Genomic DNA, 62,040 nt, shown 5'->3' with positions numbered 1-62,040 from the left:
AGCTATCCTTTCCTTTGTTCTCTTTCCTGTGTCCCTTTGAGCAACACTTTGTGTGATGCTATTTGATTAGCCTAATGTTTATCTGGAGTCTATGGCTATGGCTATGGCCACCACCTGCCTGAGTTCGAATCTGGCCTCAGACACTTAACTAGCTGGGGGACCCTGGGAAAGTCACTTGACCCACTTGCCTCAGCTTCCTCATCTGTAAAAATGATCGTAATAGCACCCGGGATCATTGTAAAGGGCTAAGCACAGTGTTAGGCACATAAATACTATATTAGTGTGGCTGTTCGGTCTCGTCCAGCCCCTCCCGAGCCCACAGACCGCGCTGCCCGTGCGGTTTCCTTGGCAAAGATGCTGGAGGGGTTTGCCATCTTCTTCTCGTGAAGGGACTGCCTGGCGTCACACAGCTAGTAACTGTCTGAGGCCTCTGATTGAGTTGTCTCGATTCCCGGCCTCCGTCCCTACCCACGGAGCCACTTAGCTGCCTCCTAGGCAAACAGAGAAATGACTTGCCCAACGTCACACGGCAAATAAGCAGCTGACGTCACCTTTGAACTCGGGTCTTTCTGCCTGACTCCAGGTCCAGGGCCCTCTCCACTGGGCCGTTCGGCTGCCCCCATAGGAAAGTCAGTTCGTTTTCCACAGAATGTTTTAGACTTTTTGGTCTGATTGTTTTATAATTTAACATGATTGAAATAAAATATATCATAGCAAAAAAAGAGAGAGACACGGAGGGAGAGAGAGACAGAGACAGAGAGACAGAGAGAGACAGAGAGACAGAGACAGAGACAAAGAGACAGAGACAAAGACAGAGAGAGACAGAGAGAGACAGAGAGAGAGAGAGAGACAGAGACAGAGAGAGAGACAGAGACAGAACAGAGACAGAGACAAAGAGACAGAGACAGAGAGAGATGGAGAGACAGAGAAACAGAGAAACAGAGACAGAACAGAGACAGACAGAGAGAGACAGAGAGAGAGAGGCAGAGACAGAGACAGACAGAGACAGGAGAGAGACAGAGACAGAGAGAGAGAGACACAGAGAGACAGAGACAGAGAGACAGAGACAGAGAGACAGAGAGAAAGACAGAGACAGAGAGAGACAGAGACAGAGAGACAGAGACAGAGAGACAGAGAGAAAGACAGAGACAGAGAGACAGAGAGAAAGACAGAGACAGAGAGAGGCAGAGACAGAGAGAAACAGAGAGACAGAGAGAGAGGCAGGTGGGGGGGGAGGGAGCAAGCTGGCCATTATTACTATTTCCTCCACTTACGGGGTCTCCCTGGAGCTCAGTGGAAACTGCCGGATGACCCCGTGTGCCTCAGCAGCTTCACTTCCATCCAGCGAGTGCTTTGGATTCTTTGCTATCACTTATTCCACGGGGAAGAAATCGAACAGTCACGGGGAAATGCTCGAAATCACCTCAAGCAGAGAACTGCAAACAATCATTCGACTGCTAGGTGGAGGGAAAAGAAGGCTGACAAACGCTGGGGGGGACGCAGAAAAGTGGGGCCACTAATACAGTCTCGGCGGAGCCGGGAGCTATTCCGGCCATTCTGGAGAACGACACCGAACTGCGCCTGTCCCGTGAGCGGGCCGTGCTCTCGCTGGTAGCTTTCCGTCCCAAAGAGACCGAAGGGAAAGGAAAAGCGCCGGACGTACAAAAGCTTTTATGGCAGGTCTTGGTGGCCTCTGGGACGTGGAAATGGGTGGATGCCACGAGGGGGGCCTGGCTGACCAGGTCGTGTACAGGAGCGAGACGGACTCCTAGCGTGGCGGGGAGCAGGGCCGTCAGCAAATCCTGGGAGGCCTTCCGCGAACAGATGCAGAGGCAAGTGAGCAGAAGCAGGAGAACGTTGTCACGGTGACGGCAACATCCTACCATGATCAACTGCGAAAGACTTCGTGAATCGGATCCAATTCCAAAGGACCAGGACAAAAAGCGGGATTAACCTCTGGACAGACTGACGGACTCGAGCATATTTTCTTCCCTTCATTCTTCCTGGTGGTCCCCCACAAGGGCTGTGGGGAAATGCTTTGCATGGCTTTGCTTCGGGTGTAGAACGCGTGTTCTGTTTCTTGTATTTTCACTGTGTAAAGGAGGAGCTGGAAGTAAAGACTTTTTTAAATTAAAAAATACCCCTTGTGTGTGTGGGTAACATGCAGAAACGCCCGTGCTTTGGGGCATTATCTTGCCTTCTACTTTTCTAATCTTATTAAATAAACAATTCCTGAGGTCATTTGTCACTGCTTTTCTAGGTAAACCATCAACTCGCCTCCTTGCTGATTCTTCAGGTATTTTTCTTGCCTCATCACTAGAAGGAGTAGAAGGGGCTACAGAGCATCGGCAGCCTCTGCTCTGGTCTGGAAGACTCGACTCCATAATCCACAGCGTGGCAGGCGTGGGGGCCCAAACCGGAGCTACCACCCATTCTGTGGCTCTCTCCTGGACCCCTGCTTCTCCCTACATCGCTTTAGCAGGACTTTCCCAGGAGTCCCATTGCCAATATTTTCCCTGCCAGCTCTCCCTTGGCACATCGACATTTCTTTGGCTTTAGGCCACATTCAACCACGGGTCAGCATTTTTTTTTTTCACAATTTGCTCTCTTTTACTGATGTTAAGCCCATTAATGTTAAGGCAATGCCTGATTTCCTCTAGTAGTTCCTGTTAGACGTGTTCTTCTTCTTTTTTTTTTAACAGTCTAACTTTCTATCCTAACCAACATGCCAGCCTCCAGGCCTGCCACGAATAACAGAATTTCTGAAAGGGGACTCAGCGTCCACCTAATCCAATCTCTTACCTGCAAAAGCGTCGCCACCATTACATACCTGATGGGTCGTCCCTCGGTCTTGGCTTGAAGTCTTCCAAGGAGGCTGTCCACCCCCTCATTTATGAAGTGACTCTTTCCCTTCCGTCTAAATTTGTCTCACCACAACTTCCCACTGCTGTTCCCGACAAGCCTCAAAGGCTCCGGCAGAACAAAATTAACGGGAGCCTCCATTTAGAGGACAATAGAAAGATCTCGGTTTATGGCTGTGGAGGCCGAGGTCCCGGGTCCCGTGGCTGGTTGTTCCGACTCCTCGTCCACTTCTCTCTCTACCCTAGATTTCTCACAGCACGACCCTCCAATTCTGGTCCCTTTGAGCCTGCTGATGCCCCGGAACTGAACCTCGACCTGAACGACGCTGGCCTGCTTCAGAGGCCTCTTGTGGTTCTGGTCTCCTGCGCTGTCCAAGGTTCATTCTTTGGCTTAACTGTCTTCTGTGCAGGAAATGCCCCTATTTCAGGCCTGCTTAAGATTTGAATTTTGTGAGGCCCCTCCCCCCGCTGTGGGCTCAGCTTCAAGTCTTCTCCCCGCAGAACCCACTTGTTGATGGCCCGTGAAGCTCTCCACTCTCCCCACCCAGGGCACTGGCACATTTGACAGGAGATTCTCAGAGGTGCTTCAGCTGTGGGTGGCTCCTCCGAGTCTAAACTGCAACGGCACCATGGGCTCTGCCTCAGAGAGGGCCGAGGAGGAGGAAAACCTTCTGCCCGTGTGTTTAGGGGTGAAGGAGTGTCCCAGGGCAAAGGGGAAAGCCTCGAGGCCCAGTTAACAGCACCTGGGAGAGATGCTGGCAGGTTCAGCCTGGCATGCCATGGGGAGACGGCCTGGGGAAAGGGCAGGAATGGCCTAGCTTTCTCCACAAGGAGCGGGTAGGGACGAACAGAAAAGGGGAGTGGCACGTGGGCCCAGGAAAGGAGCCACCAAGCGGGCAGCCCCGGGAGCAGGGAAAGCCTGTGGTGGGCCGGCAGAGAGCCAAGAACAGCCCATCATGAAACAGGAAGGGAGAGGGGCTGCCAGGCGCTCAAGACGCCCAAGAGGAGAGAGCCCTCCTTGTTGGTTCTCTCAAAGGGAGCCAACATTTAAGTGGACCCAATCCTGAGAGGAAAACGGAGGAGGTGCTGCGGTTACCCGGCCGTCTCTGCTCCCTCCCTTCCGTGTCTACGGTGGGCACGTGAAGTGGACTGAAGCGGTGATAAGGGCCGGAGGCCCCTCGCACACACTGGGAGATGGACATCTGCTTGCTAAATTAGACTGAACAGACGAGAGCCGAAGTCAGCGTTTTCAGCCAGGGCAGTCACTGCCACCTCAGGGGCCAGGCGGCCCACCCAGCGGAGGGGCCTCATTCTGGAGACAGGCGGGTCTGGGTTCAAATAACTGTAATGATAGTGAAGCGGCATTTCCAGTCTGCAGGTTTGCTGAGCACTTTCCGGGTCCTCTCAACAGACCCTCAAAACTGGCTTGTGCAGGCGCCTCTCTGACCCCATCTTCCAAGGAAGCCCAGAAAGGTCTGAGGGGAGACTTTGGGCACGATGTTCCTCCCCTCCGGGCTCTGGGCCATCTCTAATCTAGGGTCTGCTGTGGGCTGGGGGCAAAGCCCTTCCTCTTCCCCATAAAACAATTGCTTAGAAAGGTCTAGAATGGGCGTCCCACCATGGGGGATCTTTGTTTTCACTAACCTCTGGCTGAGATTGAGCCTTTCATCCAATTACGAATATAAGCAACACATCATGATTCCGAGGGGGGTGACAGGCTCCCCCAGTGTCTGAGGTCTTCCCGGCATGCAAAAAAAGCCCCAAGGAACCTCGCCCCCATAAAATCCAGCCCCTCAGCTTGGGAAGGGCACCCGTCTGGCCTGCAGATGCCCCCCGGGTACCCCCCCACCCGAGGACCTGGCCTCGCTGCCCCCAAAGCTTCTTCACATCCCTCAGTGGACGGCTGCCATCCATGAGACCCGTCTCCTGAGAGGAATGTATTGGGGAAGGAGGACGGTACTAGCTGGTTTCTGCAGGCAAAGCTGAGCCTTCCTCCTTCCTAAGCCACAGGGCAGCCAATGGCTATTTCAAAAATGCCTACCCTGGTTTGATGCATGCCTGGACCCTTGGGTGACTTACTGACCTCTTGGGTCCCTTCTAGGTCCACATCTCGGGATCTCTTGGCCCTGGGCTGCCACTGCTCTCACTCCCTGGCCCTCCCCCAGCCCACTGGAGGCCCTTCTCCATCCCCGAGTCGTCCCCACAGCTCCTCACAAGCATTACCTTGTGCAGCCGTCTCGAGTCCCCATCCCGGGCCCAGCAGCCATTAGACAATGGACTGAACTGAGATAAAGCCGAGGGCATTCCCTCCTTTGGCTTCACACTGGAGTAGGGACGAGGTTAGCCAGAGGAAAGAGCCCAGAGCCCCCAAAAGCCAGGCCCTGGCAGGCTCCCTGGAGGAGGTGCCCCACGTCCAGGAGGGGTTCTAACTGCTGACACTAACTTTAGGGCTCGAGCCTCGATGCACTAAATTCGCCCCGTTGCAGCCTCCGATCAAGGCAGCAGGGAGCCTCCCTTTCCTCTCTCTGCTCTGGGGAGGCAGCACATGCTGCTGGCCCAAACGGACTCCGGCCTGGGTGGATGGAGATGGTCCCTGAAACCACGACAGCTCAGGAGGTCGCCTCCAAGTCATCCTTTATTGAGTGACAGAGCGCCCCCTCCACACGGTACAGTAAACATCACGAGAACCACAGCAAGAGATACAATCGGTGACGCACACAACTAAAAACGTGGGAATGAACAAGTCAGTCCAATGTCATCGCCCCGAGAGAGGGCCCCGCACCCAGGGGTGCCTCGTCGGGAAGGCTCCCAGCCAGAGTCCAACTCCAGGGGTGAGCGCGGCGGCCTTCCCACGCGAGGGTCCGAAGCACAAGGGATAAGGCCGTTGGGCTCCCGCAGCCCCGAAGGTTCGGGTCCGACGTGGAGGAGCCCCCGAGAACGTGGCAGGCGGTGCAGAGGGGACCCAGAGTCCCGACAGTCATTCTCACGTTCACGCCGTCGGCACCAAGCTGGAGAACCGGGAGGTCCAGGGTGAGCAGGCTGCCCCGACGCTTCCCCCTCGTTTGCCACCACAGAACGGAGAGGCACCTCGGGCGGTGGTCAGGGCAGAGAAGAAGGCACAGATGACGGCCCTGCCTGCCACCAAGGGACGGACACTTCTCCCCGGGAGGGCACCCCGCCGGGGGGCACAGCCGGGTCTAGCCTCCACCCTCGCTCGGTCCAAGGGGCAGGGAAACGGCTGCTCTCGCCTACTCCCCGAGCAGCCACGAGGAGGCACTAGTCCACTTGGTGAGTCTGGTCTGCAGACAGAGCCACAGGAGATCCCGAACACTCCGTGGGCGATTCCCTTCGGGCCGAGGCTCGGTCAGGAGGCCAACGAAAGCCAAGAAGCCTTCCGTCAACGCTGGACATGAAAGTCTTTGCGCACGAAGGCCCCAGGGGGAGGACACTTGTGGCGCCCCGAGCGAGGGGCCTGCTCGCCCCCACCTGCTGGGGTGGCCTGGCAACGGGGATGACGGAGAGGAGAGGGCCCTCTCCTCTGGCGGGAGGGCTTCCTCCCGGGGCCCATTCGGGGCTGGATCTCTGATGTTGCCTCATCTCCCCCAAGGGTGGGCGCAGAGGCCGCCGGCCCGAGAGGGGGCACCGCGTGGCCAGCGACGCCTCGGCCTCGGGGTTCAGGTGAGCTCCAAAGGGCCGGGCTGCTTTCTCAGGCTCTGTCCTTCGTCTCTGCGCTCGCCCCTCCCCGGCGAAGGAGCCGCTAAGCGCAGGCCCCCAGGGGCGTCTTCTCCCGACCATGCCAGCTCCGTACGCCCACTTTTACTGGGGAGGCCTCGAGACGCTGCCACGGCCGTGGGGGGCGTTTCAAGTATTCAGTTTGCATAAGGAATCGCCCTGAGATTTCCCTAAACTGCACTTCTCTGGGGTTCAGCATGTTCATTTTTATTCAGTACAGAAAAAGTCAACAACTGGACAATTATTGGAAAAAATTATATTTTGGAAGAACTCGCACTACACAGGGTGACAGAACTCCCAAACTCAAACGACATGAAAATATACACGGCAATCTCTGTACATCGGGTGTCGGAAGTGGGGAGGGAGGGGGCGCAGCTCCTTCGATCACGAACCCCGAAGTCCCCGGCGGCGGAGGCTTGCAGCCGGCCACGCCTCGTCCGACAGTCCAGCGCCAACGTCGGGCAGAACGCAGACAAAAGGACCCCGGACCACCTCGGGTTAATTCCGACCGGCCGACTTTGGACCAGGAGAGCGGCCTGGGCAGCCGGAGGGCCACAGATTATTGCTACACCCAATCGGAGACGTGCGTGACTGGGCGACGGAGGAGGAGAGCACCGCGGGCTGGCCGTCCCTGGCAGGTCCTCGTTGGAGTCGGCCGCTGCTGAGCCAGAGCTTCCGGGCGGGCTCCGGCAGAAGGGCGAGAGCCCGGGGAGTGTTTCCAAACAAAGCAAATACCAAAGTCTAGTAAATGAAAGCGTTTAATGAAGCCTCAATGGTTTAAAGGAAAATTAAATGGACAAGTTTAATCCTAATTGGTTTAATCTGACATGCTTTAAGAAGTCTCTTTAAACTGATAAAGAAACAATGAGGAGGGAAAGAAAACCTGCTAAAATCTTTCGAATGTACACGATTCTTATTCTACCTACAGGAGGGAGGGAGAGAACAAGAGCGGGAGAGGAGAGAGCGAGAGAGCGAGAGAGAGCATCATTTGGTACACCGTGGATGGGGTGGACATGGACAGCATAGATATTCTCCGGGCCGGTCACGTTGTGCTATGTACACGTCTTTACAATTCTTCCTGAAGGTTAAAGCAGTTCATTAGAATTCAAAATGCGTCATCATCTCTAAGTTGGCACTTGGTAGGCTTCTGGTCAGCAGCGAGAACCGGCGGGTGTTATTGCAGCCCAGTTCCAGCCAGTGTTTGCCAACTCGTTACGACAGAAGTCCAGCTTAGGTGGGGAGAGTGCCATGTTTCCCAAGTGGAGACCTGAAACAAACACAAACAGGCCATCAGGCTCGCCGCCGACCCCCCCCGACACCCCCCCAAGATCACGGCCGACGAGAGCCAAAGAGAGCCTGAAGAAAGGGAGGGAGCAAGAGCGGGAGAGGGGCTGCGACGGCTCCCGTCTTAAAGCAACCTGCAGGGAGCGGCCGCAGCCCGCGGTGGACAAGCTGGGAAATGGTGGCCGCCGGCCTGCCTCGAGGGCCGTCCCCAGCCACCCCCAGTAAAAAACCCCACAGCTCCTGGGTGCAGGGGAGACGAGGGCAGTTCGTCGTGAGCTTCTGCTTCCTCTGCCAAAGAGAAGCCTCTTGGCCTGGAGAAGAGCACCAAGACGGCGGGCAGAAGCTCCTCCTAGAAGATGTGAGGGAGGAAGGCGAAGGCCAGCAAGGCAGAAGGGAGCTTCGAGCAAGGAGGTCAAGAACTAGACTGGACTCCCGGGAGTGCCCGAGCGCCCGTTTCCTCTTTGGATAAAGCCACTGGGCTGGCACGATGATGGGGTTCTCGCAAGGGCTCCTGTGTTGTTCTTGGGCAGAAGAAAAGAACTCACGAGGACGGTGGCTTGGGTTGGGGTTGGAGCCCCACATGCCAGGCAGGGGGCGAACGTGCCCAGGACCCCCAAAAGGTCTCTGATGGAATCTGGAAGGGGACACGACAGGGTCACACTCAGGTGAGTCACAAAAGCATTTCCCAAAGCCCTGAAGAAGATGTGCGGCTCCTACAGTAAGCTGGGGGCCAGGGGAGAAAGAGGGAGGGGAGCGGCTGGCCAAGAAGGTGCCCCTGGAGAACCCCGGAAGAGTCCCAATGAGCTGAGGTAGCCGCGGAGGATTCCATCGAGGAAAGGGGAGGCCTCCATGCCGGCAGAAGAGCGGGTCTGAGGATCAGACGACACCACGTCAAACCTGAGCAGAGGTCGGGGTGGGGAGGGGGCCCCGCCTGGCTGCCGACCCCGGAGCTACGAGGGGAGCCACGGACTCGGCCTTACTCTGTGAGAAGCTTCTGGCGAAGGATGCGGAGGGCGGACTCCCTCTGAAAAGGGAAGTGGGGGGCAAAGCTGGACGAGGCAGCAGCAGCGGAGCTCCCTGTTCCCAGGTCAAAAGCCACAAAGGGAGACGCCGGCTCAACCTGCCATGTTTTTAGACGGTGTGCACGTACGGATGTGTGAAGCACCCCGAAAACCTAACGCCAACGAAGGCTGTCTTCGTCCTTGTTACAACACGGGCCCAAAGCAGGGCTGACAGCAAGAAGCAGCAGCGATTTCGCAACGTGAGGCAAAAAGGCCCAACCAACACGGCGGGTGAAGAATGGGCACGTCCACCGTCTCCAGAAGCTCAGGAGCGGCAGCTGGAAGGCTTGCCAAGGGCTTTGCCATTACCCGCTAATGCTAGGAGGGCCGGGCAGTAGGACCCCTGTTTTACAGATGAGGAAGCCGAGGCAGGCTTCCACTGGCGTCTTCCTGACTCCGGGCCGGGGAGAACAGGTGAGGGGTGGAAACGTGCACATTCCTGCCAGGATCGATGCCCCTCTTTTGGGGTAGGCCCAGGAGCAGGGAACGTTGACTTTTGTTCTTTGAAGAAAAGGAGAAGGGAAACCCGGGTTAAGGGGAGAGTCCGGCTGTCTGAACAGTTCTACGCCCACCTCATCCCGTCACTGTCTGAAGACCCCAACACGAGTGCTGGAGAAGCAAAGGAGGTCCAGGCAGAGTCCCATCTGGCCGCCGCAGGAGAGGAGGCCCAAGGCGAGACCTACAGCCAGGTCTGACCTCATAAATGGCCTTTCCTCAGGCAGCCCCACTGACCAACTGACTTTTAGAACCGGCACGATGCTGGCTTTGATGATCGCGTCGTGGTATGGTGTGAAACTCGGCCCAGCCGGGCGTCCATCCTGCCCACGTTCTCATGGTTTCCTTCAAGATCCCTTTCTTCCTCCAGATAAATGCTTTTTGCTTGATGCTCTCCGTGTGGTGACTGACTGGGGCAGCACTAATAAACCCAGGGAATACTTGATTTGGGTCATATGGCTTTGCCGGACCCACAACCAGTGAATATTTCTCTAATGATTTTGGCCTGGCTTTAGCTCAGGAAAGTCTCTCAAAATGGGATTCAAACACTTCCTAAGACTGTTTTTTGGGTGAGTCGGTTACCAAGTATCTTCTCATTCTCAGAGTTATCATAAATGGAATTTTTCTTTTTCTAGAGAGAAAGAAAAGGTGAGTGACGTCAAAGAGTTCAATAAAATTTTTGGCTGACATACACCGAATCTGTAAAAAAGGGATGCTTGGAGGCAGCCGGGTAGCTCAGTGGATGGAGAGTCAGGCCTAGAGCCGGGAGGTCCTGGGTTCAAATCTGGCCTCAGACACTTCCCAGCTGTGTGACCCTGGGCAAGTCACTTGACCCCCATGGCCCACCCTGACCACTCTTCTGTCTTGGGGCCAATACACGACTCCAAGACAGAAGGTGAGGGTTTAAAAAAAAAAAAGAAAAAGGATGCTTGTTTCTTCTTTCCCTATTCTAATTAAGCCTCAAGTTTCTTTCTCTTGTTTTTCGGCACAAGGAGAGACAATGGCTGTCCTCGTTTCACCCCGATTGTTCCAGAAAGGAATCTCATTTAGCCCTTCGGCCCGTGGTGGCTGCTGGCTCCAGGTTGTTCCTAAGCGCCAGGTTAAAGAAAGCTCCATTTATTCCTGTTTTCTAGTGTCACCCAGAATTCCTAGCACAAATGCATGGCTTCAGACATAAAAGGTTTGCATCGTTGTTCCCTGGGGATGTCGGGCCATCTTTGTCTCTCTTCGTTTCCTGGGACGACGCGGTCTTTGAATTTCTGGCCAACTTGTCTGTCGTGAAACGGCACACCAACAGCCACGCTCGCTGCCCCAGAGACCCCACCGCGGGGTCCAGGCCAAGGTCCCGACGGACACCAGGGGCTTTCTTTATAGTGGCCCTTCTTGGGAAGAGAGTTGGGAAGGAGCAGCAAGCTGGAGCCCGGGCGAAGATGGAGAGGCCTGGTGCCGAGGGAAGCCAGCAGAGCAGAGAAAGCAGGAAAATGGAAATGGAATGAACCACCACACGGAGAACGTCCTGCGGGAACGCAACGAAATAATAACGGTCCGAGAGAGCCGACTTGGGAACTGTCCTTCAGTGACAAAAAGCACCCACTTGTTCCACGGATTCTCATTTTCCTCTCCGATTATCCCTGAGGGAAGCAGACGAGACGGCACGCGGACGGCTGTTCATGCTGACCCTGCTCCAGAGGGCTCGTGCCTAGCAGCAGAGGGAGGCCCGGCGAGGCTCAGCTACTTTCCAGAATGGCCAAGCGCGTTCAGTGAGGCCCCGGGGACTTGGGCAGGACCTTTCCCCTGGGGCCGCCGCTCGCTCCTCCTGCGCTCAATGGCGCCTGGTCAGCTTGGGAGGTAAGTAAGAGGGGAGGACGCTGACGCCCACACCCAGGATCCCGTCACTCGGGCGTCTCGGCTCCAAGCGCGGCTTTTATCACTCGACTTTGTAATGCCTCCAAGTCCAGCAGCCGGCGATGCTGACAGAAGCTTCACACTAGCGTGTGTGCTAGAGCACTAGCGGGGAACAAGAGACCCCGACCACAACCACCCACGGGCTTCCCCACGGAGCGATCTGGGACTGGCCCTCGGGGCTCTGACGTCCAGGACTGCCTGGGAGGGTCATCGAGATCCCTTCCTTTTACAGACCAAGAAACCGAGCCGCAGGAGGGAAGAGCTTGTCCAGGTCACCCGGGCCGTAAGCACCCCTACAGACGGGCCCAGGGCTTTCCTCACGCTGTCCCCAGAGGGAGAGGCCACTTGGCGGGGCGGAGAAGGCGGCACCAGAATCCCAGGAGAACCGAAGCTCGGTCTGGGCTCGGCACCAGCTCCTACCGTGGGACCCTGAAACGGGGAGGGATTCTCAGAGCTGCAAGATCCGTACCTACCCTGAAAAAGTGAAGCTACGAGCTGCTACCTCGATGTCACTCAAAAGCAGTCTCTTGGCTTTTCCTTACACAGCGGGCAACTTTCCTTTTGAATTCTCCGTTCCGGTCTTCCCTCCATTCTTTCTGCAGGTGGACAAACGAAAGAGGACGATTAGAGGCAGCTTCTGGGCATCGCCCGCAGGCTCCGAAAGGCGTCTGCCAGGCGGGCCCAGCTCAGTGTGAAGCACGTGCGAGAGAAGCCCACACAGAGCAAGCGGAAGCAGCGCCGGGAAACCGGACACCTTCTTGGGGACGCTCGGTGCCTGCGACAGGAACGGGCCGCCGAATCTTTCGGGAAGGAAGGAGAAACCATGATCGAGGGGACAGAGTCAGGCCTGGAGACAGGAGGACCCAGGCTCAAACCCAGCCGTGGGGCCTGGTCTTTCTCCTTGACCCACCACTCTTGTGTCTTGGAACGGATACCTAGCATCCACTCTAAGGCAGAAGGCAAGGGTTAAAAAAAAGGCAGACCCCAGCCATGACTTCGCCTTTGTCTCCCCCTTTGTATCTCCCCTACAGAGACATCTCAGACAAAACAGAGGGGAAAGCACTTCAGCAAAACTATCTGGCACAGTCCTGAGTCTGAGGGCAGGTGCACAGACACCCCCCCAAAGGGCTGCTGATGCCCTTCTATGTTATGTGCCCCCCTCCACACACCCCCAACTTCCAGGACAGGCACATGGTGCAGAGGACCAGCACCTCCAGAGAAACCCTGGCAAGGGAGTGAGCTCACAGTCCAGAGAGGCACCAGGGCTGGGAGGACAGACAAGAGACCAGGCTGAGGCACCACCTTACACAAAAGTGATAAATACTGGTGGGCATGTGGCAAAATTGGGACACTGGTGCATTGTTGGTGGAGCTGTGAATGGACCTAACCACTCTAGAGGGCAATCTGGAATGATGCCCAAAAGGCCATAAAATGGTGCTTTTGATCTATTAATCCCACTACCTGGTCTGTAACCCAAAGAGATCAAAAAATAAGGGGAAAGGACCTGCTTGAACAAAAATATCTACAGCAGCTCTATTTGTAGTGGCAAAGAACAAGAACTGGAAACTAAGGAGACGTCCCTCGATTGGGGAATGGCCGAACAAACTTTGGTACACTTTGGTGATGGAAAACTACTGTGCTGTAAGGAATGAGGAATAGGACGATCTCAGAAAGAGCCAGAAAGATGTTCATGAAGCAGAACCAGGGGAACACTGGACACCGTGACAGCAATATTGTGCAGCGACCAATGGTGACAGACATGGCTGGTCTCAGGACGGGGCTGAGGCACTTCGGACAGGGAACGGACCAAAGCAGACTGCTATTCCCCTCCGTGTCGTTTTGGCTTTATTGGGGAGTTTGGGCTTCGTAGGGGTGAGCTCTTCCAACAACGACCAACACGGAAGTGGGTTTGGCATGATAACAAAAATTAAATTTTTAAAAAAGAGGAGAGGCCGAGGCTTGGATTCTCCTTGGACCAGTGGGTTCAGGGGAAATCCCACAACACTGACAGAGACGCCAAGTCCAATAGCCTCAATTTACAGATAAGGAAACTCAGGGCTCTGTGGCCTACGGCACGCAGGGCCGTCAGGTTGGAGTCAGGTTCTAAAAGCCTGAAAAGCCCAACTGAAAAAGTCTGCACTAACTTGGGAGGCAAGAGGGAACCACGGTTTGCTCCTGAGCAGCAGAGTGGCAAGGAAGACAAGGAGCACTGACGAAGGTGGGAACTTGGGGGGAAGCTGGGGGGCAGATGAGGGAGACACTGCACAGAGAAGCAGCATCTAGAACCGCCCACCCAAAAGGGCAGAAACAGATGCAGGTGGCGACAATGCCTAAAGGCAGAGAGAGGACAAGTGAGGAGAGACCCAGGAGGCCGCATGGAGGCAAGGGGTGGCCCGGGGTGCTAGAGAGGACGGAGAGCCGGGAAGGCGGGCAGCCCAAGGTCGGGGCACAGCCGAGCTACGGCAGACACCGGCAGAAGACCATGAGCGAGACCACAGGACGAGAGCGAGAAGAGCATTTGGCATCTGGGCAAGAGCAGCCTGCGGAGAAAGTCACCCCGGAGTGGCGGCAAAGCTGGGGGCTGGACAGGGAGGTGAGGAAATGAAGCAGAGCAGTGGCCCGAGGGACCCCGGTGGGCCAGACTGTCCAATCCCAACAGAGAAGGCAGCAGCTAGAGGGGACGGTGCATTCGAATAAAGGGTTTCCTAAAAGGCGGCAGCTGATCAAGACCAACAGGCAAGGGCAGGAAAAGCTCAGGAGCTGGCAAGGGGGCAGGCAGAGGGCATCGACTGTCCAAGTGGAGGGGCTGGCACTACCCAGAGGGGCCGCCGCCCCAGTCCCTTCTTGGGGAGGGGAGATGCCAAGGACAAGGCTGGGCAAAGGTCTCCTTCACCCAAGTGAGTTTCCTGAGTGGACAGTGAGGTCTGCTGAACATTCATGGGAATTTGGAAGCTAAGTTTATGCAACTTATATTGGCGTGCCTTCCCTCCCCCACACCCCCCCGCGGCCCACGTGTCTGAAGGGACGGACCATCGTGGGGATCCTGCACCAAAGGGGTCTCTCCCTTCTCGGCGGCAGCCCAAGAGCTCCCGAAATGCCCCTCTACTCCCTCGTCGTGGTATTCCGTGGGGCTCTTTCTGGCTGCATGTAAACTGCAGACCATTTGGGGGGGGGGGGAGACAGAGGGAGAACCCCCGCCCCCAAAGCCAGGTGCGACTTACGGCTGCATCCACATTAGCGGGTGAGTCTCCATTGGGATCTGCCAGCATGGAAATGACGCTGATCATGATGGTCTCCACCGTGTGGATGGGGAGCCAGCGCTCTTCTGGCTTTTCGTAGCCGTATTTGTCCTCCCCGGGTTCGTGCAGGATGGAGATGCACACGTCACCATTTTTGTCAACTGAAAAAAGCCCGCCAACAGTTACAACCGAGACGGGGGTTGGGGTTATCTCCCCACTGCTCTCTGCAGCAAGCCTGGAGGGCGCTCCCCAAGAGCCGCCCGTTCATCCAGAGGGCAGCCCCGACCGTTCTCAACAGCCCTCACCCCGGAAAAGCCAAACCTCCCACTGCGGACGGTGGTGAGAGCCGGAGCCCCCCACCTTCTGGGAATCCCTCCCAGGATCCCTGGCAGGACCGTGGCTCTCAGCACCCGCGAGTGCCCGACTCTAGTCTAGTGCTGTTCTCCCCAAAGAGCTACGCCTTGGGGATAGGGCTGGGATCTGGGAAAGCCGGGGGACCCTTTCTCAGAAAAAGGCTTTTAAAGCACAAAATACAGAGGAACATGGAGGAAACCAAGGCTGCTCCAACCCAATTCCCAAGCTATTAAGAGGCAGGTTCAGAGGCCCCCTGCTTCACGGGGAGCAGAGGCTTGCCCGAGGGGGTCCTAGCCTCAAAATGTCCTTCGACACCAGCCTCACCTTAGACAGGAGAGCAGGGGCCCAGGGCAGGGAGGTGGGAGGCTGCACACCTTCACAGACTGCCCCTCCAACCACTCAGCAGCACCCTGGGGTGCCAGGGGGAGGTCAAGTCCTCCCGAGATAGGATCTGTTTAAGGCTCTGATCCCTCCCCCGGAACCACCCTGTCAGAGGGGCAGGGGCCACACGAGAACATGCTCCAGCCCTAGTGCCGCCAGCATCCGACAGAATCCTCGACACGGGACGCCCTTACTTCAGAAATATTTTTTAAATACAAAAAAAATAGAGAGAGAGNTTGAATCAGAATTTCGCATTGTTACCTTTTGTAAGGCAACTAGGCAGGATAGTAGTTGAATGCAGAACTGAGAATAAGGAAGACCTGGGTTCAAATCCTGCCTTATACACTACTAGTTGTATGATCTTGGGCAAGATATTTAAACCAGCCTCAATTCCCTCCTTGAAAAATTATTTAATAGGAAACTAAGTTTATAGTACCTTCTGCCTAATTATTGCACTTGACTTGTACCCCTATCACACTCGCTTTGCATAAAAGTCATATAATATGTGCATGTCTCATCTCAACTACTAGAATGTATGTGAGCTCTGACTACATTTATGTGTTATAAGGGATGACTTCAGTTCAGTCATGGAAGAGAAGGAAAGAGAATTGGTAGGAAGAAATGGTGAGGCAAAAAAAAGAAAAGAAAGAAAGAAAGAAAGAAAGAAAGAAAGAAAGAAAGAAAGAAAGAAAGAAAGAAAGAAAGAAAGAAAGAAAGAAAGAAAGAAAGAAAGAGAACAGAGAAAAGCCAGGATTGTCGGATTATTGAATGTAGCAGCCAGAGGTCACTGAAGACCAGGAAAGCCAGGGGGGCCAGAAGAAGAAGATGGGGTCTGGAGACAGAGGAGCAAGGTTCAAATCCTACCTTTCAGCTACTTCTGTAGGCGTGGGACTAGTTTCCTTCTCTGGAAAGCAAGAAGCTTGGCTAAGGCCCCCTCTTAGGGCCTCCAAGGGACAAACTTGGTCCCCTTACCTAGGAAGCATTTCTGTAACCCCAAGCTTCTGTAGGGCATGTTTCCTTCAGGCAGCAGAAGGTGATTTGTTCTGGTTTGATGTGGCCGGGAGTTAACCAAGACTAAGAATCAGAGGGCTTCTGCGCCAGCCTTCCTGCCGGGGGTCCCACACAGACCCATCTATGGACGGGAGGAAGGCCTTTCCTTGGAAGGAAGACTCAGAGGCTCCCCCAAACATTAGGCTCCCCTTTCAAAGCAGGAGGCCTGGGCCCCGAGTCCCGGGCTCACCAGAGGCAGCAGCGCCCAGAACCTTCTCTCAGCCACTTACAGATGACGTGGGGAAGGGGGTCTGTAACCTGTTTCAGGTGCATTTGATCTGCTGCGCTATCCAACAGGACTTGGAACATCTGGAGTTTCCCCAGGCCATCCGGGATGAAAAGAGGCCCAGAATGTGGCCATGAGCCACCCCGGGATGGCCTTCACACGGGTTTTAAGGATTCTCTACTTAGTCTCTAATAAATGTGCCATTAAATTTATAACAGGGTCGATGTTCTGAATGGGCGCATCCAGGTACAACTGAGCAGTTGGGTCTGGAAAGCAGGAAAGAGAACGGACGCCCATTCCAAGCTCTCCTTCTCCCAGGACGACTCTGGGCAGGATGGCCTAGCAGCCCCAGGAGGGCCTACCTTGCTGCAAGCTGGGACATTCCTAAAAGGACAAACGTCATCCCAGAATGTCAGCTTCTTATTTCGTCCTCTGGACTTGGAGCCCTACAGGAAAACAAGCTCCCAGCACCCAGTGGGTGCTTGCTTAAAAAATGCTTTGTTTGTTACTGACCAGACTGACGACACGGGAGGGAGCGATGTCTGATGAGGATGGACAAGCAGGTGGAAGAAAGGCTATGAAGGGACTGAAAAGCCAACTGGAGGTGCAGCCGGGCACCTTGGTGGCTAGGGAGCCAGGCCAGGAGAGGGGAGGTCCTGGCTTCAAATGTGGCCTCACACATTTCCTAACTGTGTGCCCTGGGCAAGTCACCTCACCCTGCTTGCCTAGCCTTTACCACTCTTCTGCCTCGGGCCTAAGAGGGAAGGCAAGGGTTAAAAAAGCAAACAAAAGCCAACCAGAGGCGGTGGCCTAAAGAGTGGCATGATATGGTCACATCTGCACACGGGCAGTTGAGGGCAGGCTGGACTGGAGAGGGAGAGAGCTAGGAGCTTGGGGGGCAGGTAGGGGTGGCTATTAATCAATGACTAATAGTAGGAACAGCACCCGCTGAGTGAGGGGCTTCCTTGGGAGGTTGGAACAGAAGATTTTTTTATAAGCCCACCCAAGGTCGTGACTGAAGGGAAGAAGCCTGCCAAGTGTGTAAAAACAAAATTCTGGAAACTTACCGTTTGGGTGCCATATTTCTGTGATGAATTTCATTTTTGGTGGTCTGAGGGGATAGTCTTTTGGGAAGGTGAGATGAGCTTTGAAAACACCCCCTTCACTGCAAAGACAAAGAGAGAATGTCTTAGAAGAAACACAGAAAAGGCAAAGAGCTCTCGTTCCCATCAATTGTTACCTCGGCTAGCTACAAGGGGCCACGAGACTCCCCCACTCCAAGAGCGGCAGGCACATACAACCCTTTTCCTTTTTAATTTTTTAGAATGTTTCCATGGTTACATGATTCATGTTCTTTCCCTCCCCTCAAGCTCGCCCCCCCTTCCCCACAGTTGACACGCAATTCCACTGGGTTTGACATGTGTCATTGATCAAGACCTATTTTCATATTATTGATATTTGCACTGGGGTGATCGCTTAGAGTCTGCATCCCCAATCATGTCCCATCTACCCATGTGATCAAGCAGTTGTTTTTCTTCTGGGTTTCTGCTCCCACAGTTCTTTCTCTGGGTGTGGATAGTATCCTTCTCACTGAGTCCCTCGGGATTGTCCTGGATCATTGCTTTGCTGCTAATAGAAGTCAGTTACATTCGCTCTTGCTACAATGTATCAGTCTCTGTGTACAATGTTCTCCAGGTTCTGCTCCTTTCACTCTGCATCACTTCCTGGAGGTCATTCCAGTTCACATGGAATTCCTCCAGTTCTTTATTCCTTTGAGGACAATAGTATTCAATCACCGACAGATACCACAATTTGTTCAGCCATTCCCCAATTGAAGGGCATCCCCTCGTTTTCCAGTTTTTTTGCCACCACAAAAAGGGCGGCTATAAATATTTTTGTACAAGTCTTTTTCCTTATGATCTCTCTGGGGTACAAACCCAGCAGTGGTATGGCTGGATCAAAGGGCAGGCAGTCTTTTTAAGTCCTTTGGTATAGTTCCAAATTGCCATCCAAATGGTTGGTTCATACAACCCTTTTTCAAAGTCCCCAAGGCTGGGCTACTGACTTTGGAAAGTCTGGACAAACTGCCTGAAAACCAGGGGAAGCTGAGACCTGGAATCCAGTGCATTCAGCATCCCTTCCTGGTCCTTGCTCGTCAGCCCTCCCCCTTTCTCCTCTGGGGGACTCTGTGCCTCCATCCCCTCTGGGGCTCAATTTGATGCCTGCATTTTTCATTTTGCCTTTTCTTCCATGGATGCCCATGTCTGAGCTTGTCCCCTGGGCTTTTGGTTGCTTCTATTGTGGGGCGGGACAGAGGAAGATGCCCACACAGCATCTCACAGTCTAGCTTCTCCAGCTGGAGGAAACCACGCACGGAAGCTTCAGGAGGTTCTGGAGTTTCACTTATAGACCTTGGGAGACTAAGGACTCTTCACAGCTTGACACCGGGGAGGGTCCCAGGTGGCTGCTCCATTTTGGAGTCACTGACAGGTTCAGATTAGGTGGCTGGCAGAGATGGAGAAGTCAAACCTGATACCAGAGGAGAAACCAAGTTGCTCGCCTAGAGCTGGTCACCTCATGGTTTTGTAATCTCAGGTCTGGGAAGGCCCTTGGAAGCCCTGAGTCCACCTGACCCCCAGAGAAAACTCTCTAAAAATTTCCTGACAAAGGCTGCCCTGCTTTTGCCAGAAGGGGCCCGTGCCACCGAGGTCCCACCTAAACCTACTTCCTTTGACCTTCTGCTTTTCCTTCAGCAACCTGGGAGTGAGCCTAATCTCAATTCTTCAGCAGAGCCCATTTGGTACTGCAAACACTTGTTAGGCCTCCCTTCTCCGGGCTAAACACCCTCAGTTTCTTTGGCCGATCTTCAGATGGCATAAACTCCAGATTGACCCTGGGAGGGAGGGGCTGTTATCCTCTCCATTTGACAAATGAGGAAATCAAGAGATTAAGAGCTGTCCTGCCCCTAGTTCCACAGCTAGGAAATGTTGGAGACTGAATGGAACTCGGGTCTTTCTTCCTGACTCCAGGCCTGGTGCTGTGGGAACATGTTGGCCTCTCTGCCCAGATGCTGGAGCCACCTTCTGCTTTGTTATCTTACTTTGTTCCTAACCATTGCTAGGAAAGTCTTGAAAAAAGCACCAATTAACATCATTAAAGAGTCAAAATTTTCTTCCAAAACAAGGGTCTGCCTTAAAACGAATGCCCCCCCAAACAACTTTTTTAGGGTAAAACTTTAACCTCCAACTTCCCAGGCCAAAGAATTCAGGTGGCAGCCTAAGGACGGGCTCTGGCCAATCCCTGGAGCTCTCTGGGCCCTGCCATCTCCTATGTCTTCTTCAGCTCTGATGCTATGAATCCTGTGCAAAACGGAGGAAGTAAAAAGGGGCAGGTGGAACCTGCTAACAGACTTCTCCCAGCTTTCAGGTTAACACTGTCAACCTCCTCTGTCAGTATGGCAGCCTTCTGGAGGAGGAAGAGAGCCGTCAATACTGACTCTGGAGGGGGCAGCTCAGGGGATGGAAAGCCAGGCCTAGAGGCAGGAGGTCCTGGGCTCAAATCTGACCTGAGACACTTCCCAGCCGTTTGACCCTGGGCAAGTCACTCTACCCCCATTGCCCACCCTTACCGCTCTTCCGCCTTGGAGCCAATACACAGCATCATTGATTCTAAGATGGGAGGTGAGGGTTTTAAAAAAAAAAAAATACTGACTCTGGAGCAGAGGCCCTGAGCCTCTTTCTCCCATCAGGACCCTGGTGACACTGCACATCCTCCGAGCCGTCAAAGCTCCAGACACCTGGAGCAGGAAAATGCAGAAAGTCCAATCGATTCTGTTCTGCATCACCGCTGACAGTTTGGCCCATTTCACGTGTCTCACGGTTGAATGTGGAAGGTCAGTTTTCCCGCTCAGCAGTTCCCTTGTGTCACGGAAATCTGTTCTCCTTGAAGGATGTGAGCAGATGCCAAGGCGGCCGGTCTCGCATTGCCGTGACCCCAACTAGCCACGCAGGTGGACAGCACCAGCGAGCTTTCCCTGGCAACAAGGTGGAAGTAGGGGTTGTTGCTAGCACCCACTTCCCATTTCTAGCCAATCACACTGTCCCCCCCCTTTCCCCACATATGATTTGGGGATGTTTCTTCTTTTGTTCATAAACTGTCAGCCATCATTGAGGGTCTTTGGCTTGCTGAGGAGTTAAAGGCCCCACCTGTTGGCAACTACTAGCCTTACCATGAAATGGAATGTTTGGAAATTTGCTGCCTCAGTTTCCCTAATTTTTAAAAAAAGCCCTTACCTTCTGTCATGGAGTCGGTTCTATAGCAGAAGAGCAGCAATGGGTAGGAAACGGGGGTTGGCCAGGGCCACAAAGCTAGAAAAAGTGTTCGAGGCCAGATCTGGGCCCAGGACCTCCCACCTCTACATCTGGCTCTCTGTCGAGCGAGCCACCTAGCTGCTCACAAAGAGATTTACTTCTTGGCACCACAGCATGGCAAATAGAGGCCTGAGTGAGGACTTACCAATCAGACATTAGGGAAATACTGGGTGCTTCGCTGTTGAGGATGCCAACCCCCCCCCCCCCCGGTCAGGAGAGTCGATATGTGTGAAAGGAAGTCCACAGTGAACAAATGCCTGACAGATGCTTCCACGAGTTCATTCAACGCTCCCCTTCTTCTTCGTCAGCTCCGTCGAGGTTACCACAATGCTTTGGGCTTCTCTGCCAGGTCGCACCCCATCCCCTCTGCCACTCTCCTTTGTCTTCACTGTACTGTTTAACCAGTTCCAGGGTGCAGCCTGGAGGGCTGGCTCTGTACCGACTGTCCCAGAGCCTTTCCTCCAGGGCTGACATTTTCTTCCGGCCATCAACGTCCTGCTCCACATCCGCAGGCTCTCCCCTTTCCCTGCCCCTCCGGAGCTTAGCTGAAGTAACATCTGGGGCCTCTCCTGCCTGCCCCACTCGCAGCCCCGGCCCTTCGGATCTGAAGTCGGTCAACCGGCGAGTGCGGAGGGAGGCGTGAGACCTGCGGCCAGGAGGCTGCACCCCCAGCCTCCCCCTCCCTCTACAGCCCTTACCCGTCTCTGCTGACCACCTCTGTTTTACAGATGAGCAGAGACCAACAGCAGTGAAGTCACTTATGCAAGTGCTGCGCAAGGTAAGACCTGAACTCTCATCTCCTTGGGCCCGGCAGCTTCTCCCCTTGCCCGCTAGCTCCAACTTTACTTTGCAAATGAAGAAACAGGTCTCAGGTCCTGCCTGTGCGGGGACGGGGGACCCAGGTCTGACCCTCAGGCCAAACGATCTATCACTATCGGCACAGGATAAGAGTCTGAAATGGCCAGCCCCAAAAGCGGTAAGAACAACTGGTATGGGTGGGCAGGGGCAGGCTGAGGCGAGGCCAGAAAAGAAGCAAGGTCCCAAATGGGAAGGGCAGCTGGGTAGCTCAGGACCCTGAGAGCTGGGCCTGGAGACGGGAGGTCCCAGGTGCAAATCTGGCATTAGACACTTCCTAGCAGTGTGACCCTGGACAAGTCCCTGAATCCCACTGCCTAGCCCTTACTGCTCCTTCTGCCTTGGAACCAATCCAAAGCCAAACCTTAGGGGTTAAAAAAAAAAAAAGATGGCCGAGAGGGCCCCCTTCAGAAAGTGCAGCCCTACAATGGAGGCTCTTTCTGTCAGCCAGCAAGTTTCCAAAAGAAACACAAACACTCGCTGCCAACCAGCAGTAATTACTCTTCAGAGAAGCGAGGGCTGAGGAAGGCCCCCTGAGCTAGCACAGGGATGCTGAGGTAACTGCAGCTGGCACTTTGTGTGTCTTGGACCCTCTGGCAACAACAGGGAAAGCGTGAGGACACACAAAGGAATCTAATGACCCAGCGGGCCCCCCGGGCGGGGATCTGCTTTCTGCTGTTAGAAATGGAAGGCAGGAAGCTGTCAGAAAAACCCCGAAAAAGTCCTGGGAAGACCTGTATGAGCCGATGCAAAGTGAAGTGAGCAGAACCAGGAGAAGCCCGGGTGCCCCGACGGCCGGACGGTATGTACACGAAGGACTCGGGATGGCAAAGGCTCTCCGCTCCCAGAGAGAGAACAGCCGGGAGTCTAAATGTAGAGCAGGGCAGCCGCTTCTCACTTTCTTTTCTCTCTGCACGCTCACACGTCTCGCCTCTCTGCGACTTCACTGCCTCACGCAGGGGCAGGCAGAATCCGGACCTCACAATGTTAAAGACTGTTTGCACACAGATGTCATTGGGGGGAAAATAAGATCATCCCGAAACAAAAGAGTGAAAGCACGAACTCTGTGCTCTTAGGCACACGGTAGCCTCTGCAGAGGAGGGGGGACCGCCGCACGGTACTAGATGAGAACATGCGCCGCGCCTTATCTCGTGGCGTATTATCTGTATGAGAACAATCACGTGGTCATGGGATTAACAGGCGCTCACTTATATCCCCGCTTTCAGCCAGCCGCATTAAGGCTTGGGACGCCGTCCTTCAGGGATGAAGGGGCCCCACCGTACTGAAAGACAATTTCACATCCAGACAGAGACAGAGACAAAGCCCGAACCATCTGTCTTAAAATCTATTCTAAGTACCACTTCCAAGGCAGAAGCGCAATACAGGCTTGGCAATGGGGGTTAGGTGACTTGGCCAGGATCACACAGCAAGATTTGCACCCAGAACCTCCTGTCTGTAGGCCTGGTGTTCCATCCACTGAGCTGGGGGGAGGGAAGGAGGGAAAGAGGGGGAAGAAGAGACAGAGACACAGAGAGAAAGTTCCCGGAGCTCTCCTGCTAAAGGATGGAAGCAGCACAGTCATTTGGTGAGAAGCCTGCAAACCAGCTATCCCTTATGAAAAAATGATTTTCAATTGTGGAAGAAACATTCTCTTTTGGGGCATGTTCCGGCTCCTGGGCTACAAGAACAGATCCGTGTTACAGAAATGGTCACGGCCAGGAGGCGGACGCCAAGCATGTGACCAGTGAGCAGGGAATACTGAAAAAATTCTGGCAGAACTATGTCCTAGAGGGAATGACAGAAAGCAGGATGCTGAGTTTGGAGCCAGAGAACCCGAGTTCAAATGCCAACACTCCTGCCATGTCCTGACTCTGTGACCATGGACAAATCTTAACCTCTCAGGCCTCAGTTTCCCTTTCAGTAAAATGAGAGCTGGTTACGGTCCCCTCCTAGTTCTGGGGCTTATGAAGAATTCCGAGGAACACGCCGTTAAACCCCAAAACAAGAGCTTGTGGCCATGCCTAGATCAAAGTCCACAGCACCAAATGGCTATCGAACCCAATGGCCAACATGGGGTCATCTTCCCAAACCCCAAGAAGACTAACGCAGGCTCTCTGTCTCTCCGGCACCACCGGACACTCGAGGTGACTGAGGCCTGTGGCAAAAGTTCTAACACCGGCCAGACTGGAAAGGTCGCCACAGGACACCACGGACAGAGCTGCTGACCCAGCTTGGATAGTAGAGGATAGTAAAGGCTTGAACAATGACTGTGCCAGGGTCCCCGGGGCTGTCAGACCAACTGGTGCCCTATGGTAGTCCAAGGAAGAACCCCAGCATGCTACGGTCAACACCAATTCCAACTGAGGCATCAGCCACTTACTGGTGCTGGGAATACAAAAGGAAAGAAGGGCAGGCCAGCCCGCCACCCCAGGGGAGAAGAGGCCAAAGGCCTCCTGGGGACCTTCAGTGAACTGGCATTCAAGGCTTCTCTTTTCAGGCTGCCATTATGAAACCCAGAGCTTGCGTTCTCCCCGAGGCTCCAGTCCTGAAGGCCTCTCTGCCTTCTCTGCCCCAGTTTCCCTAGGAAGGGCAGGCCTAGCCCAGCCACCCGTTGCCAGGGAAGCTCCAGTTAACGATGCCCGCTCAGGACATCGGTCAGAGGCAGGACCTTCCGAACCCCACAGTAGGCTAGAGGAGCCACATCTTGCTGGACGGGGACCATGCCATGTGTCTGAGGTTTGCCAGGAACACAGGAAAGCAGGCGCTCCCGTTCGGGAGGAGTGAGTGACCACTCCCGGTGGTGCGGCATCTCAGCAACCCGCGGCGAGGCGACAGTGACGGAGGCAGGGGACACCTTCAGGAGGCCCACACTCATGTTCTGGCTCTGTCCTTGGACGACAGTCCGGCCCGCCTCTCAAGCCTGGGTTTTCTCTTCTGGCAGAGGATGAGCCAGGAATTCAAGGACTCCCTCCCTGTGCCCAGCAGGGTAGATACGAAGCCCCAAATCCAACAGCCCTGCCCAGAGGGACTCCACTCTACCATGTAAATAAAGAGGACGAAGTCTCTGCAATGCAGACCAAACGAGGGAAGAGAAGGATGCTTTGGGGAGGGGCTGGGGTGACAGGAAGGGCCCAGGCTGTCAAGGGGCTCAAGGCCCGACACAGGAGTTCCTGTTTGATCCTGGAGTCTGAGGGAGGGAGCTTAAGGGGGAAGGCGTAAGGCAGGGAGTCCAGAGAGGAGGCTCTTGGAATAGCCCTGGTCGAGGGGACGAGAAGGCCAAACATAAGTGGATTTGGAACCAGAGCGATGAGTGTTTTGGACGTGTTTCTGTATCCCTCGTCGTCCAAGTTACTTGGCCCACCCCAGCTCTGCCTCTGGAGGTTTTCTCCGGAGGTCCAGGTACACCGAGGGGCGACCTCTAGTAGTGGCTGGGCTGCGACTCTGCAGCCACAAGCCGAACGCTTAAGGGCCCTTGACTGGAATTCGTTTCTTTTTTGGATCAAGAGTTCCTGAATGTCCTATCTGGGTAAGGACACTCGTTTTTGTTTTTAAAAAAGAAAACTGGCAACGGACGCCCGACTGTCGAACCCACGTTTTAACAAGTAAGTCATTCAATTCTGCCCCAGCTTTTTCTGGCACCTCCAAAAGATGGTAAGACCGTAATAAACCAACCACTGGACTTCTCGTTGGAAATGACTCCAATGAGCACATTTTTCTATATTTATGGAACTATTTTATCATGCCAACGTAATACTAGGATATACCTAGGAGTTAATGTTATTTTGGGGCAAAAGGGGGTGAGGAACAGCCTGGGCATCCACGTTTTCCACATTAGAACCCTCTCCTGCCATTCAGGATACCCCGAGCCAGTCCCCACCCACGCTGCCAGGCGGTACTTACTACAGTGTGTCTGGGGGGCCAATAATGAGGACTTCCCATCTGTACAGGTCATTGTCATCTATTAAGCCAGCTGAAAATCCTTCCACTGGGTTTTTGTTGAGCTCTGTGAAAAGAAGAAAAGTCTGGTAACTCTTTAAGCATTGGCACTCGGAGGGAGACAGGGAGGAGCCCCCCCCCCCCAATGAGAAACAGGCCTGGGGGCAGTGGTGGCAGGGGCACCCAACAGCAAACAGAACCAGGCCCTTGTCGCCAATAGCCCATATTCTGGGACTGAGTCCTTTGGTTAAAGGAGGAGCCTTTGTACATACGTGCACAAGCGTGTGTGCTACAGAGACAGAGAGACAGAGAGAGAGAGAGAGAGAGAGAGAGACAGAGACAGAGACAGAAAGAGAGATAACAGGAGAAAGTCTGTTCTGAGTGCAGAAGGGAGGGGGATGTGAAATCAAAAACACCAGGAATGGCTGAAGAGTGGAGGTGCTTGGCAATCTGTCACTATGGGCCATCGAGTCCAACTTTCCAGGCCTGGGGGAGGCCAAGGGACGCCTTTTCTCTGGAGAAGTCTCCCCTACACTGTCAATGAGGAAAACCGTCTTCAGGCCTCCTGGTGCCCCGCCGGCTCTCTGCCAGGCTGTCAGAGTTTTGCTCCAAGTGGGTTACCCAAATGAAACCACTTTTGGGGGTTACTGAATGGTTTTAGAGTCGGTCGTGATTTCACAACATAAGTCGGGGCCGGAGAAAGAGCAACGGTTTCTTCTCAAAAACCAGTAGAGTTGGGACAAACCTGTTTCTCTCTTCAAAAGCCCCTGGGAGAAGCAGGCCGGCTCTTCCTGGCCGGGCTCCGAAATAACCAGAAGGGAAGGCCGAGCGTAGGAGCCTCTCCCTCAGGCCTCAGCGTTCCCAGCCTATTTCGCCCTCCCTGCTGGGATCTAATGAGAGTGTCTGAGGGCTCAGGGGCCAATGCTTCAGCCAAGGCATTCAGAGCTCCTGGGCCCCCGCCCTGCAGGACTCAAACGGCTATCTTACCAAGGGACAGCTGGGAATTTGGGGTCTGCTCCCCATGGGGCTCTCCACTGGGGTGGAGGCCTGAATAATGGGCTGACAGACTCTTCGAGGCTACACAAAGCTTTCTGAGGCCCAGCCCCCATTCAGAGGTAGGCCCAAGGCAAAAGGCCCCCAAAGGGGATGAATGAGGCACAGAGAACTCCCCAAGAAAGGGTGCTGAGAATCCCCGGGAGGGCTCTGAAGACCGTGTGGCAGTCACACTAGCATGGGACACAGGACAGTGAAGGGAAGCACCCACGAAACAGAGGACTGAGAGGGAAGACGGTGCAGGCACCCTAAGGAAGCTCCTTCTGGGAGGACAAGGATGACGGTCATACTGGAAGGGCAGGCCCAGAGGGGCCGCACTCTGGATCAGTGAAGAGCCCAGGAGCCACTGAAACATCATAGAAAGCTCAATAAAAATAGGAAGACCCGGCGTTTGGGGAGTCGAGCCCTCAGTTTGTCACAATGAGCCCACATCTATGTGTCCCCACATGCCCGAGGGTATTTGCATTTCCACCCATCCATAAGAAATCCGATGCTCCAGCCTGTCCATCAGACACGAACACAGTGGCCGCTGCACGCCTTGCCCTGCCCCTGGCATGAGCTCTGCAGCTCAGGTGCCACCCCCTTCAGGCCTTCCCCAACAGCCCCCAATGACTCCTTCTTAGGGGCGGACATTTACCCAACACCGAGGCTCCCTGGGGAGTAGCATGCCATTTGTCATAGCCTAAAGGACAGTGTCTGCCACAAGAAAGTGCCAGTTAACACAGATTTCTTGATTGACTGACCAATTGATCCTGTGTGCCTAGCACTGTGCCGAGACTACAAAAGCCACCCCAAGACAACGCCTGCCTTCCAGGAGCTTATATGCCAAGAGGGCACAGGAGCTACTCAGCTTCTCAGAAAGATCAGCCATCCTGCCCATCCCTCTGAAGTCGGGGCCCCTGCGTGCTCGTCGGCCCTTTGTTAAAGGCTCTGGGTCTCCACCACGCAGAAGTCACTGCTCTTAGCTGCCAAATTCTCTGGCCTTAAAAATGAAACTCTCCAACTTCCTGGAGTTTCCCTGGGGAGGGAGGGAGGGAGGGAGGGTGCTCTTTAAGCAGCTACTTTGTGCCAGGCACTATGCCCGCCTCCACCCCAAATGGAACTAAACCCCAGCACCTACCCACCTGCCTGCCCCTCAGGGCTCTTGCGAGGCTTGAATGTGAGAATATTTGCAACCATTTGGCAGTCCTCACAACTCCACAGAGTAGGTGCTTCTATTATCTCCATTTAACAGCTTAAGAAACTGAGGCTGGCTTTGAGGCCAACGCCCCTGTTGGAGGGGGCCCAGACCGAGTCTCCCTGGCACCAATTTCTCTTTCCAGGATCATTAAACATGACTCCCCTTTCCAACCCACTCAGCTTTTGTTCCTGGCCCCTTTTTATGCTGATCCCACTCCTGGGGACATGCGACCCCTTTACCTTAGTCCAGTTCTTCTCAGGCCCCATTTCTCATCAGTTTGGCCCAGGGCCACGTCTGAAGGTGACTTTCTTGATCATTCACCCCTGCTTGCCCAACTCATCAGCTGCCAGGTGTGGCCCTCTCGAGCTCTCTGGAGCCCCCAGGCTCTCTCCAGAAGCCTCCTGTCTATCTCCTAGGAATGTGCTAACTCGTCCCCAGTCTCCTCTGCCGGCTCACCAGCTAGATCAGAGCCCATACACCTGGAGCGCTCCTCCTTGCCTTCTTAGTTGCTCACTCTTGGGACGCTCTTACTGCTGCCGGGGCTCCCCAAGCCAATAAGCCCCCCGTAGCCCCCCTTGTCCTCTGCTGCTGTCTTTGACCATCAAGGGCCCCAGAACCCTATGCGCCCTTCCAAGGTCTGGCCTGGGAAGCCGTTCCCTCGCTCACTCCCCAACTCATAGCCGGGTCAGAGGAAAACCGAGACAGTAACTCCATCTGCCCCTCAAGAAAAACTCGATTTCTCTAACCCTCCAAGCATCTGTCCGTCCCCCCCCCTCCCCCGAAAACCCGTCTAAAACCACAGTAACAGAAGCCTAGTCAAGTAAAAGAAATCAATACAGGCCATGCCGGAGACTTAGTGTCTGTCGTGAGGTCACAGGGACACTAGGGGACGTCACAGCGCCCAGAGCACTGGGCCTACCGTCAAGAAAACCGGAGCTCAAAGGTGGCCTCATAGTCACTCTATCCCTGCCTCAGTTTCCTTGTCTATAAAATGGAGATAACGGCTCTTCCCCTCCCAGGGTCCAGAGGATCAAATGAGACAACCATGTCCTTAGCACAGTGCCTGGCCCCTAGCAGGCCCTCTAATAAAGCTAGTCAGTCTTCATCTTTGATCCTACAGACTCTCAACTGCTGCAGATTCGGTTTCTCCATCCCTTCACCCACATCTTCCAGGTGTCTCTGAAGGTGTCTTCCCGCCTTTACTGCAGCCTATTGGCAGGATCCTGCTACATGCCCAGATCCCAACCCTTCCAGCCAGGCCCCACCAGATGGGCATCCCTGAGAGCCTTTCTTCGGGCTCTCCCGCCTCCACTGGGCCCAGGACTAGCAGCGAGTTCAGAGGGGTACGCATCGTTTAGGAACTTTCGGGGTCTGGGACTAAGTTTCTTTCCCAAAAGCCTGGACTGCTTCTAGGAAGTGACAGAATGGGTAACGTCGTAGAGGATGCTCTTTTAGGAGCTCCGAGCTTCCCCCAGCAGTAACACCAACCCTCTACTGACGGCGCTGCCTGGCAGGGAGACGCAGAACATCAGGGCTCCCAAGAAATGAAAATGAACATTATGGGAATTTGGAAGAACAGGCAGGTAGGCAGAACAGCCCACATTAACTCTGGAGCCTAACCTCGGCCTCAGTTTCCTCAACTGTAAGATGGAGATGATAGCAGCATCTCTCCCTCCATATTCTTGTGAGGATCAAAGAAGAAGATACATACATATATATACATATATATATATATATATATATATATATATATATATATATATCTGTCTCTTATACANCGTTTAGGAACTTTCGGGGTCTGGGACTAAGTTTCTTTCCCAAAAGCCTGGACTGCTTCTAGGAAGTGACAGAATGGGTAACGTCGTAGAGGATGCTCTTTTAGGAGCTCCGAGCTTCCCCCAGCAGTAACACCAACCCTCTACTGACGGCGCTGCCTGGCAGGGAGACGCAGAACATCAGGGCTCCCAAGAAATGAAAATGAACATTATGGGAATTTGGAAGAACAGGCAGGTAGGCAGAACAGCCCACATTAACTCTGGAGCCTAACCTCGGCCTCAGTTTCCTCAACTGTAAGATGGAGATGATAGCAGCATCTCTCCCTCCATATTCTTGTGAGGATCAAAGAAGAAGATACATACATATATATACATATATATATACATATATATATATATATATATATATATAACCCTCACCTTCCCTCTGAGGAGGCGGAAGAGCAGTGAGGGCTGGGCAATGGGGGCTAAGAGCTTGTTCAGGGTCACACAGCCAGAAAGTGTCTGGTCCCATCTCTAGGCCCGGCTCTCTATCCACTGAGACACCCAGCTGCCCCCAAATAAGAACCTAAATTCTAGCCATGAGTAGCATTAACAGGAATAAAGGATGTTATCGGGGAAATGTATGCTAGGTAAGGACCATTCACATGTAAGGGGGAAGGACGCCAGGCGGGAGAAGAGCGCCCAAAGACACCCTCGCCCTTGCCATCGCAGAGAAAGAGAAGAGCTCCAGAAGCTGGCCACCCAGGAGTGCATCACCTTCGGCAGCCTCCCTTAGCTTTTCCTCTTCATCTCCGCGTTGTTCTCTGGCTCGCTTTCTCAGTCTCTTCATGCCCCCTGGCAATCTCGCCATCTGTCCTGCCTCCCTCTCCTGCACCCAATGGAAGGGGCACGATCAGGGACTGCCCTATGGCCCTGCTCAGGATTCTTGGGACTTCAGAGAGAAAACTCCTCCCTGGCCCCCGCTTCCTTCTCCCATTAGAACGGGGAGGGGGGCCTAGCAGCTGTGGGGCTCGGGCGATACCAAGAAGCCGCAATCATCTGAAGTTTGGGATCGAGCAAGGACGCGCGACTCCACCCAAGTAAATGAACGCCGTAACTGGGTGCTCGAGAAAGCCAAAGTTTGGGCAAGAAGTCAGTCTATGGGGAAAAGTCCGAAGTCTGACAGAAACCAGAGACGGGTCAGGTGGGCAAAGCCTTGTCCACGTACAGACATCTCGCCCTTCACCTAGGCAGACTGTTCCACAAACGCCCACAGAAATCAATTGGCACATAATGTCACTCTGCTTGCAGATGTGGGGGAGGCTCAGAGGAGGACAGGAACGAGGGGGCCAGGGACAGAGCCGGAGAAACCCTTGGGGCTGGCCCTGGGGGTGCCTGCCTAGAACTGAGAGAAGGGCACATGGGAGCCTGATCCTCGGCGGGGGTAGGTAGTGAGGCAAAGGGCTCCTCTTCCCCAGTCCAGCAGTGGCGGCGGCAGTCTCTGCTTCCGTCTGGAGGGTATGAAAAACAGTTGTTGTTTTGTTTTTGTGGGGGAGGATGAAGGGTGACCCACCAGTAGAGGGGCAGGAGCAGGAAGAGGGTATCAGTACAAAAAGTAAAGTTAACAAAGGTGGGTTTTTTCAGAATTCTGTACAAAGTCAAATTTGCATAAAGAGAATCGTCTGTACCAAGAAAGCACCAAATCAAATAAATACGTGACTTGAGACACTATAAGCAAATTAGAGAAGCTTAGAAATGACCCGTCAGATCTAGGGATGGAGGTTCAGAGGAACTAAAACAGACATTTTAATAAGAAGATGAAAAAAGGCTTTGGACAAACAAAACAAATGCAGCTAAAACAAGAAGAGAAGCAGAGAAGTGGAAGGAAATCTTTACAGGTTTCTCTGAAGAGTCAAACTTACAAGGACTGCTCCCCCAATGAGAAATGCTCAAAGCATATAAATTGGCAGTTTTCAGGGGAAGAAATTCAAGCCATTAACAGCTATATGTGTGTGTGTATGTATGTATGTCTATAAATAAACAGCTAAGAAACACCAATGAAAGAACCTCTGAGGCACCTCCTCATACCCATAAGACTGGCTAAGATGACAGAAAAGAAAAAATGTCACATGCCAGAGAGGATGTGGGAAAAGAGGTCCATCCATGGTCTGGACATTCTGGAATGCAGTTTGGAATTATGTCCCCAAACTACTAAATAGTGGATGCTCTTGGACCAATGATGTCACTACCAGGTCTACCCTCCAAAGAGATCAAAGAAAGAACAGGATCCACATGTATAATAATGGGAAGGGGGAAGGGGGGCGCCACGAACTGGAAACTGAGAGGATGCCCATCAACTGGGGAAAAGTCTGAACAAGGCACAGGATGTGAATACAATGGAATATTACTGTGCTATAAGAGATGTTGAAGGAGATGGTTTTAAAAAACCCTGGAAGACTTAAACTGATACAGAGGGAAGTAAGCAGAACAGGAGACTAATGTACTCGATACCCCAAAGATAACAAATCACCTTTAAAAGGCACCACAACTACCCTAATTCCCAAAAGAAGCTCCTAGAGCTGCAGCATCTTCCTCTCCATCTTTCTCCTGGTTTTCCTCTGGCCTCTCCATACCATACCCTCTCCTATGTGTCTCCTGGGGTTCTCTCCTGGGCCCTCTTCTCTTCTCCCTCCACCTTCTTCACTTGTGACCTCATCCTGGATCTGGTCACCACGTCTCCCTCTTCTGCCCCAACCTCTCCACTGACCTCCAATTCAGCACCTCCAACTGCCTTTCGGACACTAACTGGGCATCAGTAAACTCAGAATGTCAAGCCCGGAACTCACCCCCCAAAACCCGTTGGCTCTCAACATATAGGAGTCATCTTCGACTCCCATCTCACACACCATATCCAATATGGTGCCAGGGAGAGTCGACTGCCCCTCTACAGCCTCTAACAGGCCGGCCCTCTTCTCTCCTCCAACACTATCCTTGCCCTGGCCAGTCTCCATTCAGTCCCCAAAGAGCTTTCCCACCATGCCACCCCCTACTCAGTAACCTCCAGGTTCTGGTTGGCATTCAGAGCCCTTCATGGATCCCCTCTGGCTCCCCCAAATGGACTCTCTGATTCAGGGACCCCAGCCTCCTGGCCCTTCCCATGCGTGGAATGCTCTTCCTTCTCCACTCTGACGTTCCTGGTTCCTTTAAGTCTTGACTAAAATCCTCAGGGCCTCAGGTAGCCTCCCAGCCCCACCAAATTGTAAGATGAAATTAATATCCAATAGCCCCAAGTATTATATTTAATAAGATTTATTAGTCATCACTTGAAGTAGAAGAAATAAAAAGAACAAAATTAGAAAGTCTAAGTAAGAAACACAAACACGTGGGTAACATTCTCCTGGCTGCCTCTCACCCAACCTCCACAACCGCCTTACCCGGAGCGGAATGCTGGGAGAGAGTCCTGGGGAGCCCTTCCCTGGGCTAATTGTTCCCATTTCCCCTGCGCATAGCTTGCTCTCACACACTGGTTTGAATGGTGCCTCCCCCCATTAAACGAGGAGCTCCCAGAGGGCAGGGGCCTCTGTATCCCCAGTATCGGGCTGAGGCACGACGCCTGGAGCACAGAGTAGGGGCTTTCTACATGTTTACTGGCAGGTGAAGGGCTCTTCCGAAATGTCCGCCTCAAGAGACTCTCTCAAAGCACCACCCAACCAAGGCTAATTCTAACCACGCGGCGTCATCTTTTGCCTTTGATCATTCCTGAACTCTCCATGAACACGTGATTTGAGCCACTTTGCTAGGTGGGCCCTGTGTCCCTGCCTGTGGCAGTGCCCAGACCCTGAGCAATGGAATCACAGCTCTGTGTGTGCACACCTTGTTCTCTAGACTATAAACTCCTGGAAGGCAACCCTGTGTCACTGGTGTCTTTAGGCCCTAGCAAGTGGTGCTAGTTGCCCATAGATGCCAATCCAATCCTTGGCCGCCCCTTCCTGGTCTGGAACGTCCCCTCTCCCTGGGCGTCTGGGTCTCGCTACATGCTTTCTAGGCTCCTTTTTCTCCCTTCTGCCTGGCTGATGACTAAAAAATCTGGCTCGACCGCATTTCTCCCCAGAAGACGTCTGCCGTCGCGTCCTCTCCTCCGGCTGCAAATGCCCGAGTTTGATGACTCGGTTCCCATTAAACACCTCTCCGCCTGCCCTGGTAAAGGCTGTCCTTTCCCATAGTTTCGGGCGCATTCTCAGCAATTTCTATCAAGCCAGCCATAAGATTCCGTGCACACAGTATTCCAAAGAGCCAACCCGCGGGACCTCAGGGAAGCCTCTGGAGGTGCCTCGTCTGGCTGGGAAGACGCCGGCTTAGACGCGGCTCGGAAACTGGCCTCATAACGGCTCCAAAGCAAACTGTTTCTCGTCTAAAACGCAGCCTTCAAGTTTCGAGCCTGCAGTGATTCCTCTAATAAGATTAGTTCCTAAAGGGAGGAGGCCTCGGCTCCAGTGGGTCAGCAGCCCATCCAGGACTCTGGGCCGGGCTCCCATTTCTTGCCATTTCTTGAAATGCAACTGATTATTGACAATATGCACACAGGCAAAGGCTCTGCCACGGGAGCCCAAGAGTTTCACCCATCTGATCCCATTTAATCCTCACAAGCCCCACCAAGTCAGCTTTCTCACCTCCACTTTTTGCAAATGACAGAATGAAGCCTGGCTGCCTCCTTGCTCGAGGCCTGGGGGGGGGGGGGGGGCGCGGGTGTTGGGGTGGCTGTGATAAGCCCCTGGAGAAGGCTGCTCTTCAGCAGGTCAGGATCTCGGGGTACGTCAGATGATGAAGGGGCCTGGATCCTCCCAAATGAAGAGGATGTGCACACCCAGTTTACAGCCCCAAAGTCTGGACCTCCCGGACTGTGCACAGATGCTCCCCGATCCCATCCTTTCCCGCCCTCTTAAAAACCTCATCTCTATCTGCTGGTTGTTCCGCTGCGGCCTGGGAACCCCTCAGGTCTCCCTCTCTCCCGGGCCCTTCCTTCTCCCCTCGTTCTGATCCCGGCTCTCAGGAAATGCTCGACATCCTTCGGTTCCCTCCTTCCACCTTTGGCAATCTGGCTTCTGACCTGCTTTCTCCAAAGCTCCCAACAAGCTCCCAAAAGCAGTCGTGTCCCTCCTTGACTTCTCTGCAGCTCTGGGCACTGGGGTTCCCCTTCCCCTCCCTCCTGAGCACATCCTGTTTGGGGTTCTCCTGACACCACCCTCTCCTCAGTCTCCTCCTACCCAACAATTCTCGGCTGAGGATAATAATAGCGAGCTAGCACTTCTATCACTCTAAAGCTGGTGAAGTACTTTACAAACATGACCTCCACTGATCCGAACAGCAGGGTCTTGGAGGCAGGAATGGGTTTGTCACTCCCTTTTTACAAATGAGCAATCAGAAATGAAGTGACCTGCCCAAGGCCACACAGTATTCAGGTCTGATGCTCTGGTCTTCGGACCACCCACTTATCATGCACGCTATACGCTTTCATTTGAAGCGTTCCGGAAGGGTCTGCCCTGGGGCCTCTCGGGTCTCTGTGGTGCTCCCTCATTTGGGGACCCCCTTGGGTCCTCTGGGTTTCATCAGAACCCGAGATCTCTCTCTCCCGAGTTCTAGTCCCATGTCAAAACAGGAGCCCGTGACTTTGCCCAAATCGTCCCCCTTCCAAACACCTCTTCATTCTGCCAGTGTGTGATAATGAGATCAAGTCTACACTGCCCATCTTTGGATTTAATCACCAAAGGTGAGAGCACCTTCCAATGCGTGTGCTAGAGGGAGTGACGAATCAGAATCAACAGGGCCGCCCCCTGCGCTTTCTATGAGAAGCATCTATTGTGATTGGACACGCAGGCTGGAGGAAGGCACAGGAAGTGACGCATCCGGGACCCCTTTAGAAGAGGGAGTGGAGTGAGTGAGGGGGCTGCTGGTTTGGGGAGTTCAAAGACTGAACCTTCCTGAACTTCGATAAGAAACCTCCTTTTATAGACTCTGTGAGAGGAGTTTGCTCCATTCACCTCCTCGGGCCCTTTAACCCTCGGCGGAGGGTTAAGATCTACCTGGACTAAGCAGTGGGAGAGATTCTTCTTTCCGTACTTCCTCTCTCTCTTCTCTCATGTATCTAAACTTCCCTAAAAGTCCATTTTGACTTGAGATTACTCTTAATTGAGGATGGATGATAGTTCAATCCTCTGGTGACCACCTTTATTATATTGAACCCATAAAACCCCTTTTTCACCCTTACAAGTGTCACTGGCACTGGCTCACCCCCTCCCTCTCAGCACAGATGCCTGTATTTGGGGTGCCCTGCCCATCCCCCCCTCGCCCCGCTGAGGCCGTTCTCCCCTTTTATCAGTCCGGAGCACTGCCACAGACTCCCTCACCGGCTGCCTGCGTCCACCTGGCTGCCGAAGGGATTCCCTTTAAGTGAAGGTGCGAGTAGGACCTCCCCTCTCCGACCACATCAGCTCCCTGCAGCCTCGAGGGTCCAGCCTAGCTCTTCTCTTTGGGGCTGCCAGAGTCCTTCCCACGCTGCTCCCAAGTCCTCCTCTTTCAGCCCAGCCAGCCACCCATCACTGAATCTAGCCCAGATGGAACTCTTCTCTGCCCTTCACTGATGCCGACAGCCCTGCCACCCGCCAGTCCTCTCCACTGGCTCAGTCCTGCCAGACTTGGCCGCTGCTCTCCAGGACGCTTTTCCCGATTCTAATGGCCAGATTCCTCCCTCCGCACCCTCCAGACTGCCTGCTTGTGGGCCTCCCATGATGTGATCCACGGGCAGGATGTAGCCCTTGCGGGATGCTTGGCTCCAGCAGGAAAGATTTCCTTGTTGTCGTCCTAAGTAAATGTTTAATGTTCAAAACAAAAACGACTAGGACAAGCGCGAGCAAGTCGCGAGTTTGGAAACTCGAGGATATTTAAAAACATCCTTAGTGCGGAGGGCGGCATCGTGGCCCATCGCCCCAGATGCTTGTGGTAGACGGACAAATAGGAGACACAAACCAGGAGACAAGCCTAGAGAAAAGCCCACCACGAGTGGCCCAGGTTGTGCCACTGAGACGCAGCCAGGGCTGGCCCTTCACTATGGGTGGGAACATTCCTCCCATACATCCTGCAGAGCCTCCAGTGGAGAAACAGAGTAGGCAGAGCCTCAGAGAGAACCAAATCCCTGCACCTAACTGGGTCAGTTAAATAAAGACACGGATCGATGTCCCACACACCGAAACCGAAAAACCAAACCCAGCCTCCCAAGAGTTGCCCCTCCTTTACTGGGCTCCCGGGCTACCTTCTCCCCTTACTGAAGCGCAGCAGGGGGCGTTGGGAGAACGACGGCTCTTCTTGGCTTTGCTCCTTGCCAGCTGTGGGGCTCTGGACAAAGTCACTCCCCATCCGGTTTCCTTGTTTGGCAACTGTTGGGGGGGGGGGGGGACTGGGCTGGGCCTGATCGACTCCACAGTTCCATCCAGCTCTGACCTTCTATGATGGCATGCTGTGTTCTTTTCCCAAAATAGCTGGGCCCGTGATTCATCAACCATCTCATTTCTGACCTTCCAGGGGATCCCATCTATTCGAAGGGGCAATCCTGTGTTCCGCGAGGACGAGGGGACTCGGAGCCCTCAGTCAGACGGTCAGTTAAAGAAAGGAGGCTGGTCTGGCTTCAGATCCTGGAAAGGCTCATCGCCAGGAAGAGAAATCAGACTTGGGGTGGGGGTGGGGGTTGGCTGGCTCCAGAGTGCAGCAGAATGCACAGCAATCAAAGATGCGCCGCATCGCTTTTCAGCTCCATGTGAGGGAAACTCCTAAGAGCAATTTGACGGGGCATCCGCTTGTTAGGAGGGAGTGAACTCCCCAGATTCTTAGGTGACTAAGCAGAGGCTTGATGACCGCCTGAGTGGGGGGGGGGGCTGTAAAAACCAACCAACCCCCTCTGATATGGGGAGACCCCAACGGCCTCTGAGGGCTCTCCGCCGTTTTCATCTTCGGCCTGGGATCGATGATGAAGGGGGAATGGGAAGCAGCGGACCCAAGTTCCCTTTGCAAACTGCTCTTCTCCATCTGAGGGATCAGGGAGGCTTCTTCTTAGCCTGCTGGTCCTCCATTCTGACCTCAACCAGTCTCTGACTGCCGGCAGGGAAGGGAGGGAAGGAAGGAAGGAGGGGAAGCAGACTCCGAGGGGTGTTTACCCCACTGCTGGGCTCTGTGTTGGCCGAATTCCTCAGACTGGACAAACCATTGTTTACTGAATTCAATCTGATCCTTCCAGTGTTTCTGGAGCCATCAGGCCAAAGTCGAGGTGCCTGACGGAGAGGGAGCTGGGAACTTCTGGCCTAGTGTTCTTCCAATCCTTTTAAGTAGAAAACCCAGCCTGGCTGGCGAAGGCCGCAGAGCTCTCCAGTCTCCAAGGCGGCGGGTCGTGGCGAATCCACCCTTCGGGGCCTGCTTCCCACACTTCCCCTTGGTAACAAGAAGGTGCATCAAGGCCAGAACCGCAAGAACGTGTAAAAGAATGGATGCAGGCCACGTAGGCCGGACAGGATCACTGCGATGCTAGAAAGACGCTTGGTGAGCACTCGGGCTACCTTGCCTTCCCTGCTCCAGAGAAGCAGCCAGTCCAATGGGAATAATGGAGCAAAAACAATCCAGGAGCTCCAAGCTGGCTTTTTACAAGGTTCTTAAACCCAGGTGGCAGCTAGGGGGTGCACCACAGAGCCCAAAACCACTAGGCCTGCACTCAGAAGACCTGAGTTCAAATCCAGCCTCAGACACTGACTAGCTGTGACCTTGGGTAAGTCACTTCACCCCGTCTGCCTTCGTTTCCTCATCTATAAAAAGAGCAGAGAAGGAAATGGCCAACCACCCCTGGATCTTTGCCAGGGAGACCCCAAATGGGGGCACAGAGAGTCAGACGGGAGTGAACTACAAAATGATCATCCGCTCCAGTGTCCCTCTTCAATGAGTTTTGTTATTTTGCAACACCACCAAGGGTGGCATCAGAACTGCAGCTCCAGCACCTGTTAGTCATGGAGGCTCTAAAAGGATCCCTCGCCCAAGTCCTCCCCAACCCAACCCACGCTGGGCTGACACTGCTTGGGTGAGCCCTGCCAGGTGCCCTCCCCATGTGCCCATGAAGGAGGGGAGGAATCCCGATGGGATCATCTCACTACAGACACCGACTGCCAACCGTGAGCCACGAGTGGGAAGGGAGGCCCAAGGGCTCCGAGAATGGCGGCACATCCTGCTTCCAGCGGAGCCTGGCGAGCAAGGCCTGTGGAGAAGCTGGCCGCCTCTGCCTCCGGGGCAAGGCCTGAAGCCGCCGCTGGGGCGAGCCTCTCTCTGCTGACTCCCCCCGGGGGATGGGCGCTCCTGAAGAAGCAGGGCGCCTCCACTTTGAGGGGCTCCCAATGCCCCGCACGCTGGTGGTCTGCCGGGGCCTCTGCCCAGCTCCACGTCCCTGCTGGGGGACGCTGGGGCTGCGTCTGGGTGAGCATCGCCTCCGTCCAGCTCTCCGTCCCTGGCCAGAAGCCAAGGCCACGCTCACATCCCGGCTTTTGACAAACCAGCCGGCCAACAAGAACATGCAAAAAACTGTCCGAGGTCTGCGATCCCAGCAATAACTCGTGCCCCAGGGAATCGGGCAGCCATCGGCTATCAGGCCACCAGCTCTTCCATGCATATATAAAAATCAAATAACAAAGACATGCCGACAAACAAGCTCATTCAAAGGCAGCTCCACAGCTCAGCCGAAGAGGGATGGCTTCGGCTGGAGTTCAAATGCACTTTAGATCCTGACTAGCTGTATAACTGGGCAAATCACTCAACTGCCTCGGTTTTCCTTATCTGTAAAATGGGAATAATAGAGCCTCGACCTCCCAGGGTTTCTGTGAGAGAACTTAACCCCTGCAGAGTACTTGGCCAAGCCAAATGTGTTCTAGAAATGTTAGTTATTACGAAGCACAAGTACAAGATACGTTTCTTTCCTCCGAAGTGAGGCACAAACTCCCTCCACCCGTGCAGGCAGCTGCTCTCAGGGAAGGGCTGGCTTCAGAGGAGAGGAGGAGAGGGAGAAGAGCGCTTCCCTGCAGGCAGGGGCTGGGTCTATGGGGTCGCCTTGGGTTTCTTTAGTGAGCGGAAGAACAGAGACTGAGACGCCGCTATCTCCAGCTGGTCATTCTGGCCATAAACGATTCCAGGAGGTGAAGCAAGGGGGCAGCTCCATGGCCTAGAAGCTAGCTACTTCCTTCTGGAACTGGTGGGCTTCCTGGCGCAGCCAGAGGCCGCCGCCGCCCCTCCAAGCCCTTCAAGCTCTTCTCTGAGCCAGCAGTGACTGCCTCTCGCTTCCCTGACTTGAAAGCTTTCGCACCGGCTTCCTCTCGGACTCCTGGAGCCAGCAGCTCGCGTAACTTTCCTGATGGCCAGCCGCTTCCAAGGATTTTAAAATGAACCACTTTCGCAAGAAGGCGGCGCCTCGGCTCCAGGAAGACAGCACTTCATTTTGGGGTTCGTGGCCGATGAGAGGGCGCTGCAGCTGAGGGAGAGAGAGGCCAAGTGGTTTGGCTTTCCGTGGTGTCCACTTCCAACTCACCATCAAGGCGGATCATAGGAGACTGCCCTGAGGTCTCAGGGAAACGCGACAGAGAGGGGAGAAAGTAGCCCAGAACCGGGGAGGCAAAGGCCCAGCCTGCCTCACGACAGAACCAAAAAGGGAACGCTGCCCCGATGAAGCCCCGTCCTCTCATCCATCAATAAATGAAGAACTCCTGGAACAACCAGGAGGAGAAGAGCTCTCAATCCAGTTCACTCGGCACTCCTCTGGAGAAGACGGGAAGAGACTAGAAGGAAGAACCCAGCGCTTGGGAGCCAGACTCTCATGGGGGAAGGACGAGAAGAAAGGCAGGAAGAGGCCCACCAAAGGCTGTCACATGGGGTCCTGGCAGCGACTGGCAGGAAGGGAGCCCCTGTAGTTTCCTGAGGAGGAGAGGGACGTGGCCAGGTCTGCACTTTAAGGAGAACATTTGGACCGTGGCGGGGTGGGTGCATCAGGGAGGCGGCAGCCTGGGGATCTGGATGGCCCTCCTTCCCTCCCTCCCATTGGAGAGCCTCCCCCCCCCGAAAGGCAGGGCTTCCGCAAGGCCCCCCATAGCTCTGCAGCTTCTTTCTTTGAGGGCAGGGACTTGGCACTGTACTGGACCGACCCATAGCACGTGTTTTACAAGTGGTCCCTGACGAGATGATCGCTTGGCAGCATTGTCAGGAGACGTTAAAGGCAGAAATGGCACGACCCAATGTGCCTCGGGGCCCTGCACAGCAAGAGGGGAGCAAGGATGGAGGGAGAGAGTTTACGGAAAAGGTAATGAGTTCTTTAAGACATCTAGTGGACAGCTGGAGAGGTGAACCTGGGGGTGGGGGACCCAGGATGGGACCTGACAGGGCAAATGAAGGAAAGGGAAAGGAGGTGTCCAGAGGTCCTTTTCTGTGACTCTGTATTGACAGCAAAGCCACCTCTGGGCCATATGTAGATGCTGGGCGCTCTGCCTTATTACCCTGAATTCTAAGAGTGCCAATGGGGGGGAGGGGGGCGCAGAACAGGCCAGAACACTCGCCATCTTTGTGTATGCACGGACACTGGAATGTACATTCATTCGACGCATTCTAATATGGAAGCTTTCCCACGGTCTCTCCATTTGAACTAGCTTCATGGGATAGGAATTTGCTACCAATTCTTTTGGGGGGGCCTTGAAGCTGAGAGTTCAAGTTCCCATGGACAAGACCAGCTGGGTGACCCTGGGCAAGTCCCTTAACCTAGTAATGCTCTAAGATTCTAAGTTGCAGAGAAAGAATGTCCTCACCTAGGAGTTCCCTAAGCTAATCAGCCCCAGGGTCCTGGCGCTCCTCTTCTACTCCACAGGCACACGCTTTGACCCAAAGGTATTTCTACGGATTCAAAATTAGGAAAATTTACTAAACAGACACGAAGGTGGTGCTGAGAAGCGCCCGATGCCCAAAGTCCACATAGGCATCCTTCCTGGCCATTTTCTCTTGGCGTCAGTCCATCGGAACTGAACAGTTCTGCTCCCCAGAAAAGGGGAGGCAGCGTGGCAGCAAAATGGATACGGCGAATGGCACCAAAAGACCACTCCCGTTCCTCCTCCCAGGCCCATCTCAGTTGGCCCCTATGAGATCCACTATGTGGGCTACAATCCATCTGGAGAAAGCCTGGGCTCTGCAGCCCAGGACACGGGCCAGGCCAGCTAGTCTGTATAAGACAGGGAAGCCCGAGGAGGCAGAGCTCTATTTTACATTCAAACATGTAGCTGACTCGTGCTGTGCAAAGCTATTTAATCTGTCTGCCTCAGTCTCCTCCACTGTAAAATGAAGATCATAATAGCACCCATCTCCCAGGGTTGTTAGGACGATTAAAGGAGAAAACATTTAGAAAAAGCTCTTGGCACCGTGCCCAGAACATAGTAGGGGCTCCGTAAACTCTTCTCTTCCCTTCCCTTCCTTTCCCCCAAATCAGTGCCAGCTGACTGACTCCTTCCCTGGATCTGGGACCTCCAGGCGGAGGCTTCCTTTTGGGTAAGCCCCCAAACTCACCCATACTATGCAAGTGCACTGTAATCCTCGACTTCTGGCTACAGGTTGGAGGACTCATTAGAAGAGCTCCCAGCAGGCTCTCCTCTTCAAGAGCCGAAACCACTGCTCTGGGAGCAGAATGAGGAAGGCGCTTTCGCCAAGTTGCCCGTGCCCTCTCGCTCCTGGTCAAGGGAGTCACAGGCCTTTTGGGGGGCCCAGGGGGCGGCAGCCTGACTCCTCTGTGGGTGCCCAGAGCTCCTCACAGGCACCACCCAGCCTCTCACGGTGTTCTCTTCCCTGCTTCCCTTTTCTGGAACCTCCTGACAACAGCATTCTTTCTTATTCCCCACCTGAGAAGGGAACAGTCTCTAAACAACCATGGAGCTCTCCAAGCACTACCCAGTGCCCAGGAAAGGCCATGGAGGAAACACAGAGACTGCCAGTGGTTTAGGGTAGGACACCTGGGGAGAGCCTGAGGGCTTACACTTCCTTAGAGGGGGCCTTCAGCTGTGACTTCTCTGCAAAACAGGATGTGGTAAGTCCTTCCAAGTATCTGAAGAGGCATCCTATGGAAGAGGTAAGACATGGTCTACCTGACCCCAGGAGGAACAGGGAAGGGAAGAAACCTGTCTCGAGGGCCTACTGTGCACCAGGCTCTGCTAAGCACTTTACAGAGAGCATCTCCTTGGATCCTCACAATAACGCCCCATTTCATAACCAGAAACGGCGGCTGGCATTACTAAAACGACTCACCCAGGGTCAGGCAGAATCCAAAGCCAGGTTTGAACTCAAGTCTTCCTGGTTCCAGAGCCGAAGCCCCTCACTGCCAAGAGATGAGAGATTTAGGCTTGAGGATGGATTATCTTCCTAACAATATGAGCTACCCAAAGGTGGTCTGGGACCCTCTGACCAACAAGCACCCGACGAGGCCCCCTCATGTACCACAGTGGCAGAGCTAGAAGAGAAGGTGCCTGCCAACGGGGGAATGGCTAAACCAAGACCAGTTGGAAGGACACAGAGGCTGATGTGCCCAGACACAGGGGCACACAGCAGCCAGCTAGAACAAGAAGGTGCAATGCTAGATGGCGACAGAGTTGTGCCTTGTCCTGCAGCTGCTGCCAGCAGAGAGGATTGCAGGCACTCGGTTTTGTTCAGTTGGGCCTGGAATCTCTGGCTCTGTGCTCTATACAGCACCAAACTACTGAGGCAGGAGGGACCTTGGAGGCCACGAGCTAGAGAGCCAAAAAGTGGCCATCCAGCCAGCCTCCCAAGAGGGAAGCACTCCACTCCTAAGCAGCACGTAACACACAGCTCAGATGTTAAGTTTTCCCTTCTATCAAACCCCGATTTGTATTCAGAGCTCTTTCTTTTCAATAGGTTTCTTCTATAAAAAAAAAAAAATTGATGGTTTCCTTGGCTTGTTCACCCTATGAATCTTTCTCCTTTTATTGGCAAGTTTTATCCATTCACATTTAAGGTGGGAGTTGTGAGACTTGCATCTCACTTCAACTTGGTTCCCACCATCAAGGTAATGTGAGGGATCAAAAAGGAAGGGGAAAGCATCTCTAATGGGTCTAATAGGTTCTATAATATGCTCATTTAAAAAAACAAACTTCATTTCATTGGCTCCTCTAACTGCCCGGCTCCCTGGTGGCAATTCATCTGACTCCAAACTGTTCCTGTTGATTCTTACCCACTTTTACTGGCACAAGGGACAGAATGCTGGGCCTGGTCAGGAAGACATGAGTTCAAGTCCAGCCTCAGACATTCTATGTGATCCTGAGCAAGTCACAATCTCTGCCTCAGTTTCCTCTACTGAAAAATGGACAAAGTAAGAAGTGGTGAGCAGGCAGCAGGCTGTAATCTCTCTATCGCTCCAGGGAACACTCGAACGAATGAGGCTACAAACTGAGTCTTCTCTGGCCAAGGATGAGGTAGAGCCAGCCGTCAGATGGTCCTTGCCAGGCAGGAAGCACCGATTCAGGAGATCTACTTCGGTACCATGGGAAGAGGAACAGATTGTTGGAGGATCTGACACTGTGCTGAGATCTGCCACGGGACACTAGATGAGTGAGGCTGACTCTGAAGGGCTTCCATCTGTACTTGGCAAGCCCAAGATGAGGTTTATAGCAACCCAAAGACAATCTCTCATGGGACACTCAACTGACTTCAACAATGTGCAGAATATCTAAGTTATACATTGTTAGAGGAAGATGGAATTTCAGACCAAATAGCAGCCTATTTCCAAACAACTGACTTCCCTGCCACCTTCAGGAGGGAAGACGAGTCAAGCCAGACACACCGTGTTCCTGATGTCCGTGTACTCGGCTAGAGTCCCTCTTCCCGCTCTTCGGAGAACGCCTCTTTCCAGCTCATCCCAGAAGGAAAGAACGGGACAGATGGCAGCTCCTGCAGCATCGGGGGAGCACACTGGGCAACGATAGCTACCCCATGATCCTTCGAAACAGAACTGGACTCCCTCCCTACTGCTTTGCTGGAGATTCTTCATCTGCCCCACTCTCAAAGAGCAGTTGGTGACAAGGACGATAAGGCCGTGCTAAGAACCCAGCCCCCCAGCCCCTCTGTCTTCCCATCTTGGGTGCACTCCATCGCTTCACAATGGTAGAGCCGGAAGGGGACTTGGAAACGACCTATCTGGCCCAGTCTGATAACTACTTCAATGTAATTGGTTTCCTTTGTAATTCCGGGTTGTTAACTTTATACATTTAAACAGGAGGTTCTGAGACAGGTCCTTGGCCTTCACCCGATTCCAAAGAGGCCCGAGACCCACCAAAAAAAGCGAGAAGCTCACCTGCTATAAGCACCTCATTTTACAGAGGCTACTGAGCTGAAGAGAGGCACAAGGCCTACTCTGGCTTCCAAGGCTAACATGCTTTTCCCAGGACAACATGGTTCCCTTTCAGAGGCTCACAAGAGACCTCAGGAACCAAGGCCCTGGGACTCCCTGAATACCCTTCTCTGTACGCTCTCCATCGGGTCAAGGTCCTTTAGATGAGGTCTAAGCAGGGGGCGGTGGGACAGGAAGTTATTCCCTCGCCTGTTCCCTTCTTAGCTTCAGCCGTGTTCCAGGCCTCCAGAGCATGCTTAGCCTTTAGGCTTTATTTCCCATCATCACAGAAGTCTCTCTTGTGTCTCTGGACAGGCACCCGCCCATTCCAGGCCTACTTTCTCCCCAGGTTCCTCCCAGGTTAGGGGACCTACCTCTCAAGGGACTTCCCTGGCTACTTGAGAGGCCTATTTCTGACTGTCGTGCCTAGCGCAGTGCATGGTACATAAGTGGCTGCTGCTGACTGCTCGACTGACCCAGAGCCAGAAGAGAGTCCATTTCCCCACAGCATCTGCATCAATTGGGGCGCTCATGCCCCGAAGGACACTGTCAGATGGAACATCTCAAATAACAAGAGAATCCATTCTACCCAGCAGCCTAATGACTCCTGCCTGAGGTTAGGAAAGGGGAGGGTCGTAGTCCAAGAGTCTGGGCCAGAAGGGACCTCTGGGCTAGTGAATCCAACCCTCTCATTTTACAATGGAGGAAAACGAGGCAGACAGAGGTGAAGGGACTTGCCCAGGGCCAGGACCTGAACGTCGATCTTCTCGACTCTAAGCCAGTACACTCGCTACCCACTGGGCCACCCCAACGGGCACCTTAGCTCTATGAAAAAGGAACGAAACAGAAAGCATTCTCCTAAATGAAGTTTAGTGAACACGCTGCCCGTGACAGGCACTCCTGTAGCACGGCCAGGCCCGCAAAGGGCTTTACAAAGATCTCATTGGATCTGCACAGCGAGGGGAGGCACGTAGCACTCCTGGCCCCATGTGACAGCAGCGACGGGTTTGACAGTTTAGAACGCTTGGTTCTGGGATGTTAAGAAACACGACGTCCCCAATCCGGAACCCCATCTTCTTAGTGGTCACATGGGCTAATGTCTGCTGTCATTCTGACCTTTAACCTTCCAATCCCCACAAGCCAACTAGCTGATAACACCCCCCCACTCCCAGCTTGGGGCCACCCATCCTTTGGGCCCTCTTGGGCTCCTTGACCAGACAGACAAGCCTGCTGTGCCCTAAAAGGAATCAACATAATCAAATTCAATTCAACCCGTATAAACAACCATATCATTAAGAGCCTTCTGTTTACTCAGCAGGGAAGCTAGGAAGAGGCGCTAAGGTGGCCTCGTGAATGGAGCCTGGGACCTGGAGTCAGAAGACTTGCATTCAAATCCAGTCCCAGATATTTACTCGCTGTGTGACCCTAGGCAAGTCACTTAATTTGCTGTGGTCCCTCCCTCTGTAAAATGGGGTTAATAATAGGGTGGCTGTGAGGATCAAAAGCACACTGCAATGGTAGCTATGAGGACGAAGGATGAAGCTGACCCATGGCGTCCCGCCACTGAGCCAAAGCGGTTCTTCAATTGCCTGCGAGAGGGAAGGAAAAGCTGCCGCGTTTTCAATTAGGTGAAATTCTATTTGCAAAGAGCTGGCTGTGACGTGGAGAGCGATGATCGGGAGGCCTGGTCTGTTTGGTCCCAGAGGCTTTGGCCTGGAATCAGGAAAACTTCCTAAGCCGAGCAGGATCCCCACGAGAAAGAAGCGCGGGCTCCCTCTGGAGGCAGTGAGCTCACCCTCCTCGGAGACGTCCCCTTTGGAGCCCGGGTTAGGCCAGATAGCCAGGGAGGAGGAAGGCTCCTTCTGACTGCCTGTAAAATCCTCTGATTCGGTGGCTTTCCAAATGGCAAAAGCCACGGTTTCCAAGGCCGTCATGGGGTCATGGGGGGGGAGGGGGGGAGGGGGAACGACCACAATAAACCCAAAGCAATGATCCTTCCTCTCTGAGAGAGAAAACTCACCGAATGGGAGGAGGCCGGCGGATCTGACGATATTCTCCCATAGGCGAGTTCTTTCCCCTCAGAGAGAAAACTACAAGAACTGCTCTGCCCAGCTGCACCGAATTTCACCTCGAGAGACTAAAGCTCCAGGGAAAACGCTGGAAAACACAAGCCATCGAGCCGAAAGGGAAAAAACAACAAAAAACAAGCCTGGCTCCTGCGCTTCACAGCAGCGGCTTCTCCAAAGGGAGCCACCAGCACCTTCGTGTCGAAAACAGACTGTCCAGGCCAAGAGCGAGACAAGCCGGCAGTCTAAGAGGGAGCCAAGATGGAGTCTAGAGAGAAGTGGGGGCATCAAGAGAGCAAGGCTCTCGCCCTGGCCTCTGCCCCTAACTCTCTAGTGACCGCAGGCCGCTCAGCTCACAGTACTCTCCCCAGCTTCCCACCACGGGCTGTGCCTTACCTCACTGTTAGGCCACAGAAACCCCTTGGGCTGAAGGCCTCCCCAAAGGCCATGCCAAGAAGCAAGCCAAGCCCCAGAGGGAGTTTCTCTCCAATGTCTCCCCCACGACCCAACTGGCATGAATGAGCTCAGGAATGACACTGGCAGAAGCAAGGAGGTAAGCCTTGGAGGCTGCTTTGAGAACCAAACCAGAGTGTTGCAGTGGTGATAACCAAACACAAGACCAAGAGCTTCAGTGCCAGAAGTATAGGGGTGAGGCCAAAAGGAAGCAGCGCTACCCCCGAGGAGCTCCTGTGCCCACAGACACAAAGGAAACACAGCCCAACACTTCATCAGGAGGGAGAGGGGGCACAGGCCTCCTGGGGAGATGGCACCACAACAGGCCATAAAGCTGGATCCTCTGAGGCAGAAGAGAGAACCTTCATGCCAACCCTGTGGGACAGCCTGGGCAAGGGAAGGCATGGAGCCACGAGATGCCCATCTCCCACTTATCCTTGGTTGTAAGCAGTGCTCGGCACACCATCTCCCCCCGTTAGTCTGTGGGCCCCTCAGGCAGGGGGTGTCTTTTGCCCTTCTCCCAGGGCCCGGAACACAGCAGGACTTGCCAAGTGCTCACTGACGACGAGCAGGTGGAATGAAATGGTGACTGTCGTGGGAAGCAGGCTGGAGAGGGGGCCACGGAGGACTGAGGAGAGGAATGACATCACCAGATGTGTCTTTTAGGAACGTTGGTTTGTCCCTTGTCTGGCAGACAAGAATCTCCAGCACAGAAGCCGTGCCCCACGCCCTGCACAGTTCTCTCCTCGCCAACATGTCAGAAATGCACTTCCTCCTGGGGGCTCTCTCAAGGGCAGCAAGTTTGAACATCCGCACCTTCCCAGGTGAAGAGCCAAAAGGCAAGAGAGGGCGTTCGGCGGCCATCTAGTCCAACGCTTCATTTTATGAATAAGGAAACAGGCCCAGAAAGGTCCCAGGGTCTGTCCAAGACCACCTGGGTGGCACCGAGCAAACCAGCTAGCCCCACGGGTAACAAGAGAGCCAAGTGCTCCTGTCTTCCTGGCGGCCGGGGCCTCAAACCCTCTCATTCATTCCTCAGCTGCCGAATCTTGTTTTTCCAACATTTCTCATCTGGATCCCTTCTTTCCACGCACAAACACTTCCCACCTATATCACAGCCAGCATCCTCATCAAAACAACTGGCGTTTTTAGAGGCCTTGAAGGTTGGAAAAGCACTTTTCAAGTAGGATCTCATCCAATGCTCCCAACTCCCATGGAGGGAGGTGCTCTGGTGACACGTACCACAAATAGGCCCCACGTCCAAAGTTCTTCTCGTCACACCGGTGAGACGTGAGGCAAACACGCAGTTTAAATCCCGGCCTGTGTCCCTGCCCCAGAGCCATCCATTCCAATTTTCAGCCAAAATCCAGCCATCCTAAGTCTGCTCTACCTTCGGAAGCCCCGACTTCATCTGCACTAAATGCCGGTGGCATCCCCAACCCCGGCACGTTTGTGGCTGAGACTTCAGAAGCTTTCCTGGTGGCGCTGCCTACCCCGCTTTGGACAGTGCCGGGCTCTCACAATCACCCCCAGAATGTAGCTCCCCCCCTCGCTCCCCCTCAAAAGCAGTCGCTAATCAGTCTCTCTTCACCGGCTCAGCTTTCATTCCACTTGCAAATCAAATTCTTCTATCATGTGATTGCCGGATGCTAGCCAGGATTCCTGACTCGGCCTTTTCACGGAAATCCCCGCGTGAAGAAGGCCGTGAGAGGCAGCTAGTCGGGCGCGCCTCATTCTGGCCCTCCCATGTTCTCACAGCGAAGCCCCGGCACCAGGGAATCTTGGGAAGGGGCGCCTCCCAACACCTTCCGCAACACTCGAGAAATTCAGCCTCGACGGAACCGTCAGCAACAACATCGCAACCAACTAAACTTGAATTCTCTTCACTGCATTTGTTAAAGAAAATGAAATCTGCTGGGGCCTTCGGGGGCGCTCGCCGTCTCGGAGCCCCCAAAGGGCTAAGCCCCAGCCCGCTTTCTCTGATGCTCTTGAAAACTGTCACTTGGAGACGTTCCAAGTGCAAGCAAAGCTAGTTGGAAGATCTGTGCCGCGCGCACCGTGCACAAGTTTCTCTGGATGGCCTCTTCTAGCCTCTTCTGCACCCCCTTCTGAAACAGCTGACCTCCCATGACCTTCTCTCAGTCAGCGACAAGGAGAAGACGCGCGCCCACCCCGCGACATTCAGGGCGGCACTTTCTGTGGTAGTGAAGAACTCTCAAAGCGAAGGCGGAGGGGAGGACGGCCGAGTCATGGCACAGAGCCTTCTGCTATGCTCTGGGAAACGACGGAAGAGAAAATGGCAGGACCTAATGGAGTCCACGTGAAGTGAGGAGTGACAAAAAGGCTGGGAAGCCCAACTCCATAAAAGGAAAGAACCACAACCCGCCCCGCCCCCACCCCAGCTTGTGGGGTGGGGACCCTGGAGGCCGAGCTAGCTGAGGCAGGTGTGCTCCGGGAAGGGTCCGCTGAGAAAGGCCTTAGGACAGAAAAACGAAAGCCATCCCCAATTTCCAGCTCTGAGAATCCTATAAAATCAACCCTGTGAGCAGCACCCCACCCCTTCCCCAAACAGGCCCGAGTGGTCCAAGCAGCTTCCCACAGAATTACTTAGCAGTTACTTTATCCAGCTTCTCGGGATCAGTTCGATTTCTAGCTGAATCATTTCGAGCACAGTCCCAACGGCGCTCAAGAGACACTCGCCCAGCGCGTGGCTGACAGCTCCCTCAGACCCCCCCCAGGCCCCCTGTTACATAATTCTCACGTTACAAGAGAATGTGTTGGTCATCAGAGACAGCTACAGGACATGGAGCCACACAAGTAAAAATAGCCCCGATTCCAGAGGCCAGAACCTGAGAAGGGAAAGGAGCGCGCCACACGGGAACATTCCATATTAAGACAACGGCCTCAGCAGCTCCGGTTCCCATCAATCCTAACGTTGCACGACATCATTCCCCAAACTGTGGACACGAAAAAATCGAGAGCCGCAGCAGGGCATCTCTCTCGGGTGTCCTCGAGACCGTCACTCAGGGTTCCGGGCTGTCTCGGCATTCAGAAGGACTAAGGGAAATGCGATCTTATTTCCCCAAATGAGCCCCGTGAGGAGACATCTGGCTCAAGGGGTGCCCTGCTCCTCCTCAGCCATGCAGATCTCTCTCCTTTCCATTTAGAGAACTCTTTGAAACGCCAGTTCCACGCCTATTCTGGCTTCCAGACAAATGGCCACACTGTGGGTTCAGACTCGGGTTTCCTGCTCAAACCCCAGCTGAAGGGTATCTGCCCTAGAACAGGGTCTCAGCACCTCACCGCCTTCTTTAAGGTCCTGGAAGACCAAAAGGCAGAGAAGTCCGAGGGTCCTCTCTGAGAGCGGTCGGCCGCACACCCTCTGTGGCCACTTTGTTGAGACACGCATTTGTTTTCCTATCCAACTTCCCTCAGGATTGAGGGATCACAGTTCTGACACCAGAAACCTCAAGCCCAACCAGAAAAAGCGATCAAATACCGTGCGTCAGACTGAGGGAGGGCCCGTCCAACCCAACTCCTTGATGGCGGCCACACCTGATGCAAGGAGTCAGGAAGAGCTCCTGACTTAAGTGGATTCATTTCGACATTTCAACAACGAGCGCCGAAGTCCACGTACATTTTGCCCGATGCCCCAAGAACTGCCAGTCTAGGTAAAGAGCGGAGGCCTGTGGTGGTGGTCGTAGTGAACGACTGCCCCTCAGACTTCATCCGTAGGACTGTTCCCCATTGTTGTCTCTGAACGTGGACGACCGAGGGGGCTGGTGGTCCTCGTCCCACTATGTCTCCTGCTATCTCTGCATCAGTTCACCAGAGCCTTCCCAGGCTTCTCTGCATCCATTCTTATGGCTCAGTCATCTCCCAAAGGACATCACTCCTTTTGTCTCTAGGTCTTTACTCTAGTGCAGGGGTTCTCAAACTTTTTTGGCCTGCCGCCCCCTTTCCAGAGAAAATATTATTTAGTGCTCCTGTCACGCACTATCACTGCCCCCAAATGCCCCCCTGGATCGCCGCAGCACCACCAGGGGGCGGCGGCGCCCACTTTGGGAATCACTGCTCTGGAAGAGCGGCTCTCAAATCTTCTGGTGTATGTGAAGCTTTTCTTTTGACTGGAGACTCCTCAAGGAGATGCCTCACAGTGGCCTCTCTGGGTCAAAGGGCTCTCCAAACCAGCTGTACCAAGTCCCAAGCATCAGTGTGCCTGCCCTTCCGATAGTGGCCATTCCCACTTTGGGCACATCGGCCACTGCAGCATGCGAGGCTTTGACGTCCTTTCTCCTACTAGTAACAATCTGTAACATTCTTTCATGTAGTTAATAGTTTGTAATTCTTGTGAGAACAGTTCATCTCCTTTAGCCGCTCACCAAGTGGGGAATGGCTTCAGGCCTTGCCTCCTCCTTTCTTTGTATTAGACACCAAACAAATCTGAAATTTGATCCAAAGGCCTCTTCCGGTTCGGCCGCCTCTCTTCTTGTCTGAGGTCGCCAGTGGTCGTGAGCGCCGGCTCCTGGTGCTGGCTGCAGGTTCTGGTTCCATCTTCCTTTTGGGCAGAAATTGGTGCTGGGGAGCCATTTTCCTGGCCTTTCCCCAGCCTTCTTTCTGGGAAATGAAACTGCCAGCCAAGTCTATCAAGTCTAACAGAGTAACGACAACTCACCCAGCAAGTATTCACTGAGCACACAGTAGCAGTAGGCCACGCAGAGGTCAGGGGCAGGACTCTCAGCTGGGGTCTCTCCAGTCCGCCTTTCCAGCCTTATTCAGACGCTGCCCCTGTTTTCTCTCACCTAAACACATCATCTCACGGTTTGGCTTCAGGATTGCTGCAGCCTCCCCGAGTCCTCCCAGGAGCTTGCAAGCCAGGAATGCTTCAGAGCAGCTCAAGAGGAGATGTGGGTGGGGAGGCACGCAGCCCAAACAAGGAAGTAATGGGTTCTGGAGCCTGTCCGGCTAGGGATCTAGGTAGGATTAGAGGAGGGGTTAGAACATCATGGAAGATCTGAGTGCCAGCTTGGGCAACAGTGAACCACTCATGGTTGAATTTTAAAAAAAGGAACACCATCAGAATTTTACCCTGGGAAAATGGACTGGGGGGAGCTAAGTGGCTCAGTGGATAGAGCCAGGCCTGAAGGCAGGAGGTCCTGGGTTCAAATTTGGCCTCATATACTTCCTAGCTATGTGACTTTGGGCAAGCCGTTCCACCCCCAAAATGCCTAGCCCTGATTGCTCTTCTGCCTTGGAGCCAATACTCACATTGGTTCCAAGATCCACGGGAAGAGTTTTTATTTAAGGAGAAAAAAAAGAAAAGGGAAATGGACCATAAGGAAGACTCGGGGCTGAGAAGGAAGTCTGGTGCCTCTGCTCTGGGTCCTCTACAGTCTGGCTTCTAGGCTCCTCAGTGACCTTTCTCCAGCCCAGAATGTGCTTCTCGCCAGTCAAGGCTGTCTTGTTCATGGTGTTTGTGTCCCCAGTCCTGGGCCACAGGAAGCCTCTTGTAAGAAATCATCCCTGAGAACTGATGGGTCACCTCCTATTCTCGATAGGACTTTCGAGGTCTTGCTCTCTCTCATGATTCTCTGATTCCCGAGAAGCCTGGGCCTCTCATCATCTCTGGCTCATGTCTACCACCTGGACAGGTTGCTCAAAGCCCCGTTCTGGGCCCTCTTCTCCCTCCATCATCGTACTTGGGGGATCCTGATGGCTCATCTGCACGCAGAGAATTCCTAGGTCTCGCTATCCAGCCCGTGCCTTTCTCTTTTCAGCTCCAGTCTTAGTTCAAATATGAAGTCCTTTGCTTGGCAGCTAGGTGGCTCAATGGATAAAAGGCTGGGCCTGAAGTCAGAAAAACTCATATCCCTGAGTTCAAATCCAGTCTCAGACATGTAATAGTTGTGTGACCCTGGGCAAGTCACTTTACTCTGGTTGCCTGTTTCCTTATCTGCAAAATAAGCTGGAGAAGTCAAAGGCAAACCACCCCAGGATCTTTGCAAAGAAAACTCCAAGTGAGGCCACAAAGAGTCCGGCATTACTAACAAAACAACAAAAACCCAACCTCCCCTCTTTTTCCAGGCTTTTTACACTCAGCTCCCCCCATAAGCCGACAACACTGGCCTCCTCGTTCCTCACACACAACCCGCTCTATTTTCCTGAACCCAGGTCTGCACTCAGGAGCTCTTCCCTTTTTTAAAAGGTTTTAAATGTTATCTTTAATGTTCTTTCCTAAGCTTTGAGTTGCCCCCTCCCCCTCACCGAGGTGAAATCAGGGAGAACCACCCTGCAAAAAGCCCAAGACAAGTCCGAGCAAACATTGTATCTCCGCCAGGGTCTCCCCTTCCTCCCTTCTGGTAGCTCTGCCTGGACGTTCCCTGAGTTTGGGAAGGGAAGGAGTGGGAAGAGAGCCGAATTCGAGACCGTATTTCATCAGAACCGCGACTCCTTGAACACTGACTGTATTTGGGGAAGGGAGTCTCAATATGAGCAATGCTGGGCTGCCTGAAGAAAAACTGGGCCCCAGGTTGAAGTCTCGGGCTGACCAGCCCACGCTGGGTCCAGCTCAGTCCCAGGAAGAAAACGTCTCCTCCTTCTGGGGAGACCTTGGGGACTCCAAGCCATTCCACGTACAGGCAGAGATAAAGCTGCGGCGAGGGCCGGGAAATGAAAAGCCCTTGTTGTCTTCTTCTGGACAAGGTGGAAAGACGTGCCGCGTAAAAGCCGGTTGGGGGGGTGAGGGGGGCCACAGGAAGGCACTGGCAAATGCAGACGGCGAAATAAGAAGCAGAGACGGCACCTTGCTGACAAAGGCTTGTACAGTCAAAGCTGGGGTTTCCCCAGCACAAGCTGCTCTGTAAGGAAAGCCGAGCGGCACAGAATCGACACTTTCCAAGCGTGGAGCTGCCAAAGGCTTCGGGGAGCCCCGGGAGCGAGGAGATCAAAGCCATTAGTACTGAAAGACATGAATTCCGGCTCTTCAGTGGAAGGGCAAATGCTGAAGCTTAAATACACCAGCGACAGGACTCCGTGGGAATGACCTCGATGTGGAACGAGGACCTGGCACGCTAAGGTCCACAGGGACACACGTGAGTGACTAAACAGCCACGAAGGGGCCAGGCGCGCAGGCAGGGAAGGAGGCCGACACGTCCAGAGCTGGTCCTTTGGGCCCTTCACCAAAGCAGAGCCCAACCCCTGACTACAGTGACCGCTCTGGGTCTGATCATGTCTCTAAAACCCGAGCTGGCTGGACGCAGCAGCTTCTCAAGCCCATCGGATTCCCCCAAGATGTGGCATCGAGGGGTAATCGAGTCCGAGCCCAAGAAGAATGAAATGTTAAAATCTATGGCACGAAGGCCAAATTCGAGGGGCTCCAGACATCCACTTGGCTCAAGAGAAGGAAGAGCTTCCGAAGCCCAGGAAGTGGGCCCAAAGTAGAATGGACTGCACTGCCTTGGAGGGGAGGGTCACAGAAACAAGCCCAAAAGGACTTTCTGGATCACTGAGCGATCACTGACCCCAACTTCAGGATAAAGAAACTGAGGGGCCCAAGAAGCCCAATGCGGACCCCCAGTCCCCAAGGCAATAAATGTCGTCCAATCCGCTGCTTCAACAGGCCAGAAGACGAGTAAATGTCGGTGTGTGACTAACAACTCCCTGCACTTTCTCCTACATCCACGCGGGAAGGAGCTAGATGGACATCCAACTTTCAGGCTGAGGAACCCCTTCTCCTGCCTGGGAGGTTTTTAGTTGGCCTCGGGGAACTGGGTAAATGGAGACGCCTTTCTTAGCTGTGTGTGCACATGTTGTGGAACAGTACAGGGATTGGTGGGAACGAGTCCTGTTTGGGAAATGCTAAGCTGGTGCTGGCAGGCTGGGGGGCTCACCAGGAGGAGCAAGGAAGAAAGGGGGCCCTTGGTTCCACGTGGCCCCTGCCTCTTCCATCCAGTCTGTTTATCTCCTAGCTCCTCCCCTGCTACTACTCTCCATTCACCTCCAACCCCACCTTCCCCTCAAGGGAGCATTCTGTTTTCTCTTCCTTTTCACAAATTCCTGCCACTTACCTTTCCATTCTTTCTACCTGGCTCCCACCTCCCTCTACTTCTGCCCCCCACAAGAGCCGCTATTCAGGCCTTCCTCTTCTCAGTGGCCTCAGGCTTCCCCTCTCCCTTGGTGATCTCATCAGCTCTGCTGTAGGCTCAACTGTCACCTCGCAGCCACCACGGAAGCCCAAGAGCCGATCCTCATCTCTCTGAACTCCATCAACACCTCAAACTCGGGAACCCCCCCAAGTCTCGTCTTCTTCCTCAAGGTCACCCCCTTCTTCCTAATCACCCAAGTCTCACAACATCTAAACCCTTGGGGCGGATTTCATTCTCTCCAAGTAGCAAGTCTGGCAAAGCCAACCTTCCAATGGCTCCCCAAATCAAATAAGGGAACGGGGCTCAGCACAGGGCCTGGGCCTACACTTCCTTCTCTCCTTCCTTCCTTCCTCTGGGCGATCCTGAAGGCTCTTAACTCTGGCTGGTTCCACTAAGCTGAAAAAGGCCTTCGATGGGGCCTGTTTTCCAAGGAGCAGCCTAGTTGACCATGGAGAGGTGGCCCTACCTGCTGCTGCAGTGGTGGGAAAGGGAAGCAGAAGCATGAAGGGGACCTGCGCTACTCCCAACTGGCCCCTCGTCCGTTGGCTGCTCTACGTCAAGCCATGGGAGGGATGTCAAGGCCAGCTCCCTGGAGAAGCACGGACAGAGCAGTGTGGTTGAGTGGAAGGGCCCTGGCCCTGGCTCCCATCTAATGGTGATTTGGCCTTGGGCACCCGGCCCATGATTCTCCCAGCTCCCTCTAAGGAATTCCCTCCCTCCATCGGGGAACCCACATGTTCAGGTGGGGCGATGCCTGCTCTCATTTCCTACCTCGGGTTTGCCTCACGATGCCCCTCAAGGAGTACAATGTAGCCTCTTAAGCAGCATCAACTCTGCTCTGTACAGTGTTACCTGGGACCAAAAAACAAGCCCCAGGAAGCACCCCCCCCCCCCGAAAAGCTTTTCAGTCTACACCAAACCCCAGAGATGTTAAATGGCCATCCGAGTCTCCAACGGGCCGTCCCGTTCAGTCTCTGCAGAGGATACTCTAGCAAATGGCAACAGATGGAGGACCTGGGCTGGCCCAGGAGCTAGTGGGAGAGGAATCCCCTTCCCCTCCTGAGCTTTCCTTTTCAAAGACCATCATTCCTAGGGTTGGTGGGGGCTTCCTGGGTAGAGGGAGGGTCCATGTGGCAGCGCCCCCCATTGGACTGCAGGGAGATCTTCGAGCACGACCTGTTACCACCCCAATCTATCCAGACACGCTCTAGACTCACCAAGAAGTGCTCTGAAGACAATGACGAGGGACCACAGTGTCCTAAAATCATATGGAATTGAGGAAGAAAGAGAGGAGAAAAGGCACGAACCACCACCGATTCTAAAGAGGAACACCGGGGACCGCGCTGTGGCACATGCCATTCCCAGGCCGGCTGCCCCTGCATCCCCCCAAACCATGGGTTTTAGAAGCAAAAATGAAAACTGCCCGAATTTCTTTTAAAAACGATCTTCTGCTTAAGCCTAACCCAAGGATAGATTTCAAAGTAACTGAGAGCCTGGCTGCACAGGCCACCTAAAAAAGCCCTCCTGGGTCCATAGAGGCGTCGAGACTTCCAAGGGTCTGTAATCTGATCAGCTGGGAAGTGGCTCGGTAACTCGAAGCCCTGTTAAACTAATTAAGATAGGATTCTACCCAGGTGGCATCTGCTGAGGGCCTACTGTGTGCCCACCGCAGGAGGGCCTTCCAACCACAGCCAGGCAAGAGAAGCGGGCATGTGGTCAAGAAGCCGAGAATAAACCACTGAAGACATGAGGGAAGGAAGGGATCCTCCAAGGTCAGTGGGTCGCCACAAGGGAACTTTACAGGGCACAGAGGGACCCGGGAAATGCTCTCTCAACAGTGTTGAGGTTTGACCACGTTTTCCCCCATTAACTCTCTCCCTGTCATCTCTGGTGCTACCCTGCTTGGGGGCTCCTGGTCTAGCCCCATCTTTTCCCAGACAAGAGTGTTCAGGGACAGCTTAGCTGGACTTGGAGTAAGAGGAGAACCTTTGTAGCATTGAAGCAAAGGAAGCCCAGCAATGAAGGGGAGGCCAGCACCGGGAGGGAAGGAGAAGCTCTCCCCGCAGATGATAACACAAGGAGGTACAAGGCCCCTGGGCACCCTCGGGCCCCTCGGAGGGGCATCTACTGCCCAGAGACGCTAGAGAAACCTCAGTTCATCCGTACCAAGATGAAGGTGAGAGGCAGATTCCAAGAGACAAAGTGGACGCTTATTCTAGGCCCGCAAGCAAGGTGATAAAAGAGCCAACTGAGACAGTACCACTGTGACAAGGAAGAGAATCACCTGAAGTCAGGAGCCCAAGGAGACTTTCTGTGAAATAGGGACACAGTGGGGGCACCAGCAAGTGGCAGGTGGGAGGACCTCCAAATTTCACTGTAGCTGTGCTGAGACGGAGGGAAGAACAGGACGACCAAAAAGAAATCTCTGCAGGTAAGTCAAGATAGAGGGCCAAGGGGCAGCGAGGTGGCTCGGACCTGGCCTGACCTGGGCAAGCAGACCAACCTCATTTGCCTTGCGCTTACCACTGCTCCTCTGCTGACAGCTAATATCAATTCTAACAAAGTAAGGGTTAAAGTAAAAAAAAAAAAGATCCAAGGCCAAGACCCAGCCCAACTCCCAGAAGATTCCACCCAACAGGACAGAAACTCCTCAGGCTCTGAAGCAGGGTCTGAAGCAGGTCCCTCCAACGTTCTCGAGTGCACCACGAAAGCTCCAGCCACAGAAAGCTCCCAGCCTTCACACATGCTCCTGAAAAGCCAAACCCGACACCTCCCATCCACCTCGGCTGCCTCTGGGGACCCCCACGCAGGATGTCCCAATTCCTAACAGACTCCCACCCATGGCACCTTCCAGCAGAGCCCCCGATGTAGTGTCTGGTCAAGAAGGCCCGAGGCCGTAAAAATCCTGCGCGCACTTGGACTAGGAGCGCCCTGCCTGAAGGGAGGAACTCAGAACTGATCCGGAGGGAAATGAGTGGCTGCTGCGGCCCAATACAGAAATCTTCCCATGGGAGTGTTGGGAAAGGGGGAAACGCTGCCCAAGCTGGACCTCAGAGGGCCTCAAGTGAGGCCCATGGTCAGGCTGGCAGGAGGCATTAGGCACTGGCTGGCCCTTGGCCTCCCAAGCCTGTTGTTCTTTCAATAGTTCAAATTTCTTACCGCAAAAGTAATTTTATTATGAACTTAGACATCAACAACCCTGAGCATTTCCAAGCACAAGGAGGAAACAACAGCCTTGTTATGGGCATCCTGGCTTTTCCAAATGTCTGCTCCATTTACCGGGGTAGTCCTGGCCTGGTTGGGCTTCCTTCTGCTCTCCTGCCTGCCTGTCAATGTTTCCTTGATGCGCTTTCTATTTTTACATCACTGTCACTGCCCTCCCTTACACTGGGAGGGGTGGGCCCACACTATCCGAAGAGGCGAGCCTCCTCCTGCTCCCCCACCTCCCAGGATGGGGGGGCTCACGCTTAATGGAGATCCTCGTGGGAACAATTCTCCTGCCTCGACTCCCTCACTCTGCCCATCCATTCTTGCCGGGCTTTTCTGAGGGTCTCAAACATCTTTGGGCTTTCTCCTGGCTCACCACAATGAAGCCCAGGCCCTCTTTAAGACCATCCCCCATTCCTGGGCACAGGGTGGCTCCTGCTGAAGTAGACGCCTGCTGGCTGGCTCCTTGCTGTGCCCCAAGGTCTAAGGCAGCCAAATGAGCTCTTCTCCACAATCTTTTCATCTCCCCACATTAAACTACCATAGCCCTGAAAAAGAGCTGGGATACACTTTCCACAGTTAAGAAACAACCCCCGCTCTCCCCCAGCAGCTAGGAAGCTCAGTGGATAGAGCACCAGGCCTAGAGGGTCCAATCTGGCCTCAGACACTTCTGGGCTGGATGACCCTGAGAAAGCCCCTTAACTCCCCACTGCCTAGCCCTTACTGCTCTTCTGCCTTGGAACCAACACATAGTATCCATTCCAAGACAGAAGGAAAGGGTTTAGGAACCGCCCCCTCTAGTTCAGAAACAAAACCTTCAGGAACCTCTACAGGCTGGGAACAGGGTGAGCCCCAGATCCATGTGACCACAGGCGAGATTCCTCAGGGCCTCTCTAAGTTTAAGAGAACACGACAGATGGGCATCACCTTCACTGGGGAAGAAATCCTTCCCAAACCTCTTACCCTTGTGCACCACCAGAAAAAAGCGCTTTTTATAAGCCAGTCTCCAGCGTCCCTCCCGCCTCCCGCTTCTCTCATTTTTCTGCTAGGACCAGCTCAATGCCCGGGCCACGCGCTCAGTTTAAGTGCTTTAATGGCGTGTCTAGAGCTTCCCACGTTCCAGGTTGCCCCTGGCCCCTTTCTCCGCCTCTGTTGGCCCAGCCTCTCTCTGTGCTCATACTAGAAGGCGGCGGTGAAAGACATCTCTGAAGAGTCTCCGATGTGGCAGATACCAGCCTGGACAACACCACGGGGCATCGTAGAGCATTCGGAGGCTCTACTCCCCTAATATGCTTCCATAATGAAATGGTTTATTTTCTGGAAAAGTTATTTTAACTCAGGTTTAACTCTACTTTAGAGCAGTGCCAATACCGACGGCATTGAGGGTCCTGTCTAAGGCTTTGCTGTGGTCCAAGGGTGACCCCAGAGGCAAGTTCTAGCAAGAGTGCATGCCTATATGCCAGAGGCTGGGCTGGAGAGTCATTGCTAACCCTTTCTTAGGGCGTGGAAAACAATCTCAATGATCACAGATGTTTTCCTCTGCTTCAATGGCCTGGAAGTGGGCAATAGAAATTAATTTCCTATTTTTAAAACTTTTGGAGAATGCCAAGCCTGGGGACAGGAAGTCCAGGGTTCAAATCTGGCCTCCTAGCTGGGTGACCCTGGGCAAGTCACTTAACCTCCATTTGCCCATTGCCCAATCCTTCCTGCTCTTCTGCCTTGGAACGGATACATATCGAAAGTGAAGGATCACCAAAGGTTCCCAAAAGGCTCCTTTATGACTGGCCCAGCCAAGGAATTTACCAAGTTTTCTGAGGGAACCTAATCTCATGTAGCTCCTGCGTAAGGGACCTCTCAAACCCCTAATTCATCAGGCAGTGGGACCTCCACAGCTGGTGTAGACACCGATTCTGGGGCAGCTGGTTAATAAAGGATTACCATCCTTCAGAAAACCCCTGGAGAGGAAGTGGCCACAGCTCCCCCTTCTTTTCCACTAACCTTGGGGAGTTATCTGGTCTGGTTTTCTGACACTTTGTTTTCTCTGTCTGGGTCCCTGTTCTGGGTTTTCTTGGAGGAAGTGATTGACTCAGGGTCTCCCCACTGACTCTAGTCACTGTGCCGCCCAACCTTCTTCCTTAGGACTGAGGGTTCTTCCTGTACTTACACCATGAGCTGCCATGCTACTGACACTTAGATGCTGAAATTCTAGGGAGTCTGGGCCTTGGGACCTCTCAGGGAAGCACGTTCTAAGAAAGAAATGGCTGGTTAAATGGAGTATGAAGAGAAAGGCAGCTGACTGGACCCTCCCGGAACCGCAAAAGCCCCAAGCCTGAGGAATGGGTCCAAGGGCCATCAGCCAGTGCTTCAACTGCCCCAGACAGAGCCCCATCCCATTCTACAGGGGAAGCAGCTGAGGCCCCTGACCTCCCCGGAGGCTGCAGCCCGTCCCTGGGAGCAGGGCCTAACTCTGGGCGGGCCGGAGGCCTGCAACAGAAGCAGGTGTCCCTGGAACGACAAGTCCAAGTACAGACTCACTGGGGCCTGGGAGGCTTTGAAGCCCTCTACCTCAGGCTAAGCCAGCAGTCATTCCCCTAGGAGGAGGAGAGACCACCTCTGGTCTCCGAACCTTTGCCGAAGCTGAGCCAAATAACTGGAGTCTTCCCCACCTCCCTGCCGATTTGGGGCACCCGTAGGGCAGGTCCTCCGGTTTCCCTAGGGCCAGGCACAGAAGAGGGTGCTTGGGAGGGGGGGCGGGGTTTCTTCCCTCTCACTGAAGAGAACCGGAGCAGCGGTCCCTCCAACAACCCCCTCTAACCCCGAGGCGCCGGGGGCGGGGCCTGGGGGCGGGCCGGGCGGCCTCGGGCCTTTCTCTTTAAACCCGGCCGCACGTGGGGCGGCATTGTGCAGCGGCCGGGCGCCTCCCGGGCCCAGCGCGCCTGCGCCTGCGCCGAGGGCCGCGCCGGGCCGCACTGCGCATGCCCGGCCTCCC

At 54.0% G+C, this 62,040-nt stretch overlaps 1 protein-coding gene across 1 annotated transcript; it reads right to left on the bottom strand.

Annotated features, from left to right (window-relative positions):
- Positions 1-5,478: 5,478 nt before the first annotated feature.
- UBE2G1 (ubiquitin conjugating enzyme E2 G1) lies at positions 5,479-30,589 on the bottom strand. Its single transcript, XM_044669489.1, has 6 exons — positions 30,517-30,589; positions 25,714-25,816; positions 17,656-17,753; positions 14,560-14,738; positions 11,812-11,934; positions 5,479-7,860 (listed from the first exon to the last, which is right to left on the bottom strand). The coding sequence occupies exons 1-5, from the start codon at positions 30,587-30,589 to the stop codon at positions 11,848-11,850; spliced, it is 540 nt and encodes a 179-aa protein (XP_044525424.1). The 3' UTR covers positions 5,479-7,860; positions 11,812-11,847.
- Between the last annotated feature and the right edge of the window lie 31,451 nt (positions 30,590-62,040).

The sequence above is a fragment of the Gracilinanus agilis genome, chromosome 3 (assembly GCF_016433145.1).
Source record: "Gracilinanus agilis isolate LMUSP501 chromosome 3, AgileGrace, whole genome shotgun sequence".
In the NCBI taxonomy this organism is placed as follows: domain Eukaryota; kingdom Metazoa; phylum Chordata; class Mammalia; order Didelphimorphia; family Didelphidae; genus Gracilinanus; species Gracilinanus agilis.
This window is presented reverse-complemented; position numbering and strand designations above follow the sequence as displayed.

Bases quoted from the DNA above. Each gene is read 5' to 3' on its own strand.
- UBE2G1 (XM_044669489.1), bottom strand. From the start codon at position 30,589: ATGAAGAGACTGAGAAAGCGAGCCAGAGAACAACGCGGAGATGAAGAG. The intron at 14,739-17,655 runs GTAAGTTTCCAG...GGCTTTTTTCAG, and splicing joins AGAAATATGGCACCCAAACG to TTGACAAAAATGGTGACGTG. The intron at 11,935-14,559 runs GTAAGTCGCACC...GTCCACCTGCAG, and splicing joins CCGCTAATGTGGATGCAGCC to AAAGAATGGAGGGAAGACCG.